Source organism: Vigna unguiculata, chromosome 8 (assembly GCF_037176805.1).
Source record: "Vigna unguiculata cultivar grain cowpea cultivar isolate G323 ecotype 2 chromosome 8, ASM3717680v1, whole genome shotgun sequence".
Classification (NCBI taxonomy): domain Eukaryota; kingdom Viridiplantae; phylum Streptophyta; class Magnoliopsida; order Fabales; family Fabaceae; genus Vigna; species Vigna unguiculata.
In genome coordinates, this window is record NC_140799.1 from 22,161,400 (window position 1) to 22,233,488 (window position 72,089).

The 72,089-nt window shown below is 36.2% G+C and overlaps 6 protein-coding genes and 1 pseudogene across 8 annotated transcripts; 5 read left to right on the top strand and 2 right to left on the bottom strand.

The window, feature by feature from the left end:
* Window positions 1-3,678: 3,678 nt before the first annotated feature.
* Window positions 3,679-7,718, bottom strand: LOC114194965 (pollen receptor-like kinase 5). The gene is made up of 3 exons (XM_028085366.2): window positions 7,061-7,718; window positions 4,524-5,144; window positions 3,679-4,370 (listed from the first exon to the last, which is right to left on the bottom strand). Exons 1-3 carry the CDS (start codon window positions 7,701-7,703, stop codon window positions 3,703-3,705), a joined length of 1,932 nt encoding a protein of 643 aa, XP_027941167.1. The 5' UTR covers window positions 7,704-7,718; the 3' UTR covers window positions 3,679-3,702.
* A 6,318-nt stretch (window positions 7,719-14,036) lies between these two features.
* LOC114194007 (Ras guanine nucleotide exchange factor K) lies at window positions 14,037-16,895 on the top strand. The gene is made up of 4 exons (XM_028084031.2): window positions 14,037-14,652; window positions 15,460-15,997; window positions 16,080-16,338; window positions 16,410-16,895. Exons 1-4 carry the CDS (start codon window positions 14,225-14,227, stop codon window positions 16,547-16,549), a joined length of 1,365 nt encoding a protein of 454 aa, XP_027939832.1. The 5' UTR covers window positions 14,037-14,224; the 3' UTR covers window positions 16,550-16,895.
* A 9,089-nt stretch (window positions 16,896-25,984) lies between these two features.
* On the top strand, window positions 25,985-29,733 carry LOC114195264 (metal-nicotianamine transporter YSL3-like). 3 transcript variants are annotated; one of them, XM_028085668.2, is made up of 8 exons: window positions 25,985-26,553; window positions 27,060-27,438; window positions 27,527-27,696; window positions 27,838-27,935; window positions 28,031-28,165; window positions 28,245-28,434; window positions 28,526-28,640; window positions 28,707-29,733. In XM_028085668.2, the coding sequence occupies exons 2-8, from the start codon at window positions 27,069-27,071 to the stop codon at window positions 29,642-29,644; spliced, it is 2,016 nt and encodes a 671-aa protein (XP_027941469.1). In that variant the 5' UTR covers window positions 25,985-26,553; window positions 27,060-27,068; the 3' UTR covers window positions 29,645-29,733. The 3 variants fall into 3 exon arrangements, with proteins under 3 accessions (XP_027941469.1, XP_027941470.1, XP_027941471.1); XM_028085669.2 differs by having other exon boundaries at window positions 25,987-26,553; window positions 28,719-29,733; XM_028085670.2 differs by lacking the exon at window positions 25,985-26,553 and having other exon boundaries at window positions 27,076-27,225; window positions 27,326-27,438.
* Window positions 29,734-40,786: 11,053 nt separating this feature from the next.
* On the top strand, window positions 40,787-48,033 carry LOC146884239 (uncharacterized; annotated as a pseudogene).
* A 7,396-nt stretch (window positions 48,034-55,429) lies between these two features.
* Window positions 55,430-56,407, top strand: LOC114194966 (uncharacterized). The gene is made up of 2 exons (XM_028085368.2): window positions 55,430-55,497; window positions 55,603-56,407. The coding sequence occupies exons 1-2, from the start codon at window positions 55,430-55,432 to the stop codon at window positions 56,405-56,407; spliced, it is 873 nt and encodes a 290-aa protein (XP_027941169.1).
* A 2,105-nt stretch (window positions 56,408-58,512) lies between these two features.
* On the top strand, window positions 58,513-59,611 carry LOC146884240 (uncharacterized). The gene is made up of 3 exons (XM_085665912.1): window positions 58,513-58,600; window positions 58,659-59,102; window positions 59,532-59,611. The coding sequence occupies exons 1-3, from the start codon at window positions 58,513-58,515 to the stop codon at window positions 59,609-59,611; spliced, it is 612 nt and encodes a 203-aa protein (XP_085522038.1).
* Window positions 59,612-67,509: 7,898 nt separating this feature from the next.
* Window positions 67,510-69,096, bottom strand: LOC146884241 (uncharacterized). The gene is made up of 2 exons (XM_085665913.1): window positions 68,738-69,096; window positions 67,510-68,152 (listed from the first exon to the last, which is right to left on the bottom strand). The coding sequence occupies exons 1-2, from the start codon at window positions 69,094-69,096 to the stop codon at window positions 67,510-67,512; spliced, it is 1,002 nt and encodes a 333-aa protein (XP_085522039.1).
* Window positions 69,097-72,089: the final 2,993 nt, after the last annotated feature.

Here is a 72,089-nt window from a genome sequence, read left to right on the forward strand (position 1 = left end):
GTTATGCTGTCAAATTATTTTGTACCTACATACTTTACTCCAAAATCTTGGCTAGAACATCCCATGTGGTCTCCTTTAGTCACCATTCCTTGAGTGTTGGCCCTACCTCACTTGAAAGCACCTAAACACACCATTCTACCCATTCTCACCATGAAACAGAGAGCTTCCAACCCACGTCATCCATGCTTCCACACTTGCTCATCTCCATGGATCTCTTCTCCATGCTTTGGTTGCACCTAGCTAGAGGAGGGAGCCATCATTTGATATCAATAACTTTGGTCATCTTGGTCTTCAAGAGCTATGTTCTTTGGTTCCTTCATTTTACCATTTCCTTGTTGGTCACTTTGTTTCTTTCTTGTCTTGAATATGTCACCATCTATCACCTTTGGTTTTCATGGTTCTTATCATTGTTCCTCTTAGAACCATTTAGACGTATGGCTTAATAACCCATACCATGGTGTGTTTATGTGTTTTTTCATTTTATTGAGTCTTCTTTCACTTTATGTTTTGGGTTATATATGTTTTTTTTGAGTCATTTTGATTTTTAAATCCTTCCATGTTGTCTAGAGTCATACTTAGTTCATATATTTCATAAACTCCATGTTTATCATTTTTTTCTCATTGAGCTTGTTGTTTGCGTTTTATATTACTGCATTTGAGTGAGTTAATTGAAGTTCTCTTCTCTTTTGGAGCTTGGAAATGAACATTCACATCTAGATAACTTAGTTATCTTAATTTCCACTGGAAATTTTCCTTGTGCTTGCTTAATCACCAAAAAAATTTGTGCCATTTGAGTGCTTTTCCTTTTACAAATTTGAATTCATGCTGGTTATTAGACCATTAGTTAGGCTTCTTTGAGTTAGGCTTCTTTTATGTCTTGTTTGGGTTTCAAGAGTCATTTTGCTTCTAGTAGGATTTTCTTCTTTTTGTGCGTCTTAACCGTTTGAGTTTGAAAATCAATTTTAAAATTCAGATTTGGGTGAGTAGTGCTCTTGGTTTGCCAATCAAAAAAAGCGAAAGATAAAGTTCAAAAGAAAAGGCCATAAAAGAAGTATAAAAAGAGCCTAGAAAAAGTATGAAACTTATGTGCACTTGACCATTACCACTAGCTTGTTTGGTGAATTTTTATTTGGTACACTTTCGCTCACTACTTTGAGCTTTAAATATGGACCAATTCAATGGATATGTCTCGACATTTTATGCTCAAAGAGTATCCTAAGTTCACCATTATCTCATAGCTTGTGAAGACAAGAAGCACCTCATTTTCTCTTCTAGTAATTTTTTAGGTTTTCTTCATCTACTATAGTACCATTCTTTAGGTGAATCTTTTGTGTGCTTAAACCTTCATTTATAGCTTTTATTTTCTTGATTGTCTTATTGCCATTCTTGGTTTTGTCATACATAAATTCCTTTTGAATGAGCCTTGTTCATTTTTAATCATTTTTCTTGATTTCTCCTTGCATTCTCTCTCAATTTTTGGTTATTTTTTATGAAGGAGTTCTCTTTCTAGGTGAGCCAATCCTCGAGGTAGCCTCTCAGGGGGTGGAGATCTGATTGAAGCTTGAACCATGAAAAGGAGACAAGAAAATATAGAGTGAAACACTTTAAAACCATGGTGTAGTTTTTGCCTTATTTTTGTTAGTTTTTGCTTACTTTGTTTGTATTAATTTTGAGTTGTAAAATTTTCTTGTTTTTGCACTTGTAAGTCACAACCTAATTAGGTGTCTTGAGGAAGTCTTTGGTGCTCAATCTCATATCCTAATTAGAACCTCTTTTTACTATATTGAAAATGCATCTTAGTTGGTAAAGGTTTGAAGGTTCTAAGTGCCTTCTAACTTTACCGTTAGAGTTGCCTAGATTGCTTTCTAACTATGTTCTATAGGCTAAGTATTAAAATTTAGAATGTAATGCCAATACCACTGGACTTGTCTTATTTGGATCTTAGACTTATGGATTTTATGTGACTATTGTAATTTGATCTAATAAAAGTCAAAATGTACTTAATTTTGTGTTTGTAATTTCAATTCTAAGTGAATGAAATGATATTCTGGATTACTAGATTGCTTGAAATGTGTTTGGATGTAAGTTATGAGATTAGATGCATGTTTTGAAATGTGTCTAGAAACAAATGTTTCATGCCAAAATTCGTAGGCATTTGTGTGGGCCAAACCCATGCAAGGTGGACGCTAATGATTAAGTTTTAATAGTTTCTGTCGGCTTAAACCATGCAAATCCCACTCAAATGCATTAAATTCTCGATTTAAATATTTTATTATTTGAATCTTTCGTTGGCTTGGTCCACACATACGCAATTAGTATTATATTTTTATGCCTTTTCATCGGCTTAGCCTACACAAACCTCATGAGTCTTTCGTGGGCTTGGCCCACGCATAGGAAACTATTATGATAATTTTTATCCCCTTTCGTCGGTTAAGTCAACCATAAGTAAGCTGCAAACGTTCGACCCCTTTTAGCCGACACAAACAAGCTTACCGTCATTGGACGATGCAATCTTCCTTTTATCATGGGTTTTGAGCTGGTGGTGTCCGTTTTTGGCCGACACAATCTTAAGCTTTTGTGGTGTTCTTAGTGGGATTCCAGATCTGCAAGAAAAGGCTCTTGTTGTTCTTTGTGAGGTTATTGTGGGATTCAAGAGCCTTGGTGTGTTGTTTTTATTTTCAAAAGTGTAATTTTCTATGGATTTTGTAAAACTTTTGAAATAGTGGAAAGTCATGCTCAGGTTGCCTTGACTAACTAGATGTAACTCAGTTACAAGTGAACCAATATAAAAATTTACTTACATGGGATTAACTTTTTAATATTAATTTGTTATTTGGTAAAATCATCATGAAAATCAACTTAATCAATCTTTCTTTGTAATTTCTACATGTTTGTATAATCTGTTGATAAAACATTGCTTTTGCGGTTAATTGAAAGTGATCTTGACTGATAAATTGATCAAATTCGAAATCTTGTGTTAATTGAATTTTCTACATATTACTATCAGTAATTCAATCTTTTTATCCTATTTTTCAATCAATTGAATTGTGCGGATTTCTTTGAATACTCACTATTAGTATTTTTAATTTGTTGACTTTGTGTTTAATTAGTTAAAATTTGTGATTTAGAAATGGTAGATTGTTAAAAACTTTGTCAATCAAATTCAAACAAAAGATTTTCACAAATAGAAAATTGAATCTAATTCTTTTAAAAGGGCCAATTCAAACCCTTCATTCTTGACTAAAACTTCATTTACTTCTTACACTATAAATATCTTTTTGTATTTGGCATTTTCAAGCAAGAAAATTTGACTTCTCACCTCTTCCTTTAGCGTACCTATGGTAAACAATTGTTTACAATATATAGTAACTTGTAATAAAAACTAATTACTTCTCTAACAAAACGACATATCTAACAACTAATAGAAGTTGTTGAATTACAATATTCTCCTAGCTCACATAATAAATGAACATATAAATCTTATATTCATGAAATTGACACAAAGTTTAAAACCAAATACAAATATGTAGAAAATTATAAATGAAGAAAATATTAATAGTTACAATAACTATAAAATGTAATTGACATTTTTGTGCAAATACAAAAGCAATTTCAAGGCCTCAATGATTGTAATTAGCATCTCAAACGCAAGTGTAAAGTTACCACAAGCTTAACTTCAGTGTTGAAAATATAAGGTGAAACTCATCCATTAGTGACAGAGAAAGAGAAGTCATCTTCAGTCATAGTCTTTGAATTCAAATCCCCTTCACTGACATAATAACAAGAATAATCATCCTCACCATCCTTCTCCTTCACCTCTTCAATCTTGGCCAGTGCCTCATTCCAATCCCACCTATTCTCCACATTCCATTTGCAACAAAACATCCCAATCCTCAACAACTTCAACATCTCACCCTCCCCATTCTTTGTCCCCAACATGTCCTTATCAAACACCTCACCAGTCCACTCTTCCCTCACAACTGAATCCACCCATGTTGCCAAGTCAGAGTTATTCCCACCCTTCCCATGTCTCAGATAATTTGCTGGGAACTTCCCTGTCAGCACCTCCAGAATCAGGATCCCCAGACACCACACATCGCTTTTCACATTTGGCCTACCAAATTCGTTCATCTCTGGGGCCTTGTACGCTGCCATGAACTTCTGAGCATGGCTCTTATTCATCACCTCCACAAGGCCATACTCAGTTAACTGTGGCTCAAATGAATTATCCAACACCACATTAGAGGATTTTAGATGACCGTGAGGTAGGGTTTTTCCTGGAAAGTTTTCATATAGGTAGGCTAAGCCCCTAGCCACCCCTTTTATGATTTTTAAACGTGTGGACCAATTTAGAACAAAGCCATCTCTACCTGTAACTCAATGCACAAAAATGGTATTCATGGTAAGTTTTCTTTAAATCTAAAGCTGTAGAAAATTTCTGCTATGAGCTACCCTAAAATCTTAACTGCATAAAGCATATATGTTAACACTATAAAATAATGTAGTTTAAAATAAATATATACCATGTAGATGACTGGCCAAGCTGCCATTTTCAGCGAAGTCATAAACTAAGAACTTATCTTCTTTTCTGGAGTAGAATGCTGCAAGAGGAAGAAGATTAGGGTGTGTTAAAGTTCCAAGCCTTTGCATGTATTCACTGAACTCCTGTTTCCCAACATTGTTCATGTGCCTGAACCTCTTCACAACCACTGTTGGTCCACTCAAAATCATAGCCTTGTAAGTGGACCCGAAACTCCCACTACCAAGAACCACTGCTGAGGCTCTAAGCAGCTCTTGCAAATCAAATCCTCCTTTGTCTTCCCTAACAAAGTTCAATTCGCCATCTCCACCCTTCAAATCACCGGTCAGATCAACGGAATATTGTGACTCCTTGAAGCCTACACTTTTATGGGAAGTACCCCGCTTGGGTAATATTCCGGGTTTAGACCTTTTTCTCCGGTGTTTGTGGATAAATAGAAGTGCAACTACTGAAGAAAAAGCTACAACTGTGACGACTATAATGGCAATTATAAGGACTCCATGCTTCTTTCCCTTGCTGTGAGGAGAAGCAAGGTTTGGTTTCAATGATCTAGATTCGTTGCCATTGCAGGAACTTAAAGGTTTTCCACACAAGCCTTCGTTGCCTGTGTTGCACAAAAACATGTAAATATATATATGTAAAGTCAAAAATAAGAAGACAGATTAAGTAGTCGTTGGTATTCAGTATAAACTTTGTTGAGATCAATAAAGTATAATATGAGTGATGGGTTTTTTCAAGGAGATTTATTCAACACCAATAATACATGAATCCAACTCATATAAAGATAACAATACCTAATCAAAACTCTTTAGTCAATAGGTCTTTATCTTTATATATGGTGTTTAACTTACCGTTCACAAATGAGACACACTTACATGACTTTCCCATCGAGAAGACTTTCAAGACATAGAGTTGTCTAAAGTGACCACCAAGATCAACCTTCGACTCTAATGATAAATCTTTCGAATAAAGATTACCAAAGAAAGACAACACTAATGACATGAGTCTAAAATACACATAAAGAAATTAACACCATTTCGAACATAAAACCTTTAGACAATAAATTAATGGATCTCGATCGTTATATGATATTCAACTTTCTATTTTTACTCAATATAAAACTTAAACTTACACTTGAATTCTCAACCAGTAAAAAAAACTCAATTTAACTAATTAGGTATAAACTCACTTACCAAGATGTTATCAAAATTTATCTTAACTAGATTTATCTTAACTAGATTTGTAAGCATACCATATATTATAATTTCAACATTTAACTGAATTCAGTTCTAGTAACTTTTCTACCATGAAGTTGAGTCTATAAAGTTTCATGCGTGGAATCCTTTGAAGGATTATCAATTGCAGACCACAGCACTTGTTTTGGGAGTTATCTACAATTCCAAACGGTCCGCAGTGTGAATTTAAATCACATAAATTTTCATAAACATGTTTTATACCACCTTTTAGTAAGAAAAACAAAGATTCAAATCTTAACTCTTTTTTTTTTTCATAACCGTCGATGATCAAATGGCAATGGTTGTGTGTGTTGGATGATAGGAGAATCTACGGCCATGAGTGACAAACAATGAAAAATATCATATTGAATAAAAGTTTACTCTTATTTGTGAATAAAGATATACTAATAACTAGAATGTAATATATATATATATATATATATATATATATATATATATATATATATATATATATTATAAAGAAATGTTTTATTAACAATTAATTTAGTGATGAAAAATTGTTAGTCACTATAATGACAAATGTAAATACTAATTTATAAAATAAAAACTTATTGACTACTATAATTGTTACTATTATGAATAAAAAATTATAAATAAACGCTAAATTGGTCACTAATTAAATAGAAAATAATTTAGAAATCAATTCCTTTGGTAAGTATGAATACAAAATTATAATTAGTTGCTAAATTGGTTGCTAAATTGATTACTAATTAATTAAAGACTACTTTAGATATCAATTTCCTTAGTAGAAAAAATCTTAATAACTAATGTTTAAAGATCAATTTTCTTTGATAGCTAAATTTAAAAACAATTATATTTTTTTATTCATATTAGTAACTATTTTAGTAATCAATAATTTTTTATTTTGTAAATGGATATCTAAATTGGTCATTATAATATCGATAAATCTATTGTTAATGAAATATTTTCATATATAAATTATTTAGGATTCCCTCACCGTAATTTTAACCACATTTATTCCACAATATTAAACAACACAATAAATCTGCGTAAGTAATTTAAATTCAGGTTAATGATGACAGAGTTTCAAATGTATTATAGAATTTTATGTATGATATAGGTAGCAAGTTGTGCCACGAATCAAAATAAACGGTTTTAGTTTCGCCAAGAAGTAAGGTTGAAATAAAATATCAGTAAGCATAGATTTTCAAAACAAATAAAATAAATTAAATCTGTAATGAGAAACAACAAACGAACTAAAAACTGTGCCAGTTGATGAAAAACCAGAAATATATTAATTTACCAGCAAATGAACTTGGATACTTGTTGCTTAAGCTTTCTGGTATCTGACCCTCCAATTGGTTATATGACAAATTAAATACTCTGAAATCCTGCTGTTGAAATTCTGGTATGTTTCCTCCAAAACCATTCCCGCGTAAGTCCAAATCCCAGAGTCTTGGCAAGTTAGCAAGTGACTTTGGAATAGGACCGGTGAAGCCATTCTGTGCCAAGAATACTCTCTTCAGTCTTCTCATGCCTTCAAAAGCATCATCGGGAATATCACCGGAAAACTTGTTATTGGACAGAAACAATGCCCTTAACCTCACAAGTTTTTTGAACTCCGGCATCGGACCCTCAAATGTGTTGTTAATGACACTAAAGCTTACCAAATTTGGCAATTCAACCAAAGTTTCTATATCAATCTTCCCACCCAGTTCCATATGCTCTAGTCTCAACCCATAAAATGTTTGGTTTTCGCGGCACAACAACCCAGTCCAGCTACATAAACTAGACTCGCTCCCCCAGTTGTTTAAGGCTTGGCCATTCCACAAGGAACCTTTGAACCTCATCAAAATTTGAGCATCTGTGTCTCCCAGCGATGCCTCAAAACAAATTCCCAACACAAAGAGCATAACAAGGCAATGATACGGTCTTTTATGAGCCATAGTTTAGCTGATCATACAAGAAGCAAAAAGGGTTATTGGTTGAACAGAAAGGAAATAGAGGGAAAATGAGACAAATAACAAGAGAGTACTCAGAATTTGAGAGAAAAATGCGCATATTAAGATTCAATGTCTGATGGGTGGCATTGACAAAGTCCTACATGCAAAGAATAATCATTAGGCCGGCCATATACGAGTAATGATTTGGATTTGGACCTTGTTTTCGATGGTTCTTTGATTTATTAGCGTATATTATATTATGGGGGTTAGTTGAAAGCTGTTTTCTCTTGTTATTGAGGAACAAGATGTCTTTTACTGCATTGGCTTTACTTAATTTGTAAAGTTGATTGATATATTATGTTTAGGCTCAGAATTTGTAAAGCTGATTGATATTACAGAAAAAAAAAATTTCATATTAATTACTTAAGATAATGAATTATAAGATTATTTTTAATTTAATTTTAATAAAAAATTAGTAAGTAATTAATTCAAAAAATTAAAAACAATATTATTAAATTATTTAAAAAATATATATTCACATTATATTATTAGTTCTGAGTGCCATATGAGTTTAAGAATTTATGTATTTTCAACCTTTTTCACTAATAAATCTTGACATTAATATTAATGTTACTTTTAATATTTGTCCTGAAAAGTTGATTTGATATTCAGTAAAAAAAAAATAGGATTCATCTCCTATTCTATAAGTTTAATTATAAATTTTAAGAAATAGTTTGTGAAATAATATTTAGATAAAAATTTGAAAACATTAATTGTAAAATATTACTTTTAAACTTAATATAAACAAAAATAAATATATTTTACTCATTATTCAAGTTAAATTTTAATTATAAACTTTAACATCGAATCCCATTGACAATGTTTATTAATACTTTGAATATATAAAACTAAAATCCTTTCAATATAAATTAAAAACTAAAAATTAAAAAAATATAGGTTTATTGCAATATAATGTACAAATATGAATTCTATTATATAATTAAAATTATTAGGTTTTAATAAAATAAAATAAGAATGAAATATCTATAAATCTAAATAATACAAGAATGAAACATACATAAATCTTATGTATAAAGTATTTTCTATTTCATTAATGTAATGAAGAAATGATTTAAAATGATATTGACATATATTTTATATTTCTATTATAGTAATTTTAATTCCTATGACCTAATTTATCTAATTTTTTCAATGATATTTTAGAATGAATACATAAATTTATGAAATTGTTTAAATTTACCAAATTATATATATATATATATATATATATATATTATACAAAATAAAAATATTAATTTTTTTACATATAATAAAATAAGAAAATTTAAATTTATTTTACAATCAGTATTTTACCGGATAATTTTTAAGTGAAAAAGTCAAAATATTTTTTTATATATAAAATATCTAACTTAGTTATAAAATATTCAAATAAAATTTAATTATTTTATGATTAATTTCTAAAATTATTGTATGAAAATAATTATATACTTTTTATTTTTTATTATAAAATATTTAAGATTTTATTTTATAAAGTTAAGTTTTAAACAACATTTTATATATATATATATATATATATATATATATATATATATATATATAAAATAAAATGAGTATACCATAAAAATAGAAAATCAAGTATTAAAGATCACAAGAAAATATTATCTTTCGAATTCTATGAATTTAGAAAACAAATTTAAAATATAAAATTTGAGTAATATTGATATTATTATTAATCTTAATAGTATTATTATTATTATATGTAAGACCCACTTTAATTCTGTCTTAAAATTTAAGGACCTCTCTTAGTCAGTTGGGCCTAAGGCTAGCCCATAGGGTATCCCAAAACCTCTAAACCAGCCTAACCCTCTCATGTTTTGCCCACTTTGCAAAATCATCCCAAAATCTCCTCTTCTCTTTTCCCCTCAAACAGTGCTCTGCTAGGGTTCGAAGCTCATTCAGATTCAAGCCAGCTCAACCTCAATCTCTGCTCCACGTAAGTTGTTCTTCTGCTCATGCTTTTTCTTCTCCAGTTTGTTTTCGTGGTTCCTGTTAGGGTTCACCGTAGTAATCTCGTTTTCATTCTGTGCAACTGTTCTCAACTCTTGAGTATGCTCCTAGAGCTGTTGGGTTCGTTGCCGTAGGTGCATGTGCTTTCCACTAGCATCTGTCTAGCTGAGGGAAGCTGGGATTTTTCATGCTTTTATAAATAATGTGCTTGTTTTGGTTCTGTTGGGTGCTCTTGATGATTTGATATGCTTTTGATGGTGTGAAAATAATCTGTGTACTGTTTCTGGATGATTTTTTTTTTGGCTTTGCATGCGTGAGAGCAGGTGAGATCTGTATGCTCGCCTAAGCAAGCTGTTTCTCGCCCAAACGAGAAGCTCTCGCCTAAGCGAGAATGGCAGTAACTCGCCCCTTTGGTTTCAAGTGCTCGCCTGAGCGAAGGCCTCTCTCTTGAGCGAGATGGGATAGCTTGAGCGAGAACTCGAAGTACTTTCTGTTTTCAATCTCGCTTAAGCGAAAGCTTTTCGCTTGAGCGAGATTGACAGTTGTTAAATGCTTGTATCTCCCATGATTGATTTGTTTACTCTTTTAAAGCATGAAATATGATGCCAACGTTTTATACAACGTGCTTGTGTTTTCTTAAATTTTTGCTATTTGGGATTTTGTGTTTTTACATGTTGAAACCAGTGAAAATCTGTCAGTTTAGCTTAAGCAAGGGATTTTAGCTTAAGCGAGATCGGTCTAGCTTAAGCGAGAATTTCTACCTTAAGCGAGATCAATCTAGCTTAAGCGAGAATTTCTAGCTTAAGCGAGATCAGTCTAGCTTAAGCAAGAATTGCTGTAGAATTTTAATTCCTTACTTTAACTTGTGGATTGATTCAATTACTTTTAAAAGCATGAGGAAAATGATTATGCATGAATGATATGGCTCATGGGTTGGAAATGATAAATTTGGTATGATCTTAACATGTGATTTTATATGGGATGGTTGGTTGGCAAAGTGGCATGGTATTGATATGAAATACAATTCTATGTTCATGATTTGGAAGGTTGAGTTGGTATGGATTCAACATTGGATATAAATGAGGATGGGTTATAAAGGTTGGCATGAGATTATGTGCATGATAAATATTACTTGATTGATTGAGTATGATTGGTCTATGGTCAGTGCGTAATTCTATAGGCCTTTAGGTGAGACCTCATGGTCGTGCTTCAGTGGTCGGGACGTAATTCTATGACCCCTGTTAGTGGGAGTTCATGGTAGTGCCCCATTTATATAATTTGGTAAGGATTCAAGGTAAGGTTGCATCCTGACGCTCTAAGGAGTCAATTAGTCTCACATAGAGTGGACTGACTCTTGTGGTGAGAGTAGTAGGAGGCCTGAAACTCATTAAAGGCTAACCTTGTGTGTGAGAGATTGAGACATTGTAACACTTGTAACACTCAGCTCGGGGATGAGCAGATAAATCCACCACAAGTGCAAGCATCCGTTGAATTCAACTAAATTATATGTATCCGGATGAGTCGTGTCTGAGTCTTAGTGTATTGTTTGAAAAGTCATAACATGATTGGTTGGCATATGCATCTTGAATTGTGAAATTGTATATAACCAGTGGCGGATCTTCAGCCAAAAATTTGGGGGTGCCAAAATTTTGGTTGAATTACTCTTTTGGTCTATCTTTTCGTTCAATTTGACTTTAGTTTTTTTTTTCGTTGAATTTTCTAAAGCGGAAGAAAGATCTTTCATAAAAAATTGATATTAAGATTATGTCAATTACACCAACAAATCAAATAATTATTCTTATTTTCAACTTCAATTTTAATGAAAAATCTGATTTAAGAAATTTAACGAAAATGAAAAATTTGCATCATGTTTTTAAAAATTGAAACTAAATTGAGACAAAAAAATATAAAAAACTGGAGGACCAACTTGATATTTTTGAAAGAAAATAAAAACCAAAAAAATAATCTCAAAGATTTTATATAAATTAGTAAAAACATTGTATTTCACTTTTTTCATCATAATATAAAAATAAAAAAATTATAATTATTGTTATTATTATAATTATAAAATTAAATATAAATCATTTTTATAATTTTACTATAATTAATTTTTATTTATAATGATTAAATTTAAAAAAATAATCAAATAAAAAAATATTTAAATTACATAAATAATCATTTAAAAGATAATATTAATAAAATAATTATTTTTATTTAAAAAATATTTAAAATATAAAATTAAAAAATAAATGTGAACAACAAAAACACTCTTACTTATTTATAAATATAGATGTATATAAATTTATTAAAATATTAAATATATAAAATATATTACAAATATTAATTTTTTTGAAAAATATATTTAAAATTATATATTAATAAATATAAATATAAAAAAATTGGGGGACGATGGCCCCCCTTAGTCCCTTCGTAGGTCCGCTACTGTATATAACTGTATGAAAAATTGTTTTCTACTATAGCTTACCCTCTTATTTGTGTATGTTCTATTGTGTGATTTTCTCTTTTTGCGATGATCATCAACTTGTTGATGTGAGTAGATGTGAGTAGATGTGAGAACTTCCTGTGGTCATCAGGGTGATGGAGGTTCCGCTGCATAGTCTGCTTGGACTAGATTTCCGTTTGTTTGGGATTTTCCTTAGGGGGCTATGACCCATGTATTTTTTTGTCTTTGGGCTTTATTTCTGATTACCATTGAGTTATCTTTATACTATGTTATTAGCATCGTGGTGTGCCTTTTTCCTATTCGAATTCCTCTTGGCAAATTATAAAGAATAATGTCTATACTCCAGAACCTTAATACTGTCCTACGTGACATTCCTTTAATTAACCTTATTAATTAAATGGGGTGTTACAATTATTAGTAATATTAATAGTATTATTATTAGTAATATTAATAATATTATTAATAATTCATTATTATTATTAGTTTGATATTATCGGTTCATCACTTTAAAAAAATCAATATTAAAATAATTGTATTGGTAACGAGTGATAACAATATTATTGATAATTGTTTTTAATTATTATTTTTAAATAAAACTTAATTATTTTATATTTATTATATTATCTAATTTATTATTTAAATATTATATATATATATATATATATATATATATATATATATATATATATATATATATATATATATATATATATATATATATATAAATAAAGTATAGCACTCCAACAATAGAATTGTATAAAAAATATTTATTTAAATATAATAATTATAATAATAATAAGGGTTAAATATGTTTTTGGTCCCTCAAGTTTTAGTGAATTTTGGAATTAGTCCCTCATCAAAACTTTATACCAATTTAGTCCTTTATCTTTCAAAATGAGTGAATTTAGTCCTTTTAACCAATTTTTGTTAAGTTTATCTGACGTTTCAAGCACATTTCATGATAGTATTTAAGTTAACATTGAAGCAAAAATGTGTCAAACAGTGTAAATAATTTAAATACTATCATGAAATGCGCTTGAAACGTCAGATAAACTTAACAAAATTTGGTTAAAAGGACTAGATTCATGCATTTTGAAAGATGAATGACTAAATTGGTCAAAAGTTTTGATGAGGGACTAATTCCAAATTTCGCTGAAACTTAGGGACCAAAAACATATTTAACCCTAATAATAATATTAACTTTTTTATTTAACTTAAAAAAAAATAAAAAGGAACCCGTGTGTTTTGCACGGGTCTAAGTCTAGTACTAAAGAAGAGTAAGCACTTGGGATGCACAATATAATTTTGCGGTTATAATATTAGTTGGTCATCCATGTTAATAAAATAATACATGTTATTTTAATGGATATATGCGTGACACTTGTTTAAAGGAAGAGATTGTTATTTTTATGAGAGTTTCTTTTTCTTTCTTAGCACATGAAGATCTTTTTCATTGAAAAGAAACACAAAACCAATAGAGTTCCATTTCACAACAGCAATGACAGAAGAAATTGACAATGGCATGCAAATGAAATCGACAACATGAACCTTTTTCTCTGTCCAGTGTGGTTCTCCTCCCATACCCTTTATTCCTGGCTTCAAACTGTAACCTCCAGCCCAAGGCAAAAAGAGAAAACTCACGAGATTAAGCAAGGTTTCTGCTTTCTACCTTTTCTTGTGTCCACCGTAAATGTTACTGAACTTCCATAAAGTTCCACACTAAAGCGAAGATAAAATGACGATTTATACACATCCTTTGCTTCCAACAACAAAAAATGGTGAGGAGTTCATGATATAAAAAAGACAATATTTAAGTTCTAGATAACTCTAATACATTAATTTTTAAGTAAAAAAGTTGTTCCAGTATGCTATAACTATACATCATATCTTAATTAATCGTGATGCTTCAGTAGTTAATCCCAACAACATCAGAGTAGAAATAAACACAATCATTGCATTCTTGCTTCTTACAACTCCACAATATTTCTTCACTAAAAAAGACTGTCTCTGTTCTTAACATTCTCAATAAACGATGAATCCCTCCAAACCCAACAACACAAGCATTGACATTGAACCCTCAAACAGAAGAGTGTCTTTTGCTGAAAACAACCCAAATGAAGAACAGCAACCCCACCAGCTCCAACCCATAAACAGCAGTGTTCCCTTGCTCCTACAGCCATCATATGCGAGATCAAAGTCCATGATCTTCGATGAACTGCGAAACTTTCGCATCAGCCTCAAGTGGTGTGCCCTTGACCACTCTTCATGCATTGGAAAACTCATATCCTACGTGACTTTCATCTTCTTCACCATCCTTGTTCCTCTTCTCACGTCTATCTTCGTTGAAATCCCTACTTCCGCACCAGAAGATGACCCCTTCTCTTTCAACAAGCTTGTTCAACTACCAGAATCTGGCCTCGCCATTATTTCCTTCTTTACAATCTCCAGTTTCTTCAGAAGGTATACTAAAACAAACACCTCACCTCATCCTACGCGTATATGTGATATTTTTGCATAAATAGCTTTATACATTGTTAGTTATATTATTGGTTAAACATCTTTTGAACTTGTTTTTCCTCATATTTCTTTCTTTCTAATCAACTTCGACTTCTTCTTTTCATCTACTTTATCACCGTATCTAATTTTTCTTTGTAAGAACTTCTAGGAAAAAGGAGAAATTGTCTCCATATAATTAAAACTACAATAATTATAGTAAGGAGATAACAGTTATTATGTTTTTATTTTATTGCTTTTTAATTTTATAAGATGAAATGAATAACACTTAACTACATGCATATATAAATTAATGAAAAGCATGCAATACTAGGCTATTTAATAATTTCTTAAAAGGTATATACTATTATAATTCCAATATAAGTAATACCATTAAACCTCAGGAACTAGAATCCTGTCCGTTAACATTTGGAAAGATTTTCAAATCTAAGTCAATTGATTCAATGTAAGAAAACAAAAGTTGAAATACATCTTGCAATATAAAAGCACTTGAAATCAAGGTTACAAGAAAGTAATTAGCACAGTTTATTTATTAGAAAATCATTTTAAGCATACTTCAATCCTAGAAAAATTATTATTGTTGTACAGAAAAAGTTTATCAACATTCAATATATATAAATATAGAGAGAGTATATTTATGTAGGATGTATGTGATAAGAAGAGAAATAAAAAAGAAGTATGTAATAAGTTATATGGAATCAACAAAATTGAAGGTTAAGAACAGAAATGATTTGAGGGATGTTTGTGATGCAGGTATGGGCTTAGACAGCTTCTGTTCCTAGACGCTTTGCAAGAAGACACAAACTATGTTCGACGCGGGTACACACGAGAGCTTGAGAAGGCATTCAGATACTTGACATACATAATCCTACCCTCGTTCTTGGTGGAGCTTGTCCACAAGATTATATTCTTTTCAGCAGTGAAGATCTCAGGAGCAGACTCAAGACCCGGGTTTCCTCTGAACTCAATCGTGTTTGTGTTGGTGTTGGTGTGTTGGGTTTACAGAACAGGGGTGTTCCTGTTGGTGTGTGTGCTGTTCAGACTCACATGTGAGCTTCAGAAGCTTAGGTTTGAAGGGGTACACAAACTGTTTGAAGGGTGTGGGTCAGAGGCAGGGGTGATATTCAAAGAGCATGTGAGGATCAGGAGACAGTTGTGGGTCACGAGTCATAGGTATAGATTCTTCATAATTGGATGTGTCGTTACCATCACTGTTAGTCAGCTCGGTGCTCTGCTCCTCGTTTTGGCTTCCAACTCTGATAAGACCTTCTTCAATTCTGGTGACCTTCTGGTAATAAGCTCTACTATTCATTAATTAGCTTCTTTTTCAAACTACCCCAATTACAATTTTCAATCACAATTTTTCCATGCAGATTTGTTCGGCAGTGCAACTGAGTGGCTTCTTCTTATGCATTTTGGGAGCAGCCAGAATCACGCACAGAGCACAGGGAATAGTCGCAATTGCCACAAGATGGCACATGCTCGTCACCACTGCATCTGCTGAATCAGAGCATTGCAAATCTCAGGTGTCTGAGGGCCTCGCTAGTGACACTGATTCTGATGATTCCTCCAACATACACGTATCAGTCATCCCGCCACAACTTTCATCTTTCCAAACCCGACAAACTTTAAGTGAGTTTTTATGATGTTCTAATTGAAAATGAGGCTTAAACTAATCTCTTTATGATGTTCTACTTTTACAGTAACATATTTACAGCACAATCACGGGGGAATAACGGTGTATGGGTATTCACTTGATCGAGGATTGCTTCATACTCTATTTGCCTTCGAGTTTTCCCTAGTGCTATGGATTCTGAGTAAGGTGGTTGTGTTGGCCAAGTAACCAAGTAACCAAGTATTCAAGTCTAAAAGAAGCCTTTGCATGGACCAACGAACATTATAAGGATATCTCTTCTAGTTGGCTCCATTTTTTTTGTAATTATTAATTTTCAAATTACTTCAATTGCACTATAGTAGCTGTTATTACAAATATCGGGTGAACACAACAATACTATCTTATCTCCAACGTCTCTCATGTAGTCTAGTAGCATCCTTATTAGCTTTTGTTCGTCAAACAATGGTCGTTTTTGTCTTTGATGTTCGAGTAGTGGTTACCTTTTTGTGTACTCAATCGATGGGGAGATATATGTATGGCAAATTAAAATGGTCACATTTTTATATTACTTTTATTGGAATGTTTTTTCTATGGCCTATATGTTAATCACACATCATCTTTAATCTTAGTTAAGTGGTTACCTAATACAATTAAAATCAATTTCTTGTTTTGAGATATTGTCAGATTCGTGTTGACAAAACCTATATATTTGTCCGCTGCTAATTAATTTTAAACAAAAAATAACGGAAAGAAAGTATACATGGTAGGTCAAACAACTTAACAAAAAGCAAGTTGTTAGGTAGAAACGAGATGCAGAAAAAACTAAACTGAAGGAACAAAACTAATTGTATTTCACAGTCACATTTTACAAAGGAATGAGGTATATATATATATATATATATATATATATATATAGCCACACATTCAAAACTGAAATTACAACATAAACTTAAGAGACGTTTTATTTAACACCTAATAGCACTGTGAGGTATTTAACTTAATACCTAACACTCTTCCTTAAGTCAAATTGATTTTGACATTAACAATGCCAACAACATCTCTCAACCAGCGAAACCTTTCTGCTCTAAATGCTTTAGTGAACAAATCTGCCAACTGCAATTCAGATGTGCAGTGTTCAATTTTCAGTTTTCCACTACATAGTGAAATTGTGTCTTAATATGCTTGTTAATTCCATGTGATGCTGGGTGCTTTGCCAAATCAATTGCAAACTTGTTATCCAGAAGCAACTTAGCTTTGCTTGACAGTTCCACATTCAATTCTTTCAGCACCATTTCCAGCCAGACTGTTTGACAACTTGCTCCTGAAGCTGCAATATACTCAGCTTCACATGAAGATAAAGCCACCACAAATTCCTTAGTTGAGTTCCATGAGATTGGAGCTCTTCCAAGGAAAAAGATATACCCAGTAGGACTCTTCCTATCACTCCTATCTCCACACCAATCTGATCAGAATATCCAACTAATTCCAATTCTGAATTAGTTTGTCCGTTTGGAAACAGAATCCTGCACCCCATTGTCCCTTGTAAGTATTGTAGAATCCTTTTGGCAACATACATTTGTGATTCCTTTGGATCTTGCATGTATCTACTTATAACACCAACACTAAAACTCAAATCTAGTCTAGAATTGCACAAATACCTTAAACTCCAAACCATCCTCCTATAATTTGTGGCGTTAACGAATTCATCATCAGATTCTGGTTCCAATTTCAGTCCAGCCTGTACAGGTGTGACTACAGGGTTACTATGCTCCATTTTAAAACGTTTCAGCAGGTCTCCAGTGTACTTGGTTTGATGCATTACAACACCATGCTTTGTCTTAGTAAACTCAATACTAAGGAAATAATTGAGCTCACCTAGATCACTCATTTCAAACTCACTTTTCATCTACTGTTTGAATTGGTTGATTGCTTCGTTGTTGCCTCTAGTAACCAATAAATCGTTGACATACAAACATACAATCAACTTATTGTTTACGCCAAAGTCAGCTGGAAGGCTTCGTATGTACACACCATATTCTAAACTACACCTACCGAAACCAAGCAACCTAAGAAACTGATCTATCCTCTGGTTCCAAGCTCTTGGAGCTTGCTTCAAGCCGTATAGGGCCTTTCTCAACTTGTACACTTTCTCCTCCTGTCCTTTAACAACAAAACCAAATGGTTGTCTTACGTACACATCTTCTTCCAAAAACCCATTTTAAAAAGTTTGCCTTAACGTCCAACTAATGCATAGGCCACTAGAAGAACACAGCCAAAGATACTATTATTCTTACAGTTTCTATCTTTGCTACTTGAGAGAAAATTTCTCCATAATCAACCCATGGTTTCTGTAGAAAGCCTTTCACCACCAATCTAGCTTTGTATCTCATTATCTCCCCTTTTGGATTCACTTTCACTTTATAAACCCATTTCAAGTCTATAGGTTTCTTTCCATACAGAAGATCAACTAATTCCCAAGTCTGGTTCTTCTCAGTTGATGTTATTTCTTCCTTCACAACATCCCACCAATTGTTAATAGCTGCTGCCTCAACAAAACTCACAGGTTCAGATTCTGCAATTAGTGCAAAATGTACCAAGTTACCTTCTGTTGTTATATCAACATCATGTATCACCTCATAATCACTTAGATGAGATGGTTTCTGGATTGTTCTCGATGACCTCCTTATGTGAACCTCTTGATCTGCTAGCACCACCCCAATATTGTTTTCCTCTATTACAAGTGTAGGCTAAGTAATTGTCTTCCTGTGTTCTTGTTTCCAATTCCAAATAGAGGTTTCATCCACCACCACATCTCTACTAATATGTACTTGGTTTGTTTCAGGATCCAACATCTTGTAACCTCCTGTTGAGTGGAAACCAATAAGGATTAGACGTGATCCCTTATCATCCAGCTTGCTGCGGTGTTGGTAAGGTATGTGCTTGAAACAAAGAGACCCCAAGACTCTTAGTGAAACATTTGGTTTTACCCCACCCTAAGCTTCCTCTGGTGTAATCCCTTTCAGCCTCTTTGTAGGTGAACGGTTAAGGACATAGATTGCTGTCAATGCTGCTTCTTCCCATGGTTCTTTTGGCAAACCTTTAATTTTTAACATGCATCTAATCATATTCACAAGAGTTTTATTCCTTCTCTCAGTCACACCCTTGTGTTGGGGTGTGTATGGAGGAGTAATTTCGTGTTCAATCCTAACTTCTTCACAGTATTCTCTAAAATCCTCTAAGGAATACTCTCCTCCCCCATCAGTTCTTAAGAACTTAAGCTTCTTTCCACTTTGTCTTTCTACAAGTTTCATGAATTTCTTGAACACCAGAAGTGCTTCATTCTTTCTTTTCAACAAATATACCCACATTTTGCGTTAAAACTCATCAATTAATGTGATTATATACTTGCTTCCTCTAAGAGTTTCTACTTGAAGGGGTCCACATATGTCTGAATGGACCAACTCCAACTTATCAGCCGCTCTTTGAGGAACAATCTTACAAAAAAATTTCTTTGTTTGTTTACATTCTACACATTCCTTGCATACCTCTTCAGGAACCCCCAATTCTGGCAACCCTTTAACCATATTTTGTTTTTTCAATAGACACAGATATCTGAAGTTCATCCTAACACAAAAAGTTCTATTTTAAGATAAATCAGCTTGTAGCACCAGGTGCTCTTGGTGATCAAACATGCTTAACCTATTGTTCTTCATGGTAATATGAAACCATTTCTACAATAGATTTCCCAAGCTCAAGAGATTTATCTTCAAGCTGGGTACATACAACACATCTTCTACCATGACTTTTGTAAGACCCGCTAAATTTAATTAATTAAATAAATAATTAATTAATAAATGCGGGTAGTGGGAGTCTTTATGACATTAAATGTTGAGTATTGTGACGTGCAAAAAGTATTAGTTCAAGTGGTTGAGAGTACTTGGTTATCTTGAGAAGACTTGGGTTCGAGTTTTGTGTATGTCATTTGTGTTATTTAATTGATTATTCTTTTAATATGCTTGATCATGATGAGTGGTAATATAATCCTATATTTATAGGAATTATCACGAAACATGAATTGGTTGAATGGTAGTGCATTGATTTGACATTGGCATGGTTATGGGTTCGAGTCTTGGTAGATCCAAATTAAACTTTCCTTTTGCTAAAATTAGTTTTGGCATGAATGTAAAAAGGCAGAGAAACCCTAGCTGACAATGGGCAGCCAAGAGGGGCTGGAAAAACAGCCACTAATGGACCTTGAAAGGCAATTAAGTTAGCTTAATGTCATTTTCGTTTTCCTTTCATCATTGCTAATTAAGACACCATTAAAAGACCAATTTTGAGTGAGAAGAAAGGTTTCTAAGTGTGTCATTGTTGAGCAAGGTGAGGAGAGGAAATTGAGAGATATCACTACATTTAGAGAAGAAAGTGAGTGTGGTTCATGAGAGGAGAAAGGGCTGCCATTGTTGATAAAGGAAGACCTCTACACATATTAATTTTAAAGCAAGGAATCCAGGTTAGGGGAGCTGGAACCATTATTTTAATTCATATTGTTTAATTGTATGAAAAGTATTATTTATCTGCATGTACTTTGTCCAAACTGTGTAATTACGAGTTTTTGGAATTTTTCCAAAAACCGCTTGATGGGTGATGAACTGTCGCCAGACGACTCATCCTTGTTTACGTGATTCTGGGTTCCTGTAGAGGAACCGCCTGGTGGCATGACCCTAGCCGCCAGGCTACGCATGCCTGCCACCTAATTTTCTGGGTTTTGTTGGAACTGTCTGGCGGTGATGAACTACCGCCAGGCGATGTGAACTAAAATTGGCTCATTTTGGTTGTTTTGGGTTTTGGGTGGATTATGGAAGAGGAATAAGGGAGTTTAATTTGTTGTCTGAGTATTAGAGGTCTGTAATTATTGAATTACGCCGTGAGTGGAAATGAATTGGGAAAAAATATGAACTAATCATATTAAGGTTGGGAATTGGGGATTTTGATGGTTTGGGAGTGATTGTAATTTAATTACACTATCAAGTGTTACTGGATTTAGTTGAGTGAAGTAATCATACAACTATGATCAAGGTGAACTACATTATTGCGGAAATAGACCAAATAAAGGATTGAGAAAATGAGTGAGACTTAACAGGTGTTGGAAATTCTGGAATTTTTCCCATAACTGATGCACCGCTTGGCGGAAGGAAGCTTGCCGCCATTCGACAACAAAGAACGCAGTTATTGTTTTGCGTTTTGGGTGTTGGGGATGCGGGTTCGAATTGCATTGGATAGCTGAAATGAAATAGGGTCGTAAAGACAATACAGAAATATGCTATTATGAACACTTTGGAGGTTAGAAAGGTAAGCGTGATTAAAGGAAGTGGGTTGGGATTATATGTTTTTGTGTATTGATGGGCAGTTGAGATTGGGATTGAGTTATAAGAAGGTGTAGGGGCTAATGTAAGTTAAGTATAGGTAGGGTAATTCAGCTATATTTTTTAACTCTTAGGCAAATTAATCTTGCGTATGAATGAATGAGTGTGTGAAATATTGGAGAATAATACGTTGTGATGAAAGCAATCTTAGGACCATGTCTGGAAGTATGAATCATTGGTGAATTAGTATATGAGCCTTATATGAGGTGGTAATTTAATGAAATGAGGCCTTTAAATAGGAATTTCACGGATGATGGAAGATGAGAAATGAATGTAATATTTAAGGAAGGAATGTGCATGAAAAAGGATTATACTCACTAGGACTATTTCATACAGTAAGTGACTAAGTTATGATTCGCTGAATGAGTAGTAATGTGGGTGGTGTGTGAGTCACTATGCCTGAACTAGAACTAAAAACTAGTACTACGCGAGTACTGGTGTAGCGCCTGGCGGTGGTGTTTGATCGCCAGGTGATAGCTGCACTAACAATGGCTACTGGAACACGTGGCGCCTGACGATGAGGGTCATTCTGCCAGGCGATAGTTGCAGAGGTAGTGGGTGCAGAGGCGCTTGGCGCCTAGGGGCACGTGTCCCCCACCAGGCAGTCTGGAAGCATGTTTCGCTTGGCGGCTCTAAAGCAGCGCTAAGCGATAATGCAGAGGCCAAGCTTATGTTTTGCTTGCTTTGGATGTTTGTGTTCTACAAGGCTTTGGGAATATCTCGAAGATCGACTTACTAATGGTCCTTGAGTTGTGGCTCGGAACGTATCCCCTGAGTTGTGGCTCAGGATAAGGATTAAGCACGTGGCATTCCTTGAGTTGTGGCTCGTAATGACATCTCTTGAGTTGTGGCTCGGGATGGCGGATGAACACGAGGAACTCTTGAGTTGTGGCTCGGGTTGCGAGTGTTGCTGATGTGAGTGTGCGTGTTGTGGCACGTACGAATGAGTCTAGTTAGATTACCCTTCTCAGTATTAAGCTGACGAGTTTGGTAGTCTTAGGACGTTATGGACGGATGTGGTCTGTAGCATGGTTTCCCGCATGTGCTCTACCAGTTGTGGCTGGTAGGTGTGGCAGCAAGACATCTCAAGGTACTCATCAGAAGACGTAGATCACGGGTAACATGGTGATGGCCATGTGGTATGGAATCAAATGATGGAATTCCTTTGGTGTGTTTGTGGTATATATGATGTATACATGTATATAGATTTATATATGTTTATGTAATTGTAAGCTCACCCTATCTGCTTGTGTTTGGCGATGATCGTGTACGCGGTACACGGGAGTAGATGATGTTGCAGGTTGATCTGGTGAGGCATAGAGTCAGAGCGGGGCTAGTTTGGGAGAAAAGTTTTATCAAACTTTTAAATTTTATGTTTTTAAATGAATTGTAATCTTTTATATCCTCAAACTTTGATATTGTAATTGAGTTTTAAGATTATGGATTTTGAGCTACTTCATGATGAAATGAAGTTTTAATTTTCTCGCGTTTTTGGGAAAAGTCAATATAATAAATTATGCTTAATGATTATTTCTTTTTATTTTATTTTATTCAAATCCGTAATATCCGGTCGGGATGTTAAACCTTCCTTTCCATCGTCAAAACTAAAGACCACTCTCCCCATGCCTTCTATTGACAAACTGGTGTTGTCTGCAAACCGAATTTGACCATGAGTTGATTCGCTCATCCTTACAAACCTATCCTTTTTTCCCGTCATGTGTGTTGAACATCCTGAATCAACATACCAGGACGTGTCTTCCGCGATCTCCTTGTCAATTTGTGCCATCAGAATAACGACTTTTGAATCTGACTCATCTTGGGCAATATTCGCGTCGTTGGTGAACTTGTTGTTCGATCCTTTTCCATTTCTGCATTCACGAGCAAAATGCCCCAATTTCCAACAGTTGCAACATCTCACTTTTTTTTTGTCAAATTTCCAGAGTTTTTCTCCATCTACATTTTGCTTCTTCCCTTTTACGGGTTCTACAGACTCAGTTTCTTGGATCTGCTCTTTCCGTTTCTTACCTCCTTTCTTCACTCCTTTGGGCTTACCTTTGAGTGCAGATCTCATTTGCAACGCTTGCTCTTGAATACACTTTCTTTCATTCAACCTATATTCATGCACTTCCAGTGAGTGCTTAAGTTCCTCCATCTCCAAAGTTTCAAGATCTTTGGTCTCCTCTATGGTTATCAGTAGATGATCAAACCTCGGTGGTAGAGACTGCAAGACCTTATGCACCACATGCTGATCAGAGACATTCTCATTACATGTCTTCATAGCATTTACCAACACTTGAATCTTATCAAGATACTCTACAATTGTTTCATTCTCTTCCATCATCAGAAATTCGAACCTCCTTCGTAGTGCTTGCAACTTTACTTTCTTGTGTTTGTCTCCATCCCCATAAGTCTTTTCCAAGATCTCCCACACTTCTTTGGCAGTAGTTGCCTTGCAAATCTTGTTAAAGATATAGGGGCTTACACATTGATACAACAAGAACTGTGCCTTGATATCTAGCTTCTATTGTTGCTTGAAATTCTTCTTTTCTTCCTCAGTTGCCTTGCTGCCTAACTCTCCTACACCTTCTTGGATGATTTTTGCAACATCTTAATATTCAAAAATTGTAAGCATTTTCATCTTCCATTGATCAAACATGTTGTTGTCAAACACTGGCAAACCACCCTTTATGAGATTGCCCATTCTAGCCATTCTTTTGTAAATTCCCTTGACAGTACCACTCCTTCTTGAGGTTCTTCTATGGATTTGCTTGATTACGTAAGAAAACCACTCTTCTCTATCGAAGAATCACTCTTTTCACACGAATTGCACTGGGCCTTATAACTACTCATAGGTTCAATCGGAACCTGGCTCTAATACCACTATTAGCTAGAAATGAGATGTAGAGAAAACTAAACTAAAGGAACAAAATTGATTGTATTTCACAGTCACAATTTACAAAGGAATGAGGTGCATATATATAGTCGCACACTCAAAACTGAAATTACAACAGAAACTTAATAGACATTTTATTTAACACTTAATAGCACTTCATGTATTTGGCTTAATACCTAACAAGATAGAATACTAATGTCCCAAGAGTCGTTCGAACTATATAACCAAATAGTAAGCAATGTGCTGGAATATATAGTATGAGATAATTTTGCCTTGGTTTTGAAAATAGCATCTATAGGTCGGGGACCTAATTCGTTTAAAACTTTAGATGCATGGCAAACGAATATAAGGTTTACAAAAATTGTTAAGTGATAATGAAATAGTTGTACAGTGAGTGAAGGGGAATGATATGAAGAAAAAATTAAAAAGGTTGAAGCAGGACTAAAAGTATGGAATGAGGAGGTATTTCGTAATATAAATCAAAGCAAAAAATAAATCATTAGGAAAATTATTTTGGAGGGAGGGTTTTAAGAGGTTTTGGTTGGAGAGTGATTCTTCTTATTTTGTCATGATTTTCTGGATTAACGAGTGATTTCTTGAAGTTTTAGAGGAAAATGACATCGATGCTTATAGTTTTTATAAACACAATAATTCAAAATTTCTCATGTTTTTCGTGAGGAAAATCATTATGCTAATAAGTTTGCTAATTTAATTTTGATTCATAAAAAACAATACATGTGGTTTAATGGTTTAGATTTTTTTCATAATAGGTATAATTTACCTATGTTTCAAAATTTTTATCCTAAGTTTGATTTGATGTTTTCATGTTTTGTATTCTTTTACTTTTTTTAATACATTTTCATATGATAACAAATGATTGTTGAACTTTTCGATGTCATCGTAGTTAAAATGTATATTATTTTTACTTGAAAATTTTTGGTGTATCACATGTTAATATATATATATATATATATATATATATATATATATATATTGTGTTATAAACAGAAAAAATGTTTTTTTATTAACAATAAAATTAGTTGTTAGAATTTGTTTGTGGATTAATTTGAAAGAAAATATATATATTTAATGAATTGCAGTTTTAACATGATATCATATTTAAAAAAGCTTGTCAACGGCATTAAATATTATCATTTAGCACATTTAGCACTACCATGCGTTTAAGTTTGAGTTTGTATTTTCTTACGTATGCAGTGTATTGCCATTCGCGGGTTTATCGGTGGTTGACCTGTAACGGGTCTCCCTGTCCGCATTTACTTGGCTACATGTTAAAGCCTCACCCCTAACGTAAATAACAATAATGACTCTTTACCTTGGTTTTTATTCGGTGGTCACAGCCACACGCGTATTCAACTCTCGAAGAGTTATGTTATGACCAAAGAGAAAAAAATGGTTTTCGTACTGCAGTACAACAATCGAAACGTTTTTTCCTTTTTTACACTTTGTAGTACAGCAACTTGAGCTTTGCGTTGCACTAGTACAATGAAAGTTGGTGAAGTGTTTGTTAAATTAGATGGCATATACCCTTTTTTTGTTTCTTTTTTCCTTTTTAAGCACCGGCATAAATATTGCACTGTATTGCGAATCTTTGTGCAGTCTCTCTTATGAGGTTGATTGTGACAAGATTATCAAAGCCTCGGGAGGGTTTGGGAGATTCTAATTTGCCCCATTTTGAGTTTACTCATCACAACAGCACGCACACCAAACCCCGCTGTTTGGTGGTCGTGTACAGCGTTCGGAGGTTTTGGATTCTTCAATTGGGGAAGGTGATGCATGTACATTTTTTCTTTTCGGATCATTCGAGGTTTGAGTTCTTGCGACGACACTGCTTTCAATTTCCACCATCCTGTCGTTGAAGTCCATTCTTTTATCACCCAAAACGAAAATTTGAGGTATGACATTTGATTTTAGCTTATTTTGAAAAAAGTATTTGTCTTTCTTTCTACTAGATTTTGAGAGAATTTTTAAAGGAAATATTTTAAATTTATCTGTTTCCATACATGTGTGTGCCTATATGGCACAAAAGGAAGAACTTTTTGTCATTTCTTGTGTTTCTGTCACTTTATTTCTTATAATGAAGTGGGTGACTCGAATTTGCTCCTACAAATTATAACTTGTTACCCCATTTGGATTGGAGTTTCTCTCTTTGCAATATATGGATACTTCTTAAAACAGAGATGCTAAAGAGGAAAAGAGGATTTTCTCATTCTTTTGTTCTGTATCACTTCAGGTTTTATGAAGATGTATTAGTCATATCTATTATGGTTCATCAAATCTACATTTCTAAATTGTGACTTATTGCGAGTTAAATATAGATACCAAGTTAGATGTAGCAGGGTAGACACTTGAATGCAATTGTTTCCTTTCTAACCGTGTCACTTAATTTTTTTTTTGGAAGATTGGTTCAATGAGCACTTCAAACCACGAAGAACTAGAAGAGATTCAGAACTGTGACAGTGATGACATTGAAAAGGCTGAACTAGAGAAGCCAGAGGACCAGAGTAGCATGGCATCATGGAGAAGTCAGATCACAATTCGAGGACTAATAACTAGCTTCTTCATTGGTATCATTTATAGTGTAATTGTGATGAAGCTGAATCTCTCAACCGGACTTGTTCCAAATCTGAATGTTTCAGCTGCTCTCCTTGGTTTTGTGCTTGTTAGAACTTGGACTATGCTGCTTGAAAAAGCTAATGTTGTTACAACACCTTTCACTAGACAGGAGAATACCATAATTCAAACTTGTGCTGTTGCATGCTACAGCACTTCTTTTGGAGGTGAATTCTATAACTTTTTGTGTATATGAATGAATAAGTGATTGTGTTTGTTCATGTGGTTTTTGAACTTTTACTTGATTATATGTAGGTGGTTTTGGGTCTCACCTCTTGGGTTTGAATAGGAAAACGTATGAGCAAGTAGGGGTTGATACACCGGGGAACACTCCAATCACCAAGGAGCCTGGAATTGGCTGGATGACAGCATTTCTCTTTGTAACATACTTTGTCGGGCTAGCGATTTTGGTTCCTCTTAGGAAGGTATTTCTTGTAATGAATATCCTTCAATGGTTGTTATTTTCAATGTAGATGTGATGAAAATTCTGTTTCATGAAGAATTTGGTTGGGAGGAACTTGAATTGTGTTGGTGCGTGATCTGATCCAATGTATGATATTTAACAGTTGATGATCATAGATTACAAATTGACTTATCCAAGTGGAACTGCTACAGCCGTCCTTATTAATGGGTTCCATACTCCAAAAGGAGATAAGATGGCAAAGTATGAATAAGCTTTTATGTTTCATCTTCAATCGTTTTGAAGTTAAACATAGTAAATTTGTAGATACGTATAAAACTAGTTTACATCTTTCACAGGAAGCAGGTTCATGGTTTTATGAAATTCTTCTCGTTCAGTTTCCTTTGGTCTTTCTTCCAATGGTTCTATGCTGGTGGGCAGCAATGTGGATTCGTTCAGTTTCCTACTTTCGGATTGAAAGCATGGAAAAACTCGTGCGTGCTTTCATCTTTCTTCTAGACTGTGAACCATGAAATAATTGCCCTTCATGATTAAATTGTGTGAATTCTGCAGATTCTACTTTGATTTCAGCATGACTTACGTTGGAGCAGGAATGATTTGTTCCCATATAGTCAACTTATCCTTACTTTTTGGTGCTGTTCTCTCTTGGGGCATTATGTGGCCATTGATTAGAGGACTAAAAGGACAATGGTTCCCTGAGAGTATATCAGAAAGTAGTATGAAGAGTCTTAATGGTTATAAGGTCAGAAATGAACTTGGACTCTCGAATCTAATTTGATCTAAGTTCTTCCATTTCTGGCCTTAAGTAACCTTCCCCTATTTCCTTGATGCAGGTTTTTATTTCCATAGCCTTGATCCTCGGTGATGGGTTGTACAATTTTGCCAAAATTTTGCTTTTTACCGCCACAAATATCCATGCCAGCATGGAAAGGAGGAATAAAAAATCACGTAAGCTGAAAGTGGTTTATAGTTTGTGTAAGTCATAATTGAAAACGAATACAATATTGGGTGCAGTTTCAATTTCAGATAAGCAGAAGCAGCAGGATCATGATGATATTAAACGCAACGAAGTGTTTGTAAGAGAAAGCATTCCAATGTGGTTAGCATTGTCAGGGTACATACTGTTCTCTGCCATTTCTGTAACAGCAATCCCTTTCATTTTCCCTGAGGTGAAGTGGTACTATGTGGTGGTTGCGTATCTTCTAGCACCAACTCTAAGCTTCTGCAACGCATACGGTGCTGGCTTAACTGACATGAACATGGCCTATAACTACGGCAAAGTGGCTCTCTTTGTGCTCGCTGCGTTAGGTGGAAAAAGCCACGGCGTGGTTGCGGGACTCGTGGGTTGTGGCGTGATCAAGTCTCTGGTTTCCACCTCTTCTGACTTGATGCAAGATTTCAAGACGGGTCATCTCACCTTCACTTCCCCTCGATCCATGCTTCTTGGTCAAGCTATTGGCACAGCGATAGGTTGTGTTGTTGCTCCTCTCACATTCTTCCTTTTCTACAAGGCTTTCGATGTGGGGAACCCAGACGGTGAATACAAAGCCCCATATGCCATCATTTACAGAAACATGGCGATTCTTGGTGTGGAAGGCTTTTCTGCGCTTCCCCACTATTGTCTGAAGCTGTGTTGTGGGTTCTTTGCATTTTCTGTGGTAGCCAACTTGGTGAGAGATTTTAACCCCAAAAACATTGGGAGATGGATCCCACTTCCAATGGCAATGGCTGTGCCCTTTGTTATAGGTGGATACTTTGCTATTGACATGTGTGTGGGTAGTTTAATTGTGTATGCATGGCACACACTAAAACCCAAGAAGGCTACTTTGATGATTCCAGCAATTGCTTCTGGTTTGATCTGTGGAGATGGACTGTGGATTCTCCCTTCATCTGTTCTTGCTTTGTTTAAGGTTCGTCCCCCAATTTGTATGAGATTCTTGCCAATGGATTAGAACTTCACTTTGCAAAGATGTAATCAAATTATGTGTCACATGTCACTTTTTAGGTTGCGGAGAGTAGAATAATTATGAAAACTAGTGCATGGATGTGTGTCCTTTTTTATCATTTTAAGTAATTAATCTAATTTAAATGAAACGAGAATATAATTATTTTAATTTGAAATGTAAAAATTTAAGGTATAATTACTTATTTAAATTTGAATTTATATATCAAATCACTACACTTAAATATTCAAATTATTTTAATTTTATAAGTGAAAAAAATTTAAAATATAAAAAATTACAAGGATAAAAATGTAATAAATAAAATAATTTGAGTATTTAAATGGAGTGATTTGATGTATAAAATCAAAAAAATTATTTTAACATGTATATATAAGTTGTAATTAAGCTTATTTACTAATTTGTTCTCAAATTGGAGATGACAAAATTGAATTGTTTTAAAAATTAGGAATATTAAATTGAAAAAAAAATTAAAAAGAGAAATAAATTAAAAATAACCACGGTCATGTGACACGACTGTAAATTTTCACGTGCCACGATGGTAACCTGACACGTGACAATTTATATACTTTTAAAAGAAAAATTAAAAATTAGAAAAAATTTAAGATTTCACAGCTTGACACGTGTACCTACACGTGTTAATTTCAACTTAACGAAGATGACTAAATTGAACCTTTTCAAATAATTCGAGAACTAAATTGAATCAACAAATAATAAGGGGACCAAATTCAACCAAACAAATATTAGAGAAACTAAATCATTAATTAAACCTAAATTTATATCATTTAAAATAGGATAATGATATTTTTTTCAACAAAGTTTAAAAAAAATTATTTTTCAAGACACCAAACATTTTTTCTTCTCTTTCAAAGTCACATTAAACACTTATTTCATCCATTGAGATGTCACGTGTGCATTATCAAAATTTTGTCAACAAAATTTGTTAAAAATATTTTTCCTTTAAAATATTATTACATCTAAATCAACAATAACTTAAAAGGATAAAATGTTAAAATGATTATTTAATTTAAAAGTAATCGATTAAAATATAAAATTGAAGAAAATTGTATATTAGCAAAAGAGATATCATTATCATGATGTTACAAATGTGTTATCACAAAATATTCATGTAAATGGCCTGTAGCCTTCTTTCAATTTTATTTGTGAAGGTCAAAATTATAAATATTAATAGTTAAAAATGTTACAAATAATTTTTTTAACGATTAAAATAATCGTTAAAAAATATCACAAAATATATTAAAGACATTTTGTGACAAAAATATTCAAACTTTGTGTTGTTAAAAAAGAAAAAAACTGTTAAAAACATCACAAAATATATCACATTTTGACGGTTAAAAACAGTCATAAAATATTTCAAATCTTGAAAGTTAAAATTTGTCATAAAATATAACACATTTTGATAGTTAAAAAGGATCACCAAATATATCATAATATATTTTGGCAATTAAAACCAACACAAAATATATAATATTTTAATAATTAAAAATCGTCAAAAAATGTTTAAAAAAATATATATTTTTTTAATTTTTGAAAATTCTAAAAATATTTATTAATTTTTATCTAGGTTCAATTTCAAGTTTTATCTGTAATCAATCAACATATAAATAAGTATGAATCAGAAAACGTGACATTTTACAAGAAGCAGTGGCGGATCTTGACGAAAAGTGTTGGAGGGGCCAAAGTAATATAATTTTGAGATCATTAGATTCGATAATTAGTATAATGCTTCAAAAAATGACTTATTAGTATAATACTTCAACATATGTGAAGAGGTAGAATCTATCTTGTTTTAGTCAATAATTTCCTTTCATCACTCTTAAACGATTCATTTATTCTTCCATTCTTTATCAATATACCTTTTTTGTAAACAATACTAAAAAATAATTGATCATAATCTAATAAAAAATTAAGACACGTAATTATTAAAACAAAAATATATTCATTATTATTAATACATAATACATTATTATTTTTTCTATATTCATAAAAAAAATGAATATACAAAAAGCTCATGAGATAAAAAAATAATGTTTTCATTATCAATTAAGACAAGGGACGAGAAAGGAAGAAGATAAATGAGAAATATAATGAGTTTATGTCTAATTTTTTATCTTTAAAAACAAAACAAAAAAGACATATGAGAGTGAGAGATTATTACAATTTGTGAAAAACTAAAAAGACAATGAAAAGGAAAATAAAAATTATGTCAATAAATATTTGGTTTAATTACTCTTTTAATTCATGCTTTCCTTTAAAAATGTTAAGTTGGTCCTCTAATGTTTTTTTAATCTCAATTTGGTTCTGATTTTTGAAAAACTGATGTAATTCGGTCTTTTACGATAAATTTCGTTAAATTCCTCCAACCAAATCAATGATCTTTTCATTAAAATTGAGATTCTTAATATGAATAATTTACTTTATTGGTGTAATTAACCTAATCCTAGTATCAATTTTTAAATAAAAACAGGAACCAAAAGAAAAATTAAACCTGAATATTTTTATTTTTTATTATATTTAATTTTATGTTTTATTATGTATTTATATTAAATGTTATGTTTAAATAAAAGAAATAAAAAATAAAAAATTTAATTTGTATTAATTTCTAATATGCATTACCTACAATTTTAAAAAAATTATATTTTTATATTATATTATATATATATATATATATATATATATATATATATAAACTGAAAAAAAAAATTTTGGGGGGGCCAGGGCCCCTCCCTGCCCCCATGTAGATCCGCCATTGACAAGAAGGATTATGTTCAAAAACAAAAATGATCTATATATTTGTCATTCAAGACTAAACCTCTCAGTGATCTATATACATCAACAATAACTCTTATCAAGCCTACTCTTCATTAATATAGAAGCATGCCCATGAAGAAATCATCCCTTTCATTCATAATTTCATACTTTAGTTTCTATCAACTCATTATGAATTCAGACCCTTGACATAACAAAGAAATAACCAATACCAATGTAATGCCCCACCACCCAAAAGCCTTAGTGCAAAATAGTTTATAGATATGTAAGCTCACTTTGTTGGTTTCTCTTTCCTTTTTTTATGGAACCTTGTGGAGATTTTGTAAATAAAAGTCACCCCTAGAGATTCTGTTGGCCTGCTTAAATTTTCACTGGCATGACCATTGCTGCACCATTTCCATGGAGGTCTTATCTGAAACCACCAGAGCTTTAAAATTCAGTCCATAATCAACAAGATCATTGTACTTTCTTGGTTGTATTAGGTATCGAAGTAACAACACAAATGCTCACAATTAAAATAAAAGATGAAAATAAAAGGAACAAATTAGATAATAAACAAAGAATGTAATTTTATTAAAAAAAAGAAAAATTACATATCATTCTTTCTAGTCCCAAGGAAAAAACAATCACAGTCCCTTTCTTAAAATTAGGAAAAACAAATACAGAGACTCCTAAAAGAGAAAATAACCTTCTCTTAAAGGAGAAACTACTTTTTTCTCTTAATTCTTCTCTCAAGCAAGAAAGCAAAAAGAATGAAAAAGAAAAAAACTTTAGAATGTGTTCCAAGAGAAATAGACTTCTTTTATGACATGAAAAGTAAGTTCAAATTAAGTTTCCACTAACGTGGGACTTCTTTTTTAAGAAGGTGGATTATCATATCGTCCCTCATAACCTTTAACAAGCACATGGATAAGTTTTTTAATAACTTACTAATATTTAGGCACATAGAAATAACCAAGCACATAGATAACTTACAAATTTAAGATTACAATTGGCGAAGCACAACAACATGAGCAAAAGGAGACTTACTAATATTTGATCCATATCATGGTTGAAAACTACTTGGTGCGTAATAAGAAGAGTAGTGTCTGATCTTACCTTTTAGAGCTCCCCAATGAGTAAACCAGTATGAGCAAAACCAGCATGAGCATCAATAACACTAAAGACATCATTAAAAAGATATACATCAATCACTACTAGAAATAAATGTTTTAGCGACTGAAAAATATAGGTTGCTATCTACGACCGAATTAGCCACTGAATGATTTGTGTTGCAATCTGTGACCAATATAGCGACAAAATACTATTGTACTTACATAAATTTTATCAACGACTGAAATAGCGACCTTAACATATAATTGCTAAAATTTAGTCGCTAAATCGGTGGCTATATTTATACAAATGAACGTATACCTTTTAGCAACCACATTAGCAATTGAATAAATTTTCCATTAGCGACCGAAATCATGGTGATCGCTAAATATGTTTTTTATGACGAGTAGCGACTGAAAGATATTTGGTCGCTAACTAAAATGTTTTTAATGCATGAATTAGTAACCGAAAGTATGGTGGTCGCTAAATTTGTATAATTTTATAGTTAGAGACCGAAAACTTGGTGGTCGCTAAATATTTATTACATGGTAATTAGCGACTGAAAATTATTTGGTCGCAAATGTAGTGTTTTTAACGTATCAATCTGTGACCAATATGCGGTGGTCACTAAATATTAACACATCATTTAGCGACCAAATTTTTTGGGTTGCTAAATTCAATATTTTTAAAATTGCATTAGATGTGCGTGTTTAGAGTTTGGGATTTACGAGTTAGGGTTTTAAGACTTAGGATTAGGGTTTATGGTTATATGTTATATTAAGATCCAAAAATTTAATGGTTGCTAAATGTTTATTGTTTTTAGTTGAAAAATAAAACTTAATATTTAATTGTGTCACTAAACATTCACATGTAAAATAATATTAGTTACGAGTTAGTTCGTCATTGATTTTTTTTTCATACAATAGGTATTGACAATTTTGAATTTAATACAATTGAAAATAATTGACCACTTTTGTGTAATAGGTATAATTTGGTTTGACTTTTACTTGCTAAGTTAAATGCTTACTTAGACATCATATGAAGAAAATTAGTGGTTTTTCTAGTTATATGTATCATTTTTTTTTGTATTTTTTGTAATAGAAATATATTCTTCAAATACAAAATAATATTTTATTCAATTTTTGTTTTTAAAATATTTTTTAGAAGTCAAAATTTCCAGAGTCCTATTTTGTTGAGTTGTATTTCAAGTTCTCTAAATTGGAGAAAAAAACTCAAATATTCACGTTAAAAAAATAGAAAATTATTTAAAATAAAAGATTAAAAAATATATGTACCACTTCATTCTATGAAACTCAAAAATAAAGAAATAAAAATTTGTACCTTTTGTTCAGATGATTTTGAATCATTTCTATTTTAAATTATTTAGTTTTTTAAATATTTTGATTAGATTAAATAGTTTAACTTTACTAAAGTAAAATAAACTATTATATATATATATATATAATAAAAGATATCACCAGCTAAATAAAATAATCATAATAATAATTTTAATTATGTAAATTAAACATTCAATAATATTACATACGGATTATAAATAAATAAATTATTAAAAAGTTAAATTGATTAAAAAAACTCTCCGTGGTTGCGCTTTTCATTTCATCCTTGCGTTCTTCTTTCCTCTTACTTCTAATTGATTCAGCTCTTAATCCTCACTAACATCCTCGTCTATCGATTCCTGTTACTCTTCAAATTTTGCTTCCTTTCATTTCATCCTCATAGTTTCGCCCATTGTTTTGCTGCTTCCTTGCTCACTGACCTTCCTCAAAGTGCCCTATAATCGGTGATCAATGCAGCTCCATTAACATTGGGATGTCAATCACAATGAGAAATTTGTAATTTTCTTTATGTATTCAGTTTGGATTGATGTTAAAGTTGGGTTTTTGGTATTTTTAGTTGAACTTGTTGTTCTCTTGTGACCTACCATTTTTCTCCCACACCCATCGCTTCTGCAACTCTCATTTTCTGGTTAGTCCCTTTTCCTTTTCCTTCATATGATTCACTCATTGTTCGTGGGTAGTTATTGTTTTATCGAACGATGCCCAAGAATTGTTTGTTGATTTGTTCGTACCAGTTGGGCATAATGTTATAGTTTGAGAGATTCAATCTAAAACTTTGAAGAAACTCTTACTTTTATTTTAATGTTATTTTAAGAGAGGTTCAGAGTGTTATGTGTAACATCCCGGCTGAATATTACAAATTTAATTAATAAAATAAAGAAATAATAATTTAATGTCAATTAATAAAATTTCATTTCCCAAGTGAAATTTAGAACTTTTACTATTTTCAATAATAAACAAAAATCCATAAGTATAAGTAAGATCGTAATTATCAAAAAGTCCAGTAATATCCATAATTACAATTTATTTGAAATCATAAAACTACATAAAAGCTCTGATAAAAATCTCCCAAAATTAGTCCAACTCCGGCTCTATGCCTCACCAGTCCCACCTGCAACATCATTTGCTCACGTATACCGCGTATACGATCATCGCCACACACAAGCAGATAGAGTGAGCTAACAAAATAACCATATATTTTATAGCACATATATATGTATATATATATATATATATATATATATATATATATATATATATATATATATATATATCACACAATCAAACCACTGGAATTCCATCCTTTGATTTCATACCACTTGGCCACAACCATGTTAACCGTGTTCTACGTCTTCTAGTGACTACCTCAAGATGTCTTGCTGCCATACCTATCGGCCACAACCGATAGAGCACGTGCGGGAAACCATGCTACGGATCACACACCATAACGCCAGGTGAAGTTCCCAAATACGAACATAGTTCGTAACGTCCCAAGACTACCAAACTCGTCAACTAATCACTGAGGAGGGTAATCCATCTAGACCCATCCGTACTGGCCACAAGCAGTACACTCACTCCGACAACATTCGCCAACCCGAGCTCAAGTCAAGGGTTCCTCGTGTTCATCCGTCATCCCGAGCTCAACTCGAGGGATGCCATTTCGAGCCACACTCGAGGAATATCACATGCTTAACCCCTATCTCGATCTCAACTCAAGGGATACGTTCTAAGCCACAACTCAAGGAACACCAGCAAGTCGTTCTTTAAACAATCACTAAAGCTTTGTAGATCACGCACGTCAAGAGTAAGAACACCAATATTGTTGCAGTAAAATCGCCTGGCGGGGGACACGTACCGCTAGGCGCTGCCCGCTTCCAAACTGCCTGGAGGGTATGATGAGTCGAACCTTTGCTCTCATTAAGTATTTAAATTTTGGGGATTTAATATCATTTTTCTCTTACTATATTATTGGATATTCTTGAGTTTAATAATGCAACTGTAATTTAATTTAGGTCCTTAAGAGTGTAAATTGTGAATATTTCAAGTCAAAAAATAAGTCCCAAAATCAGAATTTTGGAGAGGAAGAGTTCAGGTGCTAAATGCACCCCCAATTTTCATATTTACACCCCTTTCTACAATTGGACTATCTATTTCTTAGAAGGGATATTTCTAGAGCTAACTACACCTCCAATTTTCATGTTTACACCCCCTTCTGCAATTGTACTTTCTATTTCTGTTCTGCACCCCTAATGTCACTTAAGCTCCAATCCACCAGATTACGCCATGTGGCAATCCTCTACTTACTAAATTAACCAATTAAAACATGCCACATCCTCAATCCTGCACTCACTAAAATAACCAATCATAGAGTGACACCTCATCACCCTCTCTCCTTCACACAACCAAAACCCTAACCCTAATTTTTCCTCCTCTCTCACCCTCACCATGTCGTAGCCACCACCTCCGACCACCTCTGCAACTTGCTGGAACCGCAACCATCATTTTCTCTGACGAATGATGCTGCCACCAAGCTGCACCATCCTTGAATCATTCTCGCTGTCAGTCACTACGTCGACCACATTCACCCCCATGCCGTCGTCGACATGCATCGCTTCCATTGCAGCCACCACGTTGTGCTCACGCCGAAACGCCGTCACCCCGTCGCGCTGCAAGCAGCTCGACCTGCATTGTTGCATCTCTCAAACTCACACGACTTCATGTTCTACACCCGCAACTTGCCGGAATGGACCCAGAACTACCAGCAATCCTGCACCAACGTGCACCATCCCACTTTCACGTGAAACCTACACTTACACTGTTTGTAAACCACCATTTTCGCTGTAGTGCATACCTCGCGTCGTTCGTACCTCAACAACAACAAACACAATGCCAAACGGGTCCTCCATCGAAGAACTAGTGGCCCTAATCAGAATCTGCGAAACGTACCTTGCCGTAACCCTCACGGCAACCAAACCCTAATTCTGGAGAGAGAGAGAGAGAGAGACTACCTTGACACATGGCAGTCTCTCAATGGACTGTCAAAGGGTCAAGACTGGTCAACTAGTCAACTCTAGGCAAGGGCAGATCAACGTTGGTCAAACAGTCTATTAATGATAATTTTTTGCAGACGGTTCCTCTACAAGAACCCAAAATGGCCTAGAAAGGAAACAATCATCTGGCGGCAGTTCATCGTCGGCCAGATAGTTTCTGGAAATTTCTAGAAATACTAACTTAATGGAATAAAATCTCAAGCATAATCATACTAAATTTAGCATGCCAATCAGACTTAATCGTAAAATTAACACATAAAGTTACTCTATTTAGCCTTTTAGACTTAAAATCAAATTAACGCGTAGAGTTACTCTATTTAGCATGCCACTCAGACTTAAAATAAAATTAACGCGTAAAGTTACTCTCTTTAGCATTTCAGACTTAAAATAAAATAAGTTACTCTATTTAGCATTTCAAACTTAAAATTAAATAAGTTACTCTATTTAGCATGCCAATCAGATTTAAACATGGAATTAACACGTAAGGTTACTCTATTTAGCATGCCAATCAGACTTAAAATAAAGTTAACGCGTAAAGCTCCCCTAACTTGGATTCCTTTGCTAAAAATGGAGATTCTTGGGAGTTCCTCTTTGATCACTCTCCAATTTCGTATTCCTCTTATTATGACACAATGACAAGCACAAAACCCTTCTTCTCAGCCAAAATTTGTCTTTTAATGGTGCCTTGATGTTATGTTAATGTTCTAAAACGAAAATTGGCATTTAACTTAGCTTAATAGTCATTCAATGTTTGTCTTATGATGGTTTTCCAGCCCTCCCTTGGCTGCTATGATTTTATGGATTTTCATATTCATGCCAACATAATTCTAGCAAAAAGAAAGTTTAATGTGGGTCTACCAAGATTCAAACCTAACCAATTCATGTTTCATGATAATTCACATAATTCTATAATTATGTTATCACTCATCATGATCCAGCACATTATTAAAATAATTATAAATTAAATAACATATAATTGGTATACATAGGACTTGAACCCAAGTCCTATCACATAATTAAGTACTCTCAACCATTTATCTAGTACTACTCCACGTCACAACAACCAGCATTAAATGTCATAAAGGCTCCCACTACCCACATTTATTAATTATTTGTTTATTTAATTAATTAAATTTCACAGGTCTTACATTATGGAAGGACAAAGCTGGACCACCATTTGTGTTTGAACCGAATCTTCTTTTTTAAGCCCTAGGACAAGGATTTGTGTGACTCTAGTGGTTGCATTATAATAGACAACACCTTCCCTTATATGACTTAATTGGTAGTGATATTTTAAGTAAACAATTCCTTAATCTGAGCTTGATAATTGTTCTTTTTTTTTGGGGCATAGCCTATGAATAATTGAGTTCGATGTTTGTGTGGTTACGCCACAACCCTGAATTCAAATAATAGAATTAAGATGAGTTGATATACTTGTTTGTAATAATCAAATAAAGTCAAATTTCATGTACCTTGACTTAATTTTAGATCCAAGCTAGCTTCACATTGCTTTATTTTTTATATCAATTGGATAGTTTGCATCACCATAATGAAAAATTATTGTATTAAGGTGGAATCTATGGGATTTTTTTCATATGTGAAAGAGAAAAAAAGAGTACCCTATGTGGTTTCACTAATTGTATCATTCTAGATTTGTTGGATGGAGAAAGAGAAAAAGAGTCCACCACCACCTATTGTTATTCCTTTAGATATTGTTCCCTCAAGTGGTGGTTCTGAACAAACTATTGAAGTATAAATATAACAAAAAAAGTAAGATACTGATATTAATGACTCTCTCCATTCTACTGTACAATGATATTTATCATATTCTTCTAGATTATTTTTAAGATCATTATTTCATGTTAAAATCTCATTTTATAAATCAATGATTCTTTAAATATGCCAGAAGTTCTGCTACTCAAATGTAAGCTCACAAGCACGATAAGCTCACTCCCCAAAGTCCAAAAATCATTTTGAAATCATATGCTTTGATACCAAATGTAACATCCTAGGTGGATATTACATGACAAAATATAATTTTATTGAAAGTCAAGATAGTAAATAAGGTTCTGAAACACGTGAAAATTTAAAACTTATATCGTTGCAGTTATATTACCTTGTGACATCATTATTACAAGCTCATAGTAGGGAAAAACCTTATAAAGTTTATTACAAATGTCTGAAAATTAAAACATAGAGTAAATCATCCCACAGTCTGCCCCGGTCAGTCTTTACGCATCAGCATGCTCACCTGGATTCATATCCGCTCCCGCATGACAAGTCACGCGATCATCGCCAAACACAAATAGAAAGTGTGAGCTGAGAAAAAATATAATATACTCAATGAATAATAATAATTACCCCTCACTCGATCTATCTTAGCCAATTTTCCTTTATTGACCTCTCTATATTAGCTCTCACAACAATCTTATAACCTATATGAGAAAGATCCATTTACAACCTTGGTCATTAGGGATTATCATGCTCCCATGAACCTACCCGCTTGTGGTCCAACCCTACAAACCTCCCCACCCGTAGTCCAGCTCTACGAACCTGCCCGCCTGTAGTTCAACATGCGTGTACACCTATTATCAACCTTCCCGCTCATAGTAGCCTCAAGTGTGAGCACGAAACATAACCTCCCCGTTCGTATCCCCATACAGGAGTACAAAAGATACGGACCTCCCCGCCTGCCTCAAACACGCATCTCACATATTCGTTACGAACCTCCTCGCTCGTAACTAATCCAGCATATCCCTGACCAAGCCATCAACATCTCTCGTGCAAATCCATATGCAACAAACCCCCGCTCGTGCATTATCGCCTGGCGCTGCCATGCGAAAATGTGCCCCAGATTGCCTAGCGGTAACCCCCCCGCCGCTAGGCGCCATGCGCCCAATGATTCCTCTGTTGGTGGCTTATCGCTTGGTGGAGCATCCCGTGCCGCTAGGTGCCACACCAGTAAATTAGGTTTCTACTGGTTTAGGCACAACCACACGCTTTCTAGCACATTCAGGCATACCAATCATACAATCAGAATACGAAATTCGTATTTACAGTTCACATGCCACAAAATTCATCATCACAATTCTTTAGTACCAATGAATCATAAGCACTCAAGCATTCAAACTTAGGATACTACATCACTTGAAAAAATTCAAGCATATATAGAAAACATGTGCTCTTAAGTCCAGCAGTACCATCAAGCATACAATCTCATCATCACACAACTAATACCACTCTTGCAACCATTAACATCATGCTTCATTTCACAATTCATACAACTCTATCGTCAACCAACACATACATAAATATCGCAATAATTATTTTATTCACTTAGTAGCTTTCATATACAAGTGGAAGACCTCCAATTTGTCATTTCTAGACTTAAGACATAAAATTAGTTTATCAAAATGAATAGTGTTTCTTCTACTACAAGTTCCCTATTAAATATATAACTTAAACTCATGCATCAATATCACTAAATGCACACCTATAAATCATACAATGACGCTCAATCTCGTACCCAAAAACCATCCCAAGTAATCACAAATCTAAATTTTTCCACTAAGCACAGCAAACCACTACTAGCCACTCCGTATCACCTGGCGGCACACTTTATACCGCTACGCGGTGCATCGGAATATGAAAATTTCCAGTTTCCTTGCACCTGCCAAAAATTGTAATATACCCAACCCTTAAATCAACTTCCAATTCAATCACAACAATTACACGTTCAACATGCATTCAAATTTCTAATCATCCAATCCAATCACACAATAATCAATTTCCAACTTCTACACATTATAATTCACAATCAAAACCAAATCCATATTGATCCCTTATTTTCACCCAAACCCCAATTCATCAAATTTCCAATTAAAAGCATCTATTATAATTCAATTACGCCTAGAAACATATGATCAGACTCACATAATTGAAGAACATCCAACACATCAAGAAAGCACCGAAAACGTATACAACTATGTGATTCGAGTGCATATCGCCTGGCGGTTCTTTATTGTCGCCAGGCGGTTCGTCACAAAACCCTGAAGACCATTTTAAAATGGTTATGTCGCCTGGCAGACCTTCATAGCTGTTAGGCAATTTCTGAGCAGAAACCCAAATTTTCACGAAAATTAGTGCGAATTGAAAGAGAACTCAACCATTCATGTCAATCATCATCCAATACAAAATTAAATGAAAATAAACATTTAAGGAACTCCCCTTACCTAGTTTGCTTGCTCCTAGTGAACTCTCAATGATCCTTTCTCGTCCCCAATGCTTTAACCCTTGTTCCCACTCTATCACTCTTTTCCAACACTTTCTTTCTCTCCCTAATTTTCAATTTCGTTTCTCTCTCTTGCTGCCACATTTACACACCTCTATATTTCCACTCAACCTCTCCTTTTCCTAAAATTTGCCAGTCCAAATTAATAAAAAAACTCATTAAACGAAATTAATTAACACTTTAAGCATCAATGGCCATTTAAATGGTGCCTTTAATGCCCTGAACTGATTCCAAGTTACCCTTCTGGTTTCCCCTAGAGAATCTCTAGAGTTTCTAGATTTTCCTTTTATATAAAAAAATACCAAAAGATGAAAAAGAGCAACTCTCACCAACCAAGGTTTGAACTCACATCCCAACACTCATCAAACATAGGTACAACAATCAAGCTATCATATAATTCACGTTTAATTCACACAAACATACCATGTTAAGTCCTACTTCCGCATTCACAATATATTTGTAAAAGATAAAATAATTAAATTGACATACCACAACACATACAAGACTCGAACCCAAGCCCTTCACATAACTAAGTACTCTCAATCACTTGAACTAGCACTATCCTTTGTTTAGGGATTATCAAGGAACTCGCTTAGGGTATTTCCAACTCACCATTACTTGTACTTTATTGATTATCATTTATATGAATTTCTTAGGTCTTACATTCCCCCCAACTTAAAAGAATTTTCATCCTAAAAAATTTCACTTACCAGGAAATAAGTTTGGGTATGATTCCTTCATGAGATCCTCCATCTCCCATGTTGCTTCTTGCGTTGTGTAAGACTCGAGAAATTTAAATAATTAAATAAATAATTATTTAATAAATCCAGGTAATGGAAGCCTTTATGACAATTAATGTTAACCTTTATGATGTGGAATAGTATTAGCTCAAATGATTGAGAGTACTTGATTGTACGAGAGGACTTGTGTTCGAGTCCTATGTATGGCAATTGTGTGTTAATTAATTTTATTATTTTTATGATATGTTGGGCGTGATAAGAGAGTATACATTTCTAGATTTATAGAAATTATCACAAAATAGGAATTGGTTGAGTTGGTTGTGCATTAACTTGATAATCAAGTGGTTGTGTAGAGCAAAATCATAATATTTAATTTTTTGCCTTCTAAGGGAAGAATTTGAGTAGGTGAAGAGTTGGAGGTGAGTTCTACGAATCTGGACATAGAGAAGGGAGTTATGAGTCTTAATTAGACTTTAAGGACAAAAATTAAGTAGAGGATTTCAATTATTTTCTTTTTTATTTTATTAAAATTATTTTTAGGGTTGAAAAGAGGACTAGGTTAATTTCGTGTGGCTATTATCAGAGAGTTTAGAACCTTAAAAGAGTTGAGTTAGGAAGGCGTTAGAAGGCTGGGAGAAGGTATCAAGGGCGGAGATTAAAGTTGGTGCAAAGAAGAGTGTCCGTGGATTAATTTTTAGCCAGAATTACAAGTTAGGGACAGCTGAACTTGTTAATTTCTTTGCACTTTGGTTGTTTGATGCATGGCCTTATTGTTTCTTTGATGTATGTACACACCATAATGCTTAAATGTTTTCTTAATTTTCTTTTACAATTACTAAGGTTTTCCTGTATACTGTTTATGGAAACCTACGAGTGAGAGGGATGGGTTCTTCTTGGTTCTCTATGGATGTGTTGTATGAATCATATAGAAAGAATCTTAGGTTTGCGTGGGGTTTTGTTTCCCTTCTTTGTTCTTCTTTTCGACCACTTTGGTGGTTTCTGGGGCGCGTTTTGAATCATTGGGTTCGCATTGGATGGGGGATTTGATGAAGGAAGACTCGCACTTCACGTTTGTGATGATAGAACCGGGCTATGACGGTGGACATTTGTAGTTACTGGTTCTCGTAGTGGATGCAATGTTTGAGCTACATTCATTTTCGCTCACCAAGGTGCTACAACAATGGTGCAGAATGTGGGTTTTGGGTCAAGGCTATATATATATATATATATATATATATATATATATATATATAGTTCTTTTTTTTGGTGTAGTATTGGTTACATTGAGGGGAATATTTTTTTTACTAGTGTTTACGAAAATTGTGGGCATCCTGATGTAGTGCAATTTTTGTGTCTTAGTTGATCCTGTGTAATGGTAGAAATTTAGGGGTTCCTTGAGAGAGATGTTAGAACCTTGAAACTTGGTGAGACAATTCATGCTTTGACCATATTCCTTACGTAAAGTGCATGCGGGTTGAGACAGTGGGTTTCTAGTTTCTTGAAAAACTTTCCATGAGTGATTGGTTGGTGGGACCACACACCTAAAAATTTATGTTCTCTTTCCTTAGCTTTTTCTAACCTTGGTTTTATTCAAGTGCTACCATAATACATGTTTTCTTGTTTTAACCATTTGGTACAACCACCAAATTCTTTCATAACATTTGGCTTTTTGCTATTCACGTAACAATGCTTGGAAGTCTTTTATTTTCAATTGTTAGGACTTTGTGTGGGCACCACACGGGAAGTATTCTTTTTAACATTTAGTGGTGCATTGAATTTGTTTGCACTGTTCTTCTCTCGCGCCTCACTGTGCATTTGTTTGCACTGTTCATCCGCTTTGTTTTTGTCCATAGTGCATCATCGCCATTTTGCTCCATTCGTCGTTTTCTTTCTTCTCTGTTCACCGCACCATGAGCCTCCATGCCTCCACGCCACGAACCCTTTCCATTTTGGTCTACTAGCCTCCACACCACAAACGACCACCTCCACGCCACGAAGTGCCGCTATCACCGCACCACGAAGCGCCGTTGTCGCCCCACCACGAAAACCTCGTCGCACCATGAAGTGTCGTTCGCCGCACCACGAACCTTAATGTCGCTGATGCCGCCGATGTCGGGGACCTAACAAACAACACCAAATATTCATACGCCAAAGGTTAGCTACAATATTTGACTTCTATATAAACATTCATTGATAATTCTCAAACTTCCAAAATTTCAGATGCTAAATGCTTTGAGGAAAAATGCTAAATGCTAAATGCTAAAAGCTAAATTCCAAAATGATATTATCTCACTAATAATGTCAAGGGGCTGGAAAATGCTAAAATATTGTTCAGTGAATGTGTTTTGGTTTAAATTGGAGGAACAAGGTCTATTTTGAAGTTGCTTGAGCTATTGCGGCCGCCACTTTTTTTGCCTCGTTTTCCGCCGCCGCTCTTACCTGCATTGGAAGATTATCACTTGCATTGATAAAGGTCAGTTCCTCCAAACTTCATTCATTACATTGAAATGCGTTTAATTGGTTCTTGGAATTTTAGTGCACATAAAATTGGTCAAGTCCTTAAAACAATTTACATTGAAATTCAAAGCATAAGAGTGGATTTTTTACTTGTGGCTGGTTTTATGAACTTGATCTTTTATCAAGTTCATTCATTTATCTATTTGCAGAAGCAGTTAAGAGTACCAGTTGAGTCACTAAATATAATATTTATTTAAACCAACTTCTCATGTCGTGTAGTAATGGATCGAAGTTAGATGAATGCAATTCAAATCCATTGGAAGATTATCACTTGCATTGATAAAGGTCAGTTCCTCCAAACTTCATTCATTACATTGAAATGTGTTTAATTGGTTCTTGGAATTTTAGTGCACATAAAATTGGTCAAGTCCTTAAAACAATTTACATTGAAATTCAAAGCATATGAGTGGATTTTTTACTTGTGGCTGGTTTTATGAACTTGATATTTTATCAAGTTCATTCATTTATCTATTTGCATAAGCAGTAAAGAGTACCGGTTGAGTCACTAAATATAGTATTTATTTAAACCAACTTCTCATGTCATGTAGAATGGATCGAAATTGGATGAATGCAATTCGAATCAGTGATGTCTATGAGAATGGCGTTGAAGAGTTTCTAAAATTTGCTGAACGACACGGGACTGCCTTGAATGGAAAATATTTTTGTCCCTGTGTTAATTGTGTGAACGGGAGACGACAAGAAGTTAAGTTGATACGAGAACATCTTTTATGTGATGATATCCTAAAGAGTTATACAACGTCAAGAGTTTAATCCATACTGTGAGGATCGCATGGAAGATATGATTGAAGATATTGGACAAGAAAATTTTCGTACAGTACACGTGTATGATTCATTGAAAGATGATTCAGAGAAGACTTTATATCCCGGTTGTAGGAGTTTCACTCGTTTGTCAGCAACACTAAGATTATTTAACATTAAAGCCAAAAATGGGTGGACTAATAAAAGTTTTAGTGAGTTACTAGAATTGTTGCATCTAATGCTCTCGGAAGGTAATACATTGCCAACCCGTCATTATGAGGCTAAAAAGATACTATATGTCCGATGGGTATGGAGTACCAGAAAATTCATGCTTGTCCCAATGACTGTATTCTTTATAGAAAAGAGTTCAAAACATTAACTAAGTGTCCTAGATGTGGAGTATCGCAATACAAAGTTAAGGATGATGATGATGATGAAGATAACATGAAGAAGGGTCCTCTTGCAAAAGTGTTATGGTATCTTCCAATTATACCTCGATTTAAGCGTTTATTTGCTAATGTTGATGATGCTAAAAACTTTATGTGGCATGCAAATGGAAGAAAAAGTGATGGATTGTTACGCCATGTAGTTGATTCACCCCAATGGAAGAAAATTGATACCCTCTATGATGTGATCCCAACAAGGCTTATACCTTGGGCAACGCCTAGGCCCAAATCATGCTCAAGGCCCAATACATGGTCCACATGCACCTTCAAGCCCAAGCCCATCAAGAGGCTCAATAACAAGGAGCATGCTAAAAAATATCCAATTGGGCTTCATTCAAGATGGCCCAAACCCACATGGGCTTCTCATACTCTTCACATGGGCCAAAGAAGATGTGAAGATTCGAAGAGGTGTCTTAAAGAGCAATAGAATAACAATAATATTGGCCCATTGTTTAGGCTTTTCTTTCTAGAATAATAATTAAAACAATGAGTAGTTCAATTGATAAAATTGGGCTTGACTAAGCCTAATAGGAGATTTGGCCATGAGCTATCAAAAGAGCCAAGGTGGACTAAGTGGAAGTCAACACTTCTTTCTACACCTCATGGATCCAAAGCATCCAAGGGTTAGGAATGCTTCCTCCTTTTCCAAGGCATCATCCAATGGCGAAGATCAAGCCTCCTTCTCCAAGCTTGATCTATGGGCCAAGATCAAGGCCCACTCCATCCAATGGCTCTCCTTTCTCATGTGTAAATGGCTTCATATAAAAGCCAAAATTTCACTCATTTGTAGACACTCTTGAATTTTTTGTGCAATAGACACTTTGAGTTGAGAACACTCCTCACTATTGCCACTTGAGAGTCATCTTTAGAGAGCTTACTTTTTTACCTCTAGCCCCCTTCCTAGGCTAGAACCACCTCTAAATCATTCATCCTTTCATCTATCCATTGCAAGCAAGAGCCTACAAACTTGCCTTCCACTCTTCCATGCTTCCTCCATCATTTCCGCTGCACTTGGAGCTTCATGTCTCCACCAAGCTCCATCACTCTACCTACAGTTTGGGAGTGATCCAAGAAATTTTAGGCTTGGTCTTGCAACTGATGGAATGAATCCTTATGGTAATTTAAGTAGCAAGCACAATTCATGGTCGGTTTTGTTGATCATTTATAATTTGCCTTATTGGTTGGTTATGAAGAGAAAATACATGATGTTATCTATGATGATATCTGGACCAAAGCAACCTGCAAATGGCATTGATGTTTATTTAACTTCGTTGATAGAAGATTGCGATTGTTATGGGATGAAGGAGTTGAGGTGTTTGATGCATATGGAAAAGTGAATTTTAATTTGCGAGCTCTCTTATTGTGCACATTAATGACTTTCCAGCTTATGGAAATTTGAGCAACTATAGTGTGAAAGGACACTATGATTGTCCAATTTGTGAAGAAAACACAAGTTATCATCAACTAAAACATGGGAGGAAGACTTGTTACATTGGCCGCAAATTTGATATCGCTGTCGTTAGGCGATCAAATTACCACTACTTAACTTTAGCAACTTCAGTATTGCCAAGTTAGTAGTGAACAAACTAGTTAGGGTTAAGATAATCCTGAATCGTCTCACAACGAATACAGAATTGATCTCAAATATTTGATTCTTATAAAAAGTGAAATTAAAACTAGAAACTATAAAAATATGGGGTTTTGATACGCAAAGAATAAGTGACACGCAAATAAAAGATCGTAAACACAATAATAGTAAATAGGTCAATTCCACTACTTTTTCAAAATAGGATTCTTCATCGGTTATCTAGAGATGATTGTTAAATTAATTATTGTTGTTGATTTACAAATCAATCAATGTAAAGTCTTAATTCATTTGTTGGCATTCTCACTTTTAATCAAAGTACAGTCTCAATTAAAAGTGAGAATTTTTAGATTATCCATAGTAAATTCAACCAAAGTACAGTCTCAATTAAATTTTACTATGCCTAATCATGTCTATTCCTTTGTTTCCTCACCAAATAGAAAACTTAATTAATCAAAGTAAAGTCTTGACTAATTTTAGTTAAAGTAATTACCTCTAATCAAAGTACAGTCTCAATTATTGGCAAAAACTTATTTTATCAAATGAAAGTTTCTAAAAAAATCAAAGTAAAGTCTCAATTGAATTTAAAAACCTTTTCAATCATATGATTAACATGTGTGTAGATTTAAAATCATAATTTTCTATTCAATTAAGAAACAAAGGACATAGATAAGCAGAAACCACAACAATAATTAAAAGAACAAATAAATTAATTCATCTAACCTCAAAATCCAGTTAAGAAATTATAGTGGAATCAACACTAAAAGCTTAGTCCTCCATGGCTTTGATGGAATACATGATAATAATATGATGAAGGAAAGAAAATAAAAGGAAGAAGGAAAGATGTGATGGATAATGGTATTTTCCAAAACCAAAGAGTTGCTAAGTGTCTAAGTATCCTTCTTCTGCTCCCTTAGGCCTCTTTATATAGGCTTCAATTGGTCTTGGACTTTATCTATCGGTTGCTCAAATATTTTATCTTTATTTAATTAATTAGCACCTTAATTTTTGTCCAATTTCCAATTCTACCCTTCTTATTTGACCATTTTTGCAGTTTTGACCACATTGTGACTAGAGTTGACTGCTGGCTTTGACCATTTGATCAGTGTTGACTAATTGACCAGTTTGACTGTGCAATGAGAAGCTGACACGTGGCAGAATGCTTTCTCTCTCCAGAACTATGGTTTCATTCTTACACTTTTCTCCAACTTGTGGTGGCTGCTACGTGGTTGACGCGCGGTGGTTTGCGATGTGTTTTTCGGTGAAGGTCTTCTTCTTCGATCTGGCTGGAGGCGTGCTACTGGTGCGGTGCATATCTATAGTGGTGGTCGTGACTGGTTGTTGTTCTGCTTCGCAGGGGTTGCCGGCGCTATTGCGTGAAGCTCGCGAATGCAAGTGCTTCGACACTGTTCTGCTTCACGTTTACTGCTACAAGAGATGTGTGAAGGTTGCATTTTCTGGTGCGTGTTACAGGTGCAAATCTGTGATGGTTTCCGCTGCAGAGATGGTCGCACTGCTGCAGCTCCGTCGTGGTGATGGTGCTTGCACTTTTTTGGATTCTCACGAGTGTGAGGAAGGATGGAGCAATGGTTGTTGACAGAATGCGTGCAGGTTGGTGGTACGTGAATGGTACAGAAACAATGCTGCTGTGCATAGAGATGGTGGCTGCTAGAGATGGTGGTCTACTGCGTCGTTAATGGTGCGGTTGCAGCATGACGTTACAGTGGCCGACGATTGACGGCGGCAGATCTTTGGTGGCTGTCGGCATGGTGACAGCTAGGGTTTATGGAGAAATTAGGGTTTCTCATGGAAGAGATGAAGATGATGACGTGGAAGTGTATGGTTGGTCAATTTGGTGAGTGGAGGATCATGACACGTGTCATCATGTGGTTGGACAGATTTAGAAGCTAAGGATTGCCATATGGCATAATTTGGTTGAGTGTGTAAAAATTGGGGTACAAAACAGGTTTTTGTGGTCCACTTGCAAGAGGAGTGTGTAAATAAGAACTGGGGGTGCATTTAGCTCCTGATTTATTCTTTTCCAAAATTTCCTGATTTTGGAATTCTTTTGTAACTTTGAATATTTCAATTCCACACTTTTAATGACTCAAATCAAACTTCAGCTGCATTAACAAACATTAGAATATCCGATAATATGTTATGCAACTAAAAACCAATTTTTACGTAATTTTTACCTTACGTACTCAATAAATCCAATAATCACAAATCCCAATTAAATCAATCCTTAAGCACAAAAATTCTATTAAAATCCTCAAATTTAAACATTAAATGAGGGAAAAAATTTGAACTTATCACACACCCACACTTATCCTTTTACTCCTAGGCAAAATTGAACAATTTCAAAACTTTATTCTGAGGTATTTTATTCCATATCTTCAGTGGATTAAAGCAATGAATACAAATGGAAACAAATCAATCTTCTAGAATTCATGTTGTCATGTACATACAAACGGAAAGATTCTGTTTTTCACACATGAGTTAATCTTTTGAGTTTACAAGATAATCAAATATGAAAGAGAAACACTCAAGTTAAATGTATATTTTCTCACCAAAGTTCGCTCAAGTGTTTTGGCTTGTGTTTCCACTCAAAATACTCATGCAAGTAAACACTCTCAATGCTTAGCAAGACTCTAATATTCACAGCTTTCAGAAAACATGCATTCAAAATCATGAGGACTTTTCACAGGTTATAAAGGGGCCAAGGCAAAGGTAGGAAATTTTTTTAGGATTTTAGTGTTTTTGAAATAGTAAGGTAGAAAGAATTGTGGAGCATAGTTTAAAAAACAATCCCCTTTGTCTTTTTTCTTCTCTTTTATCCTTTGTTGCTCTTTTTTAGAAAGCAATCATTTTTCATTTCAACACTCTATCATCAACAATTTTTTCTTTTTGCCATTTTTATAACTTCGTGGGGGAAATACTCACCCCCACACTTTATTTCTCAACCAATCTTAACATAATCCACTAACTCCTTCTTTCTCCCTGAGGTAAGGAAAAACTAGGTCTTTTTCTTTTTAAGGTTTAGCAATATGCTCAAAACAAGAAAAAGAGGTTTAAAGCTCAAAGGGCTGCCAATGGATCAATGTCATGGTTAGCTTATTTGGCCAAGTAGGTAAGAACAAGAAATGCCTCAGTCATATCAAATCATGCATATTCACCTACGATGCAAAACACAAGAATCAAGCTAAACATTTGAGTAAAAACAAGACATGAGCAAGTCACACAAGAAAAATTGGAATGACACATGGTAGTCCATCCTTTACAATAAAGCTCAAAACTCACAAGGTCAAAACTCTTTCACAAAAGATTTATTACAGAAACTCTCAAATCAACTCAATTAGTAAATCACAAAAACAATCCACTCAGAGAACATGACTCTTATTTTCCCAAAATTATGACCATTCCATTAGTGAATCAAATCCCAAAATCCAATGTCAACATGTTTTATTGAAAGCAGATTTTTTTTAAGAAAACAAAAAAAAAAACAAATAGAAAACAAAATCAGAAAAGGGGGAAAATAAATTTTCTCCCCACACCCCCACACTTTATCCATGCATTGTCCTCAATGTATTCAATATATAATGCAAAGAAAAAGTATGAAGTGTACTTACCTCCTCAAGGCGGAAGGTGTGCGGGAGAAGTCAAGTTCATCCCATCCATCGTCTTTTTCACCATATCTTGATTTTCATTAAAAATTTGAAGACGATGCCCATTAACTTTAAAAGTTCTTTTTGAGGATTCTTCCTTGATCTCCACTGCTCCATAATGGAAGACTTTTGTAACAATGAATGGTCCTTCCCAAGTGGAGCGCAGCTTACCACTCATGAGACCAAGCTTGGATTTGTATAGTAACACCTTCTGGCCTACCTTGAAATCCTTTCTAGCCACAAGCTTTTGGTCATGGAACTTTTTAGTTTTCTCTTTGTAGAACTTTGAGTTTTCATAGGCTGCAAGCCTAAGCTCCTCTAGTTCTTGCAACTAAAGTTTTCACTATTTCCCTGCTTCTTCCAAATCCATGTTGCAGGCTTTCACGACCCAATAGGCTCGATGTTCAATCTCCACAGGTAGATGACAAGCCTTTCCAAAAACCACCCTAAAAGGCGACATACCTATAGGTGTTTTGTAGGCTGTCCTGTGTGCCCAAAGTACATCATCCAATCTTGTGGCCTAATCCTTTCGACTAGGCTTCACCACTTTCTCTAGTATCTTTTTAATCTCCCTGTTAGGGATCTCTGCTTGCCCATTAGTTTGGGGGTGATATGGTGTAGCAATGCGATGCGTCACCCCATATTTCTTCAACATGTTCTCAAGTAGCTTATTACAAAAATGAGTCCCTTGGTCACTGATGATGGCTCGTGGTATTCCAAACCTATAGAAAATGTTAGACCTGACAAAACTCATGACAACTCGAGAATCATTAGTCCTTGTAGTTATGGCTTTCACCCATTTGGAGACATAGTCTACAACAAGAAAAATATACGTAAACCCAAAAGAAGGAGGAAAAGGACCCATAAAATCAATACCCCAAATATCAAATACCTCACAATATAGCATGGGTTGTTGAGGCATTTCATCCCTTATTGAAATAGATCTGACTACCCTTTGACATTGCTCATAATTTTCATACACCCTCTGTGCATCTTTAAAGATATTAGGCCAATATAATCCACAATCCAACACTTTCACACCTATTCTTTGTGTCCCATAATGTCCACCAAAAGGAGATGAATGACAGAACTCAAGCACATAAGGTATCTCGATATCTGGAACACACCTCCTTATGACTTGGTCACTACCAATGCGCCATAAGATTGGGTCTTCCCAGATATAGTACTTTGCCTCACTTTTTAGCTTGGTTCTTTCATACTTGGAGAAGGAAGGAGGAATAGCAGAAACAACCAAATAGTTAACAATGTCAGCAAACCAAGGTTCAGAAAACATATCTTTCACAGCAGTCAATGCTAAGAGGACTTCATCAGGAAAGTCATCTTGAATAGGAATGTTATCTCTTCTATTTTCAATCCTGCTAAGATGGTCAACTACTAAGTTATGTGCTCCACTTCTGTCTTGAATCTCAATGCCCAATTCTTGGAGCAGTAACATCCATTTAATCAATTGGTGATGCGCAACACTGTCATGGCGCCCCACTGTAACACCAGAACCGCCAAGCGATGGCATGGATTCAGTGGGGTCCTGGACTTGGTGGCGCCAGGCGGAAGGATAGGTTCCGCCAAGCAGCGGTGACGTAAACAGTGACTCTTGGAGCAGCGTCCACTTAGCGATAGCCGGGCGGTAGTTTCAGATTTTATGGTTTTTAGGCGCTTGGCGCCTGACGGTACATGTCCCCCGCCAGGCAGTCTGGAAGCGGATGGCGCCTAGCGATACGTGTCCACCGCTAAGTGATTTGGCTACTGTAAGTCCTAAGTATTGGACTTTGTAGGGTGATCTACAAGGCTTTTAGTGATGCCTCAAAGGTAAGATTGCTGGGTTCCTTGACTTGAGCTCGGAACATATCCCTTGAGTTGAGCTCGGTATAGGGGTTAAGCACGTACATTCCTTGAGTTGAGCTCGGAATGGCATCCCTCGAGTTGAGCTCAGGATGGCGGATGAACACGAGGAACCCTTGAGTTGAGCTCGGGTTGGCGAGTGTTGCCGGTGCGAGTGTGCTGGTTGTGGCCATTACGGATGGGTCCAGATAGATTGCCTCCTCAGTTGTTGGCTGACGAGTTTGGTAGTCTTGGGACATTACGAACTATGTTCGTAATTGGAAACTCCACCTAGCGTTACGGTGTATGATCCGTGGCATTGGTTCTCGCACGTGCTCTGTTGGTTGTGGCTGATAGGTTTGGCAGCAAATTACCTTGGGGTAATCACTAGAAGAGGTAGAACACGAATGGTCTGGTTGTGGCCAGACGTTAGAGAATTGAGTAAGAGATGGTATCTTGGTTCTTTATAGAGTTTACAGTTGTATAATTGGTTATTTGATTATTGTTATGATGTATGTTGTTTTCATAAGCTCACCCTATCTGCTTGTGTTTGGCGATGATCGTGTACGCGGTAGACGTGAGCAGAGAATGTTGATGCAGGTGGAGCCGGTGAGGCTTAGTCACGGAGCGTGGGAAAAGCTTGGGAGTTTTATATATTTTTGTATTATTCCGAGTTGAACTATTTTATAAACTTTTATGAGAGGTTTTATGTTGTTGTTTCAGTTTTATTGACTATGGATTTTGCTTTTATCCTTGGAGGTTAATAAAATTTAAATTTCCCTCGTTTTTGGGAAATGAGGTTTATTCCTAAATGTGGCAACTTTATGTTTTTAATTATTTTATTTATTTAAATCCGTAATATCCTGATAGGATGTTACATTTGGTATCAGAACTTTGATTTCAAAATGATTTTTGGGGCTAAGGGAATTGCGTGACTAAGTGATTGTGTGTTTTATGTTGATTTAATTGTTAAATGTGAAATTCTGATTTAAGCTGTGTAATTTAACCAACTTTAAAAATGTGGCATGCTCAGGCCATGGCTAACAAGAGGAGGAGAAACACTGCTGGAGCTGACGAGATCACTCAGGCGATTCATCGCATCCTATTGCAGCTCAGCCTAGAGCCATGGTGGCACCTGTGCGCCCTGTGACGATGGAAGATTTCATGAGGCATAAGCCCTCAAAGTTCTCTGGAAAATCCACCCCTGACGAGACAGACGCATGGCTGAGAGAGTGCGAGAAGGTCTGCAGGGTGATAGACTGCACTGATGCACAAAAGCTGTCATTTGTCATTTTTCTTCTAGTAGTAGATGCAGAGTATTGGTGGGTGGGCATGCAGCAGTTGATGCAGACTCGTGCCGAGGAGATCACCTGAACTTCCTTCAGGACTAGATTCCTGGAGAAGTACTTTCCAGACTTAGCGAAACACGAGAGGGAAGCTGAATTCCTCACTTTCCAGTCGGGGAACCTGATTGTGCAGGCATACACAAATAGGTTTGAGTATCTGGCTCGATTTTATTCACCTGCAGTCACTGAGGAGTGAAGGTGCAGGAAGTATGAGGGCGAGCTGAAACATGAGCTGCGCCAGTTTATAGTACCACTCCTCATCAGGGAGTTTTTGATCTTGGTGGAGTAGGCCAAGGCGATGGAGCAACTAGAGACGGGACCCAGCAGTGGGACTCGACCACAGAGGACCACGACCGACCCCCGTCAGTAGAAGAAACCATACACCAGACCATCACCTTCTTCCAGAAAACTACAGTGTTTCAACTATGGTGGTGAGCACTTGAGGAAGGACTGTCCAAAACCCTCTTGCAGCACTGGAGGCAACAGTAGCACTAACAAGTGCTACGTGTGTGATCAGACAGGACACTATGCTAGACACTATCCTAACAAGAAACCAGCTGGAGGTGCACCAGCTAGGAAACCAGTGGGAGATAGGCCCCGAGCACTAGGGCGTGTATTTGCATTGACAACTACAGAGGCGACTCAGTCAGGTAACCTGGTACAGGATACTTGTTTGTTGTTTGGTAACCGTGTGGTAGTGCTTTATGATTCAGGAGCTACCCATTCATTCGTATCTAATGAATGTGTGAGGAGGCTCGGGCTTGTGATACGGGAGCTGGGGTGCGAATTAATAGTCGCCACACCAGCGTCAAACGAGGTGTCCACTAGTTTTGTGTGCGTGGGATGCCCTATGGAGGTGGTGGGTCGCAGATTCAAGGTGAATTTGATTTGCTTGCCCATGGAGGGTCTGGATGTCATTATGGGTATGGACTGGTTGTCGAGCAACCATGTGGTGATTGATTGCGGACGACGCATGGTGGTATTCCCTGAGATAGTAGGGTTGGAGCTCTTCTCTTCTAATCAGGCTGTGAAGGAAATTGAGGATGGAGCCACATGTTTCATGATTATGGCTCATGCAGAGAAGTTGAGTACTGCAGAGAGAATCAGTAGAATTCATGTGATGGAGAAGTATGCAGACATCTTCCCGGATGAAATTCCGGAGTTGCCACTGAGTCGGGATGTGGATTTCACCATTGATCTCATCCCTGGAGCTGGTCCAGTATCCATGACACCCTATCGGATGGCACCAGCTGAGTTATTTGAACTGAAGAAGTAGATTGAAGATCTACTTGAGAAAAAGTTTATACGTCCAAGTGCATCGCCTTGGGGTGCGCCTCTATTGCTCGTGAGAAGAAAAATGGCAGTTCCAGATTGTGTGTCGACTACCGGCAGTTAAATAAGCTAACTATAAAGAATAAGTATCGACTGCCGAGGATTGATGATCTGTTGGATCAATTGAGGGGAGCTGCGATGTTCTCGAAAATAGACTTGCGGTCTGGGTACCATTAGATCCTAGTCAGGCCGGATGATGTGCAAAAGACAACTTTTAGGTCGCGCTATGGCCACTACGAGTATGTGGTGATGCCGTTTGGGGTGACTAATGCGCCGACCATATTCGTGGACTATATGAATCAGATCTTCCAGCCATATTTGGATCAGTTTGTGGTAGTTTTTCTTGATGATATTCTGATCTATTCCGAGAGTAGAGAAGAACACGCAGAACATCTGAGAGTGGTTTTGGGGATTCTCAGAGAGCACCAGCTGTATGGGAAGTTGTCAAAATACGAGTTCTGGCTGGAGGAGGTACAATTCCGGGTCATGTGATTTCAGCCCAAGGGATTGCAGTGGATCTGGCCAAAATCGAGATAGTGGTGAAGTGGGAGAGGCCACAAATAGTCACTAAAGTGCGGAGTTTTCTGGGGTTAGCGGGGTATTACAGGCGCTTTGTGGAGGGTTTCTCCATGATGGTGAGCCCATTGACACAGCTCACCAAGAAGGATCATCCTTTCTCGTGGATCGATGATTGTGAGGCTTGCTTTGAGGATATGAAGAGAAGGTTGACTACTGCACCAGTGTTGGCGATTCCTGATACTACTAAAATGTTTGAAGTATATTGTGATGCCTCCTATCAGGGATTGGGTTGTGTACTGATGTAGGATAAACGACCTGTGACATATGCATCGAGACAGCTGAAGGTGCATGAGAAAAATTATCCGACTCATGATTTGGAGTTGGCTGTAGTGGTTTTTGCACTCAAGACCTGGCGACATTACTTGTATGGGGCCCAGTTCCAGGTATTCAGGGATCATAAAAGTCTGAAATACTTGTTTGATCAAAAGGAGCTGAATATGAGGCAGAGTCGCTGGATGGAGTACCTGAAAGACTACGAATTTGAGCTTTTGTATCATCTTGGTAAAGCCAATGTCGTTGCCGATGCTTTGAGCAGGAAGAAAGTCCATGTGGCAACTATGATGATTAGAGAGCTGGAGTTGCTAGAATAGTTACGAGACATGAACCTGGGACTGGATATGGGTGAAGGTCAGATACGATGCAGTATGCTGAGAATCACCAACGAGTTTCTAGATAAGGTTCGGGTTGAACAGGGTAATGATCAAGAACTGCAGTAGATCATTAGTGAGTTGGGTACTGAGAAAAGGAAGGACTTCAGAATGAGCAGGGACGGTATTCTACGCTTCAGAGAGAGGGTGTGTGTTCCCAGTAGTAGAGTTTTAAGGAAGATGCTCTTAGATGAGGGGCATAAGAGTCGTCTTAGCATACACCCAGGTATGACTAAGATGTATAAAGATTTAACAGCTACTTTCTAGTGGACGGGCATGAAGACAAATGTTGTTGATTACGTCGCTTCCTGCTTGGTGTGTCAGAAAGAGAAGATTGAACACCAAAGGCTGGGTGGGATGTTGGAGCCTCTGGATATTCCTCAATGGAAATGGGACAGCATTTCCATGGACTTCGTCACCCATTTACTGAGGTCGGTGAGGGGACATGACTCTATTTGGGTGATTGTAGACCGGTTGACGAAGTGTGCACATTTCTTGCCCATAAATCAGAAGATGTCCTTAGATAAGCTGGCCGAATTATATGTCAAAGAGGTGGTCCGACTACATGGTGTGCCTGCCAGTATTGTATCTGATAGAGACCCAAGGTTCACATCGAGGTTTTGGCAGTCTTTGCAGAAGGCCTTGGGTACTCAGTTGAGAATGAGTTCGGCGTACCACCCTCGGACCGATGGACAGTCTGAGAGGACTATAGTCGTTGGAGGATTTGCTGAGGACGTGTGTGTTAGATCATCTGGGCACCTGGAGTAATATGCTGCCATTTGTGGAGTTCACGTATAATAATAGTTATCACTCCAGCATCGGGATGGCACCTTATGAGGCATTGTACGGTAGGAGATGCCGAACACTCGTGTGCTGGCAGCAGGACGGAGAGTCAGCAAACCACCGAGAAGGTGAAGATGATACATGATCGCATGAAGGCCAGTTAGAGTCGGTAGAAATCTTATGCAGATAAGAGAAAGAGGCCGCTTGAGTTTGAGGCGGGTGACAATGTATTTCTTCGTGTGACCCCCACAGCTTGCATTGGGAGAGCTCTTAGATCGAGGAAGTTGACTCCTCGATTCATCGACCCATACCAGATCACGAGGAGAATTGGACCTGTTGCATATGAGATTGCTTTGCCACCACACTTGGCAAACTTACATAATGTTTTCCATGTGTCACAGTTGAGGAAATACATAGCAGATCCTACGCACATTCTGGAGGAGGATGATGTGCAGATACGAGAGGACTTGACTGTTGGTGCCGGACCAGTGAGAATCTTGGATTCTCAAGTAAAGCAACTCAGAGAAAAGGAGATCAAAACAGTGAAGGTGCTATGGGATGAGGCAGCTCAGGAAATGACATGGGAGATGGAAGATATCATGAGGCGGTCTTATCCTCATCTTTTCTCTAGTAAGTTCTCTTTTTCGAGGACGAAAACTTTTAAAGGTGGGGGTAATGTAAAACCCGTGAAATTTAATTAATTAAATAAATAATTAATTAATAAATGCGCGTGGGAGAATTAATTATGACATTAAATTATGAGTGGAATGACGTGGAAAAGTAATAGCTTAAGTGGTTGAAAGTACTTTGATTGTGTGAGAGGACTTGGGTTTGAGTCCTATATATGACATTTTGTATTATTGTTCGTTTTTATTTTAAATATATAATAATCATGTTGTGAGATAATATGATAATTGAATTATGATTGTTAACATGAAATCTGAATTGGTTAAGTGGTTTGATATTGATTTGGCAATTGCATGGTTATGGGTTCAAGCCTTGGAGAACTTACATTAAACTTTAATTTTTGATATTTTTGGCTTTGGCTTGAATATGAAGAGTTGAGGAACTTCCTAGTGGAATGGCAGTATAAGGGTGGCTGTGAAACATCCCATAAAGAGACAATGAATGGGAATTAACCACCATTAAGTGGCAATTTTCGTTTTAGGTTAATAACCTAGTTTTAGGCACACTTTAAAAGGGAAAAAGTGAGTAAATAGCAAAGGTTTGGCAAGCTGAAAATACACCAGAGAGAGAGCACGAAATTTTGGAATTCTGTGAGTTTGGAGTGAGACTTGAGGGGCTGAATAGAGAGGAGCCAAGGAGGGTTGGTGTTCAAAGGAGAACTTCTCAATTTTCAAGTTTAAGCTAAAGGATCCAGGTTAGGGGAGCTGGAACCTCGTAATTATGTTTTATTGTATAATTGCATGAATTGTATGATGATTATATGTATTAGAATTGTTTGAATTGTGTGAGAATGTTCGGTTCTGGAATTTTTCCAGAAACCGCCTGGCGGGTCGTGACTGACCGCCAGGCGACTCATATCTTTTGTGTGCGTTCCTGGTTCTAGATGAAGAACCGCCTGGCGGTACACTCCCAACCGCCAGGCGACGCGTGACTAGTGCCTCAGTTTCTGCAATTTTGTTTGGACTGCCTGGCGGTGATGAATTTCCGCCAGGCGACACGAACCAATTTAGCTTGATTTTCATGATTTGGGACGTTGGGGAGGTTTTGGTCATGGAAAAAGAATGGTTATTCATTAAAGGGTCGTCTGTTGGTTGAATTGGCGTCGAATTTCATTGTATGAGTAGCTTACGTGAATGAAACAGTGTTTTGAATGAGTTTAGTGGAGAATTCTGATACTCATCGAATTAGGGTTATTCTTGTAAGGGAAAACGTTGAGTGGAATAATTGAGAGAATGATATAGGAACGAAATTCGCAATCAATGGAGTTGATGAATTATGGGAAAATCGGAAGTTTGGTGCAAGATCTAAAGTTCGCATAACTTAGAAAATAGGGGAGTTCCTGGAGGATGCAGGAACCACCTGGCGGTTCGTAGGTGGCCGCCAGGCGCCGTATCAGAGGAGTAAGACCGAGTGTGTTGGTGGCGTGGGGAAGTTAGGTGTGGGCAGATGTATATCACATAGTGATGGAAGTTGAGTGGAAGTGGTCTAAAACCGGGAATAGTGGTTAAAAGATTATACAGTCTAGTATGTGGCATAAAAATGATGAGGATTTAAGATATTGGAAATGATATTGATGGCTGGACAGCTAATAATACAATATAAGGAACAAAATGGTATAGGGTTAGTGAGATGTGTGTTAGATACTCCAGTGCAGGTCTATGTGCAAGCCATTGAGTAAATTTGGGTGGTTAGATGTGGAATAGATTAAGATATTGAGATATAGAGGATTTTATGAAAAACACTTCCATATGAGTATCCTTGTATCTGGACTGTGAAGCGAATCTTATAACCGTAGTAAATTGACTTGGCATAAACTCAAGGTAAGTCATGCAGACATAATAAGAAGGTAAAAATAAGAAAGCTTGAATTCGAAATTGTGTGGGTAGTGGTAGTATAGGGATTTCTACTCGATAAAGCAATGATGCTTAGGCTTCACGATTGTTGGTGACCATAAAAGTTATAGGATACTAGAAACCTAATCCAAGGGAGCTGATGTGGGAAGTGATTCCAGGTTGGAGCAAAAACTGGTGATACGCAACACTGTCATAGCGCCCGGCTGTGACACCAGAACCGCCAAGCGATGGCATGGATTCAGTGGGGTCCTGGACTTGGTGGCGCCTAACGAAAGGATAGGTTCCGCCAGGCGGCGGCGACGTAAATAGTGACTCTTGGAGCAGCGTCCGCTTAGCGGTAGGGATGGTCCGTCGGGCGGTAGTTACAGATTTTATGGTTTTTAGGCGCTTGGCGCCTGACAGTACGTGTCCCCCGCCAGGCGGTCTGGAAGCGGATGGCGCCTAGCAGTACGTGTCCCCCGCTAGGCGATTTGGCTACTGTAAGTCCTAAGTATTGGACTTTGTAGGGTGATCTACAAGGCTTTTAGTGATGCCTCAAAGGTAAGATTGCTGGGTTCATTTAGTTGAGCTCGGAACGTATCCCTTGAGTTGAGCTCGGGATAGAGGTTAAGCACGTACATTCCTCGAGTTGAGCTCGGAATGGAATCCCTCGAGTTGAGCTCAAGATGGCGGATGAACACGAGGAACCCTTGAGTTGAGCTCAGGTTGGCGAGTGTTGCCGGTGCAAGTGTGCTGGTTGTGGCCAGTACGGATGGGTCCAGATAGATTGCCCTCCTCAGTTGTTGGCTAACGAGTTTGGTAGTCTTGGGACATTACGGACTATGTTCGTAATTGGGAACTCCACCTGGCGTTACGGTGTATGATTCGTGGCATTGGTTCCAGCACGTGCTCTGTCGGTTCTGGCCGATAGGTTTGGCAGCAAATTACCATGGGGTAATCACTAGAAGAGGTACAACACGAATGGTCTGGTTGTGGCCAGACGTTAGAGAATTGAGTAAGAGATGGTGTCTTGGTTCTTTATAGAGTTTACAGCTGTATAATTGGTTATTTGATTATTGTTATGATGTATGTTGTTTTCATAAGCTCACCCTATCTGCTTGTGTTTGGCGATGATCGTGTACGTGGTACACGTGAGCAGAGAATGTTGATGCAGATGGAGCCGGTGAGGCTTAGTCACAGAGCGTGGGAAAAGCTTGGGAGTTTTATATATTTTTGTATTATTCCGAGTTAAACTATTTTGTAAACTTTTGTGAGAGGTTTTATTTTGTTGTTTCAGTTTTATTGACTATGGATTTGGCTTTTATCCTTGGAGGTTAATAAAATTTAAATTTCCTTCGTTTTTGGGAAATGATGTTTATTCTTAAATGCGGCAGCTTTATGTTTTTAATTATTTTATTTATTTAAATCAGTAATATCCTGACGGGATGTTACACACAAACCCATCCCCTCAGCCATGAGAAATATACTACAGTGGTATGTTATAGTCCCTTTATAATGTGTTATTTATGTCATGAAATATGTTGTAATTGACTAGTGACTTAACTTTTTAGTGCTTTGAATGTCTACAATGTGTTGGGTGGTAAATCAACTTTATCTTCACAAAATTTCAAAGTGATTTCTCCAAAGGTATAAGTTTCCATCTTTTATGTTGTATGATTTGTACTTTTTTACATATATTAATTATAAATTTGATCTTCTTAGTGTAATATCCAAAAAGGATGTTTTAAGTGTGGATACTATGTCATGTACTAGATGTGGACCATAGCTCGTGCTGCTCTGAAAGATTCTTGGGATGAGGTAAGGAATCAAAAGACTCCTTTTTGAAACATGTTTTTTATGAAATACTTAACTAATATGCACTCATTGCTTTGAACTACATTTTTTAAAAATGTTGAACCATTGGGATCTGAGAAGATTGATGCAGTAAGGATTGAACGGGCCAATTACTTCTTGCAGCTTAAAAATGTTTATATGTAAAACTTTTCCTTTGTTACATTAGTTTTCTTTCACTTAGGAAATATTTTGGTCAAATCAATTGTTGGATTTGAATTGTTGTTTAAATATGTACTCTATAAACTGTTGGAACTGCACTGTCTGTATTTATTTGGTTTTTAATGCAACAGGTTTTGGTTAGTTGCAATTACAAAACGCACTTTTTAAAAAAAATAGCAAGCATTAGATCGATTAAGACCATAACCGATCTAATGCTTCCTGCTTTTTTTTAAAAGGTGCTCAACATATTAGATCAGTTTATACCACAACCGATCGAAAGCACTTCATCTTGATGCATTTCGTAATGAATAATGTAAGATCGGCTTAGGAGAACCGATCTAATATTGATACACTAGATCATTTTTTTGCAACCGATCTAATAACTATCAGACATATTACATAGGCCTGTATTAGATCGGTTCCGAAACCGATTTAATACACGTTCCAAAACTGGTCTAATATCCCATTTTTGCACTAGTGATTTATATATTATAAAAGGTCATGGAATCTAACTCATCTTGAGGGGATCGCAATGGGGTATTCATAAATTTTGAAGGTTGAGGTTGCTACAATTAAAATATACATATATATATATATATATATATATATGTATGTATGTATGTATATATATATATATGTATGTATGTATATATATATATGTATGTATGTATTTTGGAATTTATGTGTCTTGAGTGTTGGTTCATTTGGACCTGTGTTTTGGAGATGCATGAACCAGTAATTTTGCGTTACTGGTGTAGCATCCGGCGGTGTGGATTGAACTGCCAGGCAATAGCTACCAACAGGCGATAGATACCCAAAACAGTGGCAGGTGAACTTAAGGCATTGGCGGTCCGGAACCAAGTTCTGCCTAGCAATGCGAGAGGCGCGCCAGGCGGTTTTGGGTGCAGAGTTGGATCGCGAGGAGGATTCCTACAAAGCTTTAGATGGAGGTCATGAGGCGAGGCTTTGTTGGGGGCCTAGTTACGAGTGTAACTTATATTGGGGTAACACGTGGCCACTCTAGGTTGTAGCCTGGTGCTTTAGGAATTCCAATGGAGTGTGCGAGATTGTGGTTCGTACGACGAGATTTTAGATGATTGCCCTCTTCAGTGCATCTGATAGAGTTTGGTAGTCTGGGGACAACTACGGACTTATGTTCGTTTTGGGAAACTCCACTTGGTGTCGCGTTGTGAGGCCGTGGCAAATTCATTCCCGCGTGTGGACTATCAAGTGGTGGCTTGTAGTTGGATGGGCGAGTAGACACTCGTACAACAAAGATCGATCGGTGTACTCATCAAAGGGTGTAGAATTAAGAGCTGCCTAAATTATTGGTTGAAAGTTGATGCATTGAGGAATGGGAAAATCTATGTTGATGCATTGGTTGAAAGTTGCTTTACTTAATGTCTTGTTTTAGTTGTTTATTTTTGGTTAAAATACCTTTTTGGTCCCAATTTTCGTCAAGTTTTTTCAAATAAGTCCTAATTTTGGTTTTGTGTTCAAATAGGTCCCAATTTTCGTCAATTTTGTTCAATTGGGTCCTTTTTTGCTAACACCGTTTAAATCATTAACGGCCATGAACAGTGACTGCCACGTGTCACTTCGTGGTTTTTTTTAATTTTTTAACTGAGCTCACCCTATCTATGTGTTTAGCAATAATCATGTAACTTGTTACATGGGAGCAGATGTTGATGCAGGTGAGCGTGTGGATGGTTAGCGATGGAGTGGGGGAACAACTATGGGAGTTTATTAGTTTTTCTTATATAGCAATTTATGAAATATTTTGTATTGGATTTATAAACACTTTACGTTTGTTATAGTTGAACACCATGGTTTTAGTTCAGTTTGGCGCATTGAAATAAATATTTTAAATTTTTTCGCGTTTTGGGAAAGAAGTTGTTAATAAATGAGGTTATTAATATATTCTCCAAACTTTTATTTTAAATAAGTAATTTTTGGCTAGAACGTTACACATTGCTTCATCCCAAAGAACCTTTACCGTTTGGATCTCCTTCCTCCTCAACTTCTTGACCTGAGAATCCACTATCCTTACTAGTCTCACGTCTAAAGTCAAATCATCCTTGAACTGCACATCATTTGTCTCTAGCACATGAGTGGGATCCGCAATGTATTTCCATATTTGGGACACGTAAAACACATTGTGCAAGTTTGCCAGATGTGGTGGCATCGCGATCTCATATGCTACCTATCCGATTCTCCTGTTGATTTGATATGGCCCTATGAACTTCGACGTCCACTTTCTTGATTTGATCGCCCTCCCAATGCTTGTAGTCGGGGTAACCCTCAGGAACACATGATCCCCCTCTTCAAATTCTAGTGGCCTTCTCCTTTTATCTGCATACGACTTATGCTTACTCTGCATCGCACGCATTCGATCTTGACTTAGCTTGACCTTCTCCGTCGTCTCTTGTAACAACTTTGACCCAATAGTCACTAACTCCCCATCCTGATACCAACAGAGTGGTGTTCTACACCTTCTTCCATACAATGCCTCATACGGTGTCATTCCAATGCTTGAGTGGTAACTGTTGTTGTATGTGAACTCCACCAAAAGAAGTACTTCACTCCAACCACCCAAGTGATCCAATACACATGCCCTAAGCAGATCTTCCAGTGACTGAATTGTTCTATCAGATTGACCATCCATCTCGGAATGATAAGCGGAACTCATTCTCAATTGGGTCTCCAGCGCTCCTTGTAGGATTGCCAAAACCGTGAAGTAAATCTTGGATCATGATCTGATACTATGCTTGCAGGAACCCCAGGTAATCTGACTACCTCCCGAATGTACAACTCAATAATTTTATCCATGGACATCCTCATATTGATTGGTAAGAAATGAGCAAACTTCGTGAGTCGATCAACTATCACCCAAATGGCATCATGTCCCTTTACAGATCTAAGCAAGTGAGTCACAAAGTCCATGGAAATACTATCCTACTTCCACTAGGGTATGTTCAACGGTTGTAGGGTACCTCCTGGCCTTTGGTGTTCAATTTTAGCTTTTTGACATACTAAACAAGAGGCCACAAAGTCAACCACATCTATTTTCATCCTGGGCCACCAGAATGACTCCTTCAGATCCTTATACATTTTCGTCATACCCAGATGTATACTAAGATGACCCTTATGCCCTTCATCCAAAATCCTTCTCCTCATTCTCCAATTCCCATGGACACATACTCGATCTCGGAATCGTAAGATGCCATCAGCTCCCATCTTGAATTTCTTCTTTTTCTTGGTACCCAACCAACCAACAATCTGTTGTAGCTCGGCATAATGCCATTGTCCCTCTCGAATTTCCTCTAAAAAGGTATTGGTAACCTTTAACATACTACACTTGATATGATCGGAATCCAGTTGTAATCCCATGTTCATATCCCGTAGTTTCTCTATCAGTTCCAACTTTTTTATCATTAATGACGACATGTGCACCTGTTTCCTACTCAAGGCATCAGCTACCACATTACCCTTGCCTGGATGATAAATGAGCTCGAAATCGTAGTCTTTGAGGTACTCCATCCACCTCCTCTATCTCATGTTAAGCTCTTTATGATCAAATAAATACTTTAAACTTTTATGATCACTAAAGACGCAGAATTGGGAGCCATATAGATAATGTCTCCAAATGGTAAGAGCAAAAACTATAGCAGCCAGTTCCAAACCATGGGTGGGGTAGTTCTTCTCATGAATCTTCAATTGTCGAGAAGCATACACCATTGGTCTCTTCTCTTGCATTAACACACACCCCAACCCTTGGTATGATGCGTCGCAATACACCTCAAATGCCTCGGTCGTATCAAGAATGGCTAACATTGAAGCTGTAGTCAACCTCTTCTTCATTTCTTCAAAGCATGCCTCACACTGCTTTGTCCATAAGAAAGGTTTTTCCTTTCGCGTGAGTTGTGTCAAGGGACTCACCATCTTGGAGAACCCTTCTAAAAATCGCCTGGTAATATCTAGTCAATCCCAGAAAACTTCTCACCTCTGTCACCATTTTTGGTCGTTCCTATTTCAAAATACCTTCTATCTTTATGGGGTGAACCGTGATGCCATGGGCTGGGATTACATGCCCAAGAAATTGTATTTCACTAAGCCAGAACTCATATTTAGATAATTTCATGTATAATTGATGTTCCCTGAGTATTTCAAACACAACTCTTAGGTGCTCAACATGTTCATCCTGATCTCTGAAATAAATAAGGATGTCGTCTATAAACACTATGACAAACTTATCTACACACTGTCATTATATTTTGTTCATATAATCCATGAACACTACTGAGGCATTGGTTACTTCAAATGGCATCACTACATATTCATAATTCCCAATCGGAACACCGTCTTTTGTACATCTTTTGGCTTGACTAAAATCTGATGATATCCAGATCTTAAGTCAAGTTTTTAGAACACCCTAGCTCATCGCAGCTAATCTAATAGGTCATCAATCCGCGGTAAAGGGTACTTGTTCTTAATTGTGAGTTTGTTTAAATGGAGTAATCAACACAATGTCTGGAACTCCCATCTTTCTTCTTAAGCAGTAGCATTGGAGCTCCCGACAGAGATGCACTCGGCCTGATAAACTTCTTTTCTAGTAGATCCTCTATTTGTTTCTTGAGCTCTGCCAATTCTGTCGGTGCCATTCTATATGGAGCAACTAACACTGGATCCACTCCAAGGATGAGATCGATAGTGAAATTAACATCCCTACTTGGGGGTAGTCCAGGGACTTTGTTAGGAAACACATAAGCAAATTCGACCACCACATGTATGCTACGTATTTGCTCTTCATTACTCTTGTTCTCTAATTGAGTTATCATCATAAAACAAGTAGTTCCATCCCTTAGCTCTTTCATAACTTCTTGAGTTGAAATCAATTTCACCCCCTCAGTTTTTGGGAATACCAATCCACCCCATCCACAATCAATTACCACATGGTTGTTGGACAGCCAGTTCATCCCCAATATAACATCCAAACCCTTCAATGGAAAGCAGATGAGATTCACCTTAAACTTGCGGCCAACCACTTCGATCGAGCATCCATCACAATTAGAATTTGTTGTAACTTGCCCAGACGCTGATGTCGAGACCACTAGCTCGCAACCTAAATCAGAGACCTCCAATCCCAACCTACCCACACATGTATTAGAAATAAAAGAATGCAAGGCTCTTGAATCGAAAAGCACCTATATATTCTGACCCATCATTACACATGTATCCTATATAAGGTTACTTGATCGGTTTGCTTCTGTACTGGTTAAGGCGAATACCCTTCATGCAGCTTTAGGCCTCTCCGTACAAGGTAACTGCAGTCGTGGCTCTGGAATTGTCTTTTTATTGGGACACTTGTCTGCAAAATGGCCAGTTTGATTGCATACAAAGCACTTATGCCCTCCGACACTACTCCCTACATTTCATGCAAGTCTAGGATAGTCTCTCTTCAAATGTGCTTCCCACACTGGAAACATTTCAATCCTTATGATGATGTCTGTGGTCGGTTATAAGGCTTCTTCTGTTGTCTAGCCTCAACAACATTTCTCTACGGCCTGACTACTCAGCTAGGCCCCATCTCTAGTTTTTCCACGCTCGTCGCCTGTTCCACTAAAAGGGGAAACTCTCGGATCTTGAGTGGAACTAGAACTCTAAGCAGCTCATGTCGTAGACCCCTCTCAAACTTCCGACAACGCCATTCCACTGTGATATTTTGTGTAAAACCTTGCTAGATACTCAAATTTGTTAACATAAGCTTGCACAGTCATGTTGCCCTGCTGCAAGGTCAAGAACTTGGCCTCCCTCTCATGCTTAGCACTATCTAGGAAATACTTTTCCAAGAATCTCCTCTTGAAATTCTCCCAGCTCACTTCTTCTTCCCTGGTCTGCATCTGTTGTTGCATTCCAACCCACCAATATTCTACATCACTCACCAAGAGGAAAGTAGCAAATGCTAGTTTCTGTTCATTCGAGCAAGCAAGTACACAAAATTTCTTCTCGCAGTCCCTGATCCATGCACCCGGGTCATCAGGAGTGGCCTTACCATTGAACTTGGCTGGTTTGTGCCTCATGAAATCATCCATGGTGGCTGGTCATGGTGTAGGCTGTGGTAGCACCACCTGTTGTGGCTACATAACGTCAACCAATCAGTGGATTGCATGGCCAATTTTATCAACTAAGTTATTGGCATAAGTTCTTCTACCTCTCCCGCCAGCCATTTTCTAGTTCTGGAACATAGGGTATCATACAACGTTACAATTTACTCTAGAAATTCATTAACAATACACACCACGCAATAACACAAATTTCAAGAACTTTACAATTCAATAAATTCATACTAATCTCACAATCATGATAAGCTCACTCCCCAAGGCCCAAAAATCATTTTGAAATCATATGCTTTGATACCAAATATAACATCCTAGGTGGATATTACTTGACAAAATATAATTTTATTAAAATTCAAGATAGTAAATAAGGTTCCCAAACGCGAGAAAATTTAAAACTTATATCGTTGTAGTTATATTACGTTGTGACATCATTATTACAAGCTCATAGTAGGGAAAAACCGCATAAACTGAAAATTAAAACACAGAGTAAATCATCCCATAGTTTGTCCCGCTCAGTCCCTACGTATCAGCACGCTCACCTGGATTCATATTTGCTGTCGCACAACAAGTCACGCGATCATCGCCAAACACAAACAAAAAGAGTGAGCCGAGAAAAAATGTAATATACTCAATGAATAATAATAATTATCCCTCACCCGATCTATCTTAGCCAATTTTAATTTATTGACTTCTCTATATTAGCTCCCACCACAATCTCATAACCTATATGAGAAAGATCCATTTACAACCTTGGTCATTAAGGATTATCATGCTCCCACAAACCTACCCGCTCGTGGTCCAACCCTACGGACCTCCCCGCCTATAGTCCAGTTCTACGAACTTGCCCACCCGTAGTCTGACATGCGTGTACACCTACTATGAACCTCCCCGCTTATAGTAGCTTCAAGTCTGAGCACGGAACATAACCTCCCCGCTCGTATCCCGACACAGGAGTACAAAAGATACGGACCTCCCCGCCTGCCTCAAACACACATCTCACACCTTCGTTATGAACTTCCTCGCAAGTAACTAATCCAGCATATCCCTGACCAATCCATCAAGATCACTCATGCAAATCCATCTAGACCGCCTGGCGGTAACCCCCATGCCGCCAGGCACCACGTGGCCAATGGTTCCTTTGTTGGTGGCTTATCGCCTGACGAAGCATCCCCTGCCGCCAGGCGCCACACCAGTAAATCAAGTTTCTACTGGTTTAGGAAAAACACACGCTTTCTAGCACATTCAGGCATACCAATCATACAATCAAAATACCAAATTCGTATTTACAATTCACATGCCACAGAATTCATCATCACAGTTCTTTAGTACCAATGAATCATAAGCACTCAAGCATTCAAACTTAGGATACTACATCTCTTGAAAATAGTCAAGCATATATAGAAAACATGTGCTCTTAAGTCCATCAATACCATCAAGCATACAATCTCATCATCACAAAACCAATACCACTCCTGTATCCATAAACATCATGCTTCATTTCATAATTCAAACAACTCTATCGTCAACCAACGCATACATAAATATATCAATAATTATTTTATTCACTTTGTTGCTCTCACATACTAGTGGAAGACCTCCAATTTTTCATTTCTATATTCTTAAGACATAAAATCAGTTTATCACAATGAATAGTGTTTCTTCTACTCTATTTTTTCCCAATCAGTAACTCATACTACTACAAGTTCACTATTAAATATATAACTTAAACTCATACATCAATATCACTAAATGCACACCTATACATCATATAATGACGCTCAATCTCATACCCAAAAACCATCCCCAGTAATCACAAATCTAAATTTTTCCACTGAGCACACCAAACCATTGTTGGCCACTTGGTATCGCCTAGCGGCACGCTTTATACCACCAAATGGTGCATCAGAATACAGAAATTGCTAGTATCCTTGAATCTGCCGAAAACTGTAATATGCCCAACCCTTAAATCAACTTCCAATTGCAATTCAATCACAACAATTACACGTTCAGTATGCATTCAAATTTCTAATCATCCAATCCAATCATACAATAATCAATTTCCAACTTTTACACAATATAATTCACAATCAAAACCAAAACCATATTGATCCCTTATTTTCACCCAAACCGCAATTCATCAAATTTCCAATTAAAAGCATCTATTATCATTCAATTACACCTAGAAACATATGATCAAACTCACATAATTGAAGAACATCCAACACATCACGAAAGCACCGAAAACGTATAAAACTACGTGATTCGAGTGCAATTATCACCTGGCGGTTCTTTATTGTCGCCAGGCGGTTCGTCTAAGAACCCAGAAGACCATGTTAAAATGGTTGTGTCGCCTGGCAGACCTTCATAGTTGTCAGGCAGTTTTTGAGCAGAAACCCAGATTTTCACGAAAAATAACGCGAATTGAAATAGAACTCAACCATTCATGCCAATCATCATCCAATACAAAATTAAATGAAAATAAACATCCAATGATCCTTTCTCGTCCCCAACGCTTTAACCCTTGTTCCCACTCTAACACTCTTTTCCAGCACTCTCTTTCTCTCTCTAATTTGCAATTTCATTTCTCTCTCTTGCTGCCACACTCACGCACCTCTATATTTCCACTCAACATCTCCTTTTCTAAAAATTTCCAGTCCAAATTAATAAAAAAAACTCATTAAACGAAATTAATTAACACTTTAAGCATCAATGGCCATTTAAATGGTGCCTTTACTACCCTGAACTGATTCCAAGTTACCCTTCTGGTTTCCCCTAGAAAATCTCTAGAGTTTCTAGATTTTCCTTGTATATAAAAAAAATACCAAAATATGAAAAAGAGCAACTCTCACCAACCAAGGTTTGAACTCACATCCCAACACTCATCAAACATAGGTACAACCATTAAGCTATCATATAATTCACATTTAATTCACACATACATACCATGTTAAGTCTTACTTCTGCAT

Coding starts and splice junctions, on each gene's coding strand:
- LOC146884240 (XM_085665912.1), top strand. CDS start 58,513: ATGGCACCTTATGAGGCATTGTACGGTAGGAGATGCCGAACACTCGTG. Junction 58,601..58,658: donor GTCAGCAAACCACCGAGAAG/GTGAAGATGATA, acceptor AATCTTATGCAG/ATAAGAGAAAGAGGCCGCTT. Junction 59,103..59,531: donor TTATCCTCATCTTTTCTCTA/GTAAGTTCTCTT, acceptor TTGAATATGAAG/AGTTGAGGAACTTCCTAGTG.
- LOC114194007 (XM_028084031.2), top strand. CDS start 14,225: ATGAATCCCTCCAAACCCAACAACACAAGCATTGACATTGAACCCTCA. Junction 15,998..16,079: donor TCAATTCTGGTGACCTTCTG/GTAATAAGCTCT, acceptor TTTTCCATGCAG/ATTTGTTCGGCAGTGCAACT. Junction 16,339..16,409: donor CCAAACCCGACAAACTTTAA/GTGAGTTTTTAT, acceptor CTACTTTTACAG/TAACATATTTACAGCACAAT.
- LOC146884241 (XM_085665913.1), bottom strand. CDS start 69,096: ATGGATGATTTCATGAGGCACAAACCAGCCAAGTTCAATGGTAAGGCC. Junction 68,153..68,737: donor AAATTTGAGTATCTAGCAAG/GTTTTACACAAA, acceptor ATGTGTGGGTAG/GTTGGGATTGGAGGTCTCTG.
- LOC114194966 (XM_028085368.2), top strand. CDS start 55,430: ATGGAGCAACTAGAGACGGGACCCAGCAGTGGGACTCGACCACAGAGG. Junction 55,498..55,602: donor ACCACGACCGACCCCCGTCA/GTAGAAGAAACC, acceptor ACCCTCTTGCAG/CACTGGAGGCAACAGTAGCA.
- LOC114195264 (XM_028085668.2), top strand. CDS start 27,069: ATGAGCACTTCAAACCACGAAGAACTAGAAGAGATTCAGAACTGTGAC. Junction 27,697..27,837: donor TTTTGGTTCCTCTTAGGAAG/GTATTTCTTGTA, acceptor GATATTTAACAG/TTGATGATCATAGATTACAA. Junction 28,641..28,706: donor AAGGAGGAATAAAAAATCAC/GTAAGCTGAAAG, acceptor TATTGGGTGCAG/TTTCAATTTCAGATAAGCAG.
- LOC114194965 (XM_028085366.2), bottom strand. CDS start 7,703: ATGGCTCATAAAAGACCGTATCATTGCCTTGTTATGCTCTTTGTGTTG. Junction 5,145..7,060: donor GTATCCAAGTTCATTTGCTG/GTAAATTAATAT, acceptor TGTGCAACACAG/GCAACGAAGGCTTGTGTGGA. Junction 4,371..4,523: donor CTTGGCCAGTCATCTACATG/GTATATATTTAT, acceptor ATTGAGTTACAG/GTAGAGATGGCTTTGTTCTA.